General features: G+C 38.5%; 2 protein-coding genes across 3 annotated transcripts; both read left to right on the top strand.

Moving 5' to 3' along the window:
* Positions 1 to 6,567: 6,567 nt before the first annotated feature.
* LOC143440875 (leukocyte immunoglobulin-like receptor subfamily A member 5) lies at positions 6,568 to 27,142 on the top strand. 2 transcript variants are annotated; one of them, XM_076927772.1, is made up of 7 exons: positions 6,568 to 6,669; positions 6,834 to 6,869; positions 7,300 to 7,332; positions 7,431 to 7,733; positions 19,094 to 19,144; positions 19,264 to 19,400; positions 26,999 to 27,142. In XM_076927772.1, exons 1-6 carry the CDS (start codon positions 6,591 to 6,593, stop codon positions 19,395 to 19,397), a joined length of 636 nt encoding a protein of 211 aa, XP_076783887.1. In that variant the 5' UTR covers positions 6,568 to 6,590; the 3' UTR covers positions 19,398 to 19,400; positions 26,999 to 27,142. The 2 variants fall into 2 exon arrangements, with proteins under 2 accessions (XP_076783887.1, XP_076783886.1); XM_076927771.1 differs by having other exon boundaries at positions 6,578 to 6,669; positions 7,048 to 7,332.
* Positions 27,143 to 41,829: 14,687 nt separating this feature from the next.
* LOC143440658 (leukocyte immunoglobulin-like receptor subfamily A member 5) lies at positions 41,830 to 52,400 on the top strand. The gene is made up of 5 exons (XM_076927443.1): positions 41,830 to 42,104; positions 42,267 to 42,302; positions 42,910 to 43,215; positions 51,577 to 51,627; positions 51,776 to 52,400. The coding sequence occupies exons 1-5, from the start codon at positions 42,071 to 42,073 to the stop codon at positions 51,937 to 51,939; spliced, it is 591 nt and encodes a 196-aa protein (XP_076783558.1). The 5' UTR covers positions 41,830 to 42,070; the 3' UTR covers positions 51,940 to 52,400.
* The last annotated feature ends 19,689 nt before the right edge of the window (positions 52,401 to 72,089 follow it).

Below are 72,089 nucleotides of genomic sequence, written 5' to 3' on the forward strand. Positions count from 1 at the left end.
ATCATCATGAAGACTTAAGAAGTCATCTATTTGTCTATGTAGGATCACTACAAGACAGTACATCTTTATGGATCTGCAGAGATCTGCTCCAAAGGGGTGTGCTATTGCTTAGTGATTTTTAAAAATGTTTAATAATAATAATAATAATAATAAAAGCATATTAATAGCAGGAATCTTTCCTAAAATAATGTTCCCCACAGCCTTGCTGGATGGGCTCACTTGTCACAGATTATATAATAATCCGAGGCAAGCATTTCACGATGATCATCTGCTAATTATTAGCTTGTCCCCAAATGGCTCGTGACAGTTCTTTGTATACCTTGGATATTAGCCCTCTAGCAGATGTAATCTTTTCCCAATCAGTTGGTTGCCACTTTGTTCTATTGATGGTGTCTTTTGCTTTACAGAAGCTTTACAGTTTTATGAGGTCCCATTTGTCAATTCTTGATTTTAGAGCATAGGCCATTGGTATTCTGTTCAGGTTCTTTTCCCCTGTCCCCATGTGTTCGAGGCTTTTCCCTATTTTCTCTTCTATTAGTTTCACTGTATTTGGTTTTATATGGAGGTCCTTGATCCACCTGGAATTGAGCTTTGTACAAGGAGATAAATATAGATCAATTTGCATTCTTCTACATGCTGACTTCCAATTGAACCAGCACCATTTGTTGAAATTGCTGTCTTACCTATTGGATGGTTTTAGCTCCTTTGTCAAAAATCAAGTGACCATAGGTATAGGGGTTCATTTCTGGGTCTTCTATTCTATTCCATCGATCTTCCTGCCAGTCTCTGTACCATGCAGTTTTTATCACGATTGCTTTGTAGTACAGCTTGAGGTCAGGGATGGTGATTACCCCAGAAGTTCTTTTATGTTGAGAATAATTTTCACTATCCTGGATTATTGTTATTCCAAATGAATTTGAGAATGGCTCTTTCTATCTCTGTGAAGAATTGAGTGGGAAATTTGATGGGGATTGCATTAAATCTGTAGATTGCTCTCAGAAAGATAGCCATTTTTTTTCTATATTAATTCTTCCAATCCATGAGCATGGGAGATCTTTCCATCTTCTGAGATCTTCTTTGATTTCTTTCTTCAGAGACTTGAAGTTCTTGTCATACAGATCTTTTACTTGCTTGGTTAGACTCAATCCACGATATTTTATATTATTTGTGAAGATTGTGAAGGGTGTCATTTCCTTAATTTCTTTTTCAGCGTGTTTATCTTTTGAGTAGAGGAAGGCTACTGATTTGTTTGAGTTAATTTTATATCCAGCCACTTTGCTAAAGTTGTTTATGAGGTTTAGAAGTTCTCTGGTGGAAGTTTTGGGGTCACTTAAGTATACTATCATATCATCTGCAAATAGTGAAATTTTGACTTTTTCCTTTCCAATTTGGATCCCTTTGACACCCTTTTGTTGTCTAATTGCTCTGGCTAAGACTTCCAGTACTACATTGAATAGATAGGGTGAGAGTGGGCAGCCTTGGCAGCCTTGTCTAGTTTCTGATTTTAGTGAAATTGCTTCAAATTTCTCTCCATTTAGTTTGATGTTAGCTACTGGTTTGCTGTATATTGCTTTTACTATGTTTAGGTATGGGCCTTGACTTCCTGATCTTTCCAAGACTTTTAACATGAAGAAATGATGAATTTTGTCAAACGCTTTCTCAGCATCTAGTGAGATGATCATGTGTTTTTTTTTCTTTGAGTTTGTTTATGTAGTGGGATTTCTGTATATTGAACTATCCTTGCATTCCTGGGATAAAACCTACTTGATCATGATGCATGATTGTTTTGATGTGTTCTTGGATTCTGTTTGTGAGAATTTTATTAACCATTTTTGCATTGATATTCATAAGGAATATTGGTCTGAAGTTCTCTTTCTTTGTTGGGTCTTTGTGTGGTTTAGGTATGAGAGTAATTGTGGTTTTATAGAATGAATTGGGTAGTGTTCCTTTGTTTCTATTTTGTGGAACAGTTTATAGAGAATTGGTTTTAGGTCTTCTTTGAAGGTCTGATATAACTCTACAGGAAAAGCCATCTGGTCCCGGACTTCTTTTGGTGGGGAGACATTTAATGACTGCTTCTATTTCTTTTGAGGTTATGGGACTGTTTAGATGGTTCAGCTGGTCCTGATTTAACACCAGTAACTGGTATCTCTCTAGAAAACTGTCCATTTCATCCAGACTTTCCAGTTTTGTTGAGTATAGGCTTTTGTAGTAGGATCTGATGATTTTTTAAAAAAAATTTCCTCAGTTTCTGTTGTTCTATCACCCTTTTCAGTTCTGATTTTATGAATTTGGATACTGTCTCTGTTCCCTCTGGTTAGTCTGGCTAAGGATTTATCTATCTTATTGTGTTTCTCAAGAACTAGCTCCTCATTTTATTGATTCTTTGTATAGTTCTTTCTGTTTCTACTTGGTTGATTTCAGCTCTGAGTTTGATTATTTACTGCCGTCTGCCCCTCTTTTGTGTGTTTGCTTCTTTTTGTTCTATAGCTTTCAGGTGTGTTGTCAAGCTGCTTGTGTATTCTCTTTCCAGTTTCTTTTTGTATGCACTTAGAGCTATGAGTTTTTCTCTTAGCACTACTTTCATTGTGTCCCATAAGTTTTGTTATGGCATATCTTCATTTTTATTAAACTCTAAAAAGTCTTTAATTTCTTTCTTTATTTCTTCCCTGACACGTTATCATTGAGTAGAGTGTTGTTCAGCTTCCATGTGTATGTGGGCTTTTCATTGTTTTTGTTGTTATTGATGACCATCCTTAGTCCATGGTGATCTGATAGGATGCATGGGATTATTTCAATCTTCTTGTATCTGTTGAAGCCTGTTTTGTGACCAATTATATGGTCTAATTTTGGAGAAGGTAACATGAGGTGCTGAAAAAAAGGTATATTCTTTTGTTTTAGGATGAAATGTTCTATAGATATCTGTTAAATTCATTTGGTTCATAACTTCTGTTAGTTTCAGTGTATCTCTGTTTAGTTTCTGTTTCCATGATTTGTCTATTGCTGAGAGTAGGGTGTTGAAATCCCCCACTATTATTGTGTGAGGTGCAATGTGTGCTTTGAGCTTTAGTAAGGTTTCTTTTATGACAGTAGGTGCCCTTGCATTTGGAGCATAGATGTTCAGAATTGAGAGTTCATCTTGGTTGACTTTTCCTTTGATGAGTATGAAATGTTCTTTCTTAATTATTATTATTATTTATTGGGTATTATATTTACATTTCAGATTTTATCCCTTTACCCCACTCCCTGAAATGTTCTTTCTTATCCTTTTTGATAGCTTTAAGTTGAAAGTAGATTTTATTTGATATTAGAATGGCTACTCCAGCTTGTTTCTTAGGACCATTTGCTTGAAAAGTTGCTTTCCAGCCTTTTACTTTAAGGAAGTGTTGGTTTTTTGCCACTGAGGTCGTTTCCCCTATGCAGCAAAATTCTGGGTCCTGTTTACATATCCAGTCCATTAGTCTATGTCTTTTATTGGGGAATTGAGTCTATTGCTGTTAAGAGATATTAAGGAAAGGAGATTGTTGCTTCCTGTTATTTTTATTTGTGGTGACATTATGTTTGTGTGGCTTTCATTTGGATTTGTTGGAAGATTACTTTCTTCCTCTTTCTATGGTATAATTTCCCTCCTTGTATTGGAGTTTCCCTCTATTATCCTTTGTAATGCTGAGTTTATGGAAAGGTATTGTGTAAATTTGGTTTTGACATGTAATACCTTGGTTTCTCCATCTATGGTAATTGTGAGTTTACTGCTTATAGTAGCCTGGGCTGGCATTTGTGTTCTCTTAGGGTCTGTATGACATCTATCCAGGATCTTCTGGTGTTTATAGTCTTTGGTGAGAAGTCTGGGGTAATTATGATAAGTCTGCCTTTATATGTTACTTGGCCTTTTTCCATTACTCCTTTTAATATTCTTCTTTTTTTTTTTTTGCTTTGTTCATTTGGTGTTTTGATTATTATGTGACGGGAGGTTTATCTTTTCTGGTCTAGTTTATTTGGCAGTCTGTAGGCTTCTTGTATGTTTATCAGCATCTCATTCTTTAGGTTAGAGAAGTTTTCTTCTATAATTTTGTTGAAGATATTTATTGGCCCTTTACGTTGGGCATCTTCACTCTCATCTATAGCTATTATCCTTAGGTTTGGTCTTCTCATTATGTCCTGGTTTTCTGGATGTTTTGAGTTAGGAGCTTTTTGCACTTTGCACTTTCTTTGACAGTTGTGTCAATATTTTCTATAGTATCTTCTGTACCTGAGATTCTCTTTTCTATCTCTTGTATTCTGTTGGTGATGCTTGCATCTATGACTCCTGATTTCGTTCCTAGATTTTCTATCTCCAGGGCTGTCTCCCTCTGTGATTTCTTTATTGTTTCTAATTTCATTTTTTATGTCCTGGATGGTTTTGTTCAATTTCTTCACCTGTTTGGTTGTGTTTTTTGTAATTCTTTAAGGTTTTGTGTGTGTGTGTGTGTGTGTGTGTGTGTGTGTGTGTGTATGTGTTTTCTCTTTAAGAGCTTCTACTTGTTTATGTGTATTCTCCTCAACTTCATTGAGAGTATTATTTATGTCCTTCTTACAGTCCTCTATCATCATCATTAGAAGTGGTTTTAAATCTGAATCTTGGTTTCCTGGTATGATGGCGTATTCATGATTTTCTATTGTGGGAGAACTAGGTTCTGATTATGCCAAGTGCCCTGGGTTGCTGATGCTTATGTTCTTGCACTTGCCTTTTGCCATCTGGTTATCTTTAGTGCTACCTGTTCTCTCTCTGAATGGAGCCTGTCTTTTCTATTATCTTGGTTGTGTCAGAACTGTTTTGGGTGGGTGTTGCTGCTGGGGTTAGAGCCCAAGATCTGCTCAGCACTTGGGTGTAGACAGGAAGGCTCAAGGTAGTTTTAAGTTGCATTTTCATGATATCTAATGGTGCTGAGAACTTTTAAATAATTATTTTCCATTTATATTTCTTCTTTTGAGAATTTGTTTCAGATTTGCAGCCCACTTTTAAATTTTATTTTATTTATATTATAGCTATTACTCCCTCCCATAACCCCTCTTACAGTTCCTAATCCAATTCCTCTTCCCTCTTACCTCCAAGAGGGTGCTCCCTGGCACCAGGCCTCCCCTTTCCCTGTGGCCTCAAGTCTTTTGAGAATTAGGCTCATTTTTTCTCACAGAGGTCAGATCAGGCAGTCTTCTTCTATATATGTGCCGAGGGCCTTCAACCAGCCCACCTATGCTGCCTGTTTGGTGGGTTAGTCTTTGAGAGCACCTGGAGTCCAAGTTAGTTGAGACTGCTGATCTTCCTATGGGGTCTCCCTTTCCTTCTTATAGCCAATTTTTAATTGGGCTATTTGTTTTTTTTTTCAATGTATTTTTTTTTTTTTTTACTTCTTTGTTTATTCTAGGTACAAATATCCTACCAGATTTTCTCCCATTCTGCCAGGACTTTTTTTTTTATTATTATCCAGATGACTTTTTCATTTGCTGTACAAAAGCATTTTGGTTTCCTGCATGCCAACCTTTCAATTATTGGACTTAATTTCTGAGAATAAAGTCCTATTTGATGCTGTGTCTCTATGAACTTTAGGTAGTTTATAAAACTTTGATCTGTGAAGACTTTGCTGCAGTTACTGTTTATATAATACTCTGGACCTTTAACATTTATAATAGAGGTAAAATTGATGTATGCATTACCATTACTACTACAGCATACTGAAATGGAATATACTGTAGCTGTCTTTTTCAAATGCTCACAAGCATTTTAAATTTTTGTCCTGTTTTAACATAAATACCTCCTGAGAGGAAAGTTAACCACCTTTGTTGAATCAAAAATGTTTTGCAAGATCTCAAATATCCTTTTCCTGCAGACTTACATCTTGTATGGTGCTACCATTTCTTGTAGTCAACTTAGAAAAGAGAGGAATAACCACTCAATTCTCCCCAATGCCTCATCTCATCAATGGTTGACTGCAGACTAGACAGCGGCAGATAGCATATATGATAGAAGGGAAAACACCTCTTGAATTGGCCAGATATCTGTGAGAGTAAGTATTTAACCTATTATGTATAAGTAATAGATATGAGACTTTCAGAATTATTCCATCTAAACCAAAGAATCATGCACTGGATATATCTCTGTTTTGCATCTGCCTGTGGCATCAATTTATGTCTCTCTATAATTATACCTCATTCTGGGTAGGTGACTGACCATGGCAAGGACCACACAGTGCTATGTGGTGGATTGCATAGAGAATTAGAAAGGATGCCTTAGGGGATGCTCTAAGAAGGACTGACCAGCCTTTAATCACACTTACTGAGAGCTGATTGGCTCAGGAACAAAGAAGTTCTATTTGTAGATACTTCTTAATGTCATGGGATTTTGAAAAGAACTAAAGCAGGCATTAGATGTGCCTTTGTGGGACTGTTACTGTCAGAAAGAAATTTGGCACTTAATCTAGCCACAAGCCAGGAGAAATGAAAGCCTGCCACGTTGGAGGAGATATTTCCTCTTTCTGAAGTAAGAAACCTCATAATACAAAGCACAGGCCCTGCAGTGGCCAAATCGTGTGTGTCTTTGAGTTCTGCCACACACTATGGTCTCATTTATCTGTGGATTTGAGCCTGCAGGAGGAAATATCATGATCACCATCCTTACTATCCTGTTTTACACTGGTGAGATTTGAAGAAGTGGAAAGAACATTGTAATCTGAGAATTCCCTTGTTTGATATTAAGATCCATATCTCTAAGGAGACCTCAGGAATGCAGGGAGCTCTTGGGAGAATGCAATATGTTGAGAATTTGAAAGACAAATATCTTATATCAAACTCTCTTCCAGGCCTGAATCTGACTCCCAGTACCCAGGTACACAAAGGTGAGTAACTTTCCAGCTGTCCTAACTCCATCATCCTTATAAGGGACAACAGATACTGTCTTATACTTGAAGATAGAGAATGGGGGAGGGGTAAAGAGCTGATCTTGGTGGAGTCTGAAAGGTCCCAAGTGCAATAAGAGGAGTGATATCATGGGACCCAACCTTTGAATTTTTTCAGGAAAACTCCCACCACCCATCCTTTGGGCTGAGCCAGGTTCTATGATCTCTTGGGGGAAGTCTGTGACCATCTTATGTCAAGGGATCTTTGAGGCACAGGAGTACTATCTTAATAAAAAAGGAATGACAAAACCCATATACAGACAGACCATGCTGAAGCCTGGGAGCAAGGCCAAGTTCCTCATCTCATCTACAACAGAGCTCCATGCAGGACAATATTACTGTTATTATGAGAGTACTGCTTGTTTTTCAGAGCACAGTGACATGCTGGAGTTGATAGTGACAGGTAAGAGGATACCCAGGGATCCAATTCCCTTCCACAGCACAGGGAAGGGATACATGGGCTATGTGAACCCTTTGTCATCCTGCCTTCTTCTCTCCTAGGAGTTTATAGTAAACCAAGCCTTTCAGTCTTGCCAAGTTCTGTGGTGACTCCAGGAGAGAACATGACCTTCCAATGTGTGTCATTCTTGGGGTTTGGCACCTTCATTCTAACTGAGGAGGGAGAAAGCAAGCTCTCCTGGACTCATGATGCACACAGACATCCAAATGGGTACATGCAGGCACTGTTTCCTATGGGACCTATGTTCCCCAGCCGCAAGTGGAAGTTCAGGTGTTATGGGTATGACAAGAGCAATCCCCATGTATGGTCAGTACCCAGTAACCCTGAAGAGCTAAAATTCTCAGGTGAGAATGTCTTCATAGAAACAGCTATTTTAAAATGCCTTTTACTTTGTTTTGTCTGTTCAAATGATATGATTTTAACTGATGTATAGCCATTGGACATGGTACTGCAGTTCATAAAGATGTCTTCATGAAAATTCATTATATACTTTGGGTATATTCACTCCACACATCAGTATCTACTACTTTCTCACTTTCTTCTTCTCAGTCTACTTTCCCTTGTAGAAACTTTAATTTCTCTTTTCATGCCAAGCATACATTTTTGGTCTTGTGTATCTATATAAAATGAAAGAAAACATTTCATATAACCTGAAAAAAATCTGAATTTCTTTTATTCCTTTCTTCTGACATATAGTTCTAGCTAAGATATCAAACACTGAATTGAATTAGAATGAAGAGAGTGGACTCCATTTTATTTCTGGTTTTTATCCACTTAGCCACCTCAACAATGTTTGGTTTCATTAACTAACCATTCTTCATCTGACAATGTGCTGTTTTGTCTCCGTGAATTTACATGTGTTCTGTAGTTTCTCTTGTGATTGGTTTTTATATCTTTGGCCTCATCAGGAACAGATAGAACACAAAACAATTATTTCTAACTCTCCCACATTGTCATTTGTTTTTGTCATATGATCCATCTTAGAATATGTCTAATGAACTATTGAGCAGAGTGAACATTTTGCAGGGTTTGAATGGAACTTTCAGCAGAGGTATGGTAGGTCTATTTGATTTACACACAATATCATTGAACTCGGGTGTTTCTTTCTTTGTGTTTCATAGGTTTGATCTGTCTGTTGGTACAAGGGATATATTCATGTCACCTACTTTTATTGTGTTGGAATTAATTGTTTTTACACATAATGTCTAATTCATGATCCTGTGTTGTGATGCATACATGGTTGCAATAGTATTATACTCTTAATTGACCCTTCCTTTAATCAGTATAAAGTGGCTTTTTTTTTTTTTTTAAAAAAAATGATCTCTTCTGGTTACTTTTAACTTGAAGTCTATTTTTATCAAATTTTGGATAGTGACATATGCTTGCTTTTTATAGTTCTTTGTGTTTTAAGAGTTTTTTTTCCCATCGTTTCACCCTGAGGTTTCATTTGCCTTTGGTGATGAGGTGGGTTTCTATGAAGACAAAAGGATCAATTCTGTTTTGTAATCCTATCTGCCAATCTGTATGATTGATTGTGGGATTAGTATCATTATTACTTTAATTGTTATTGAAGGATGTGTATTGATTTCTTTGTTTTGTTGATTCTGTAGTACTTGTTGGTTTCCTACTCTTCATTTCTTCACTGTTTATTCTTTGCCTCATGAAGCATTTATCTATTTTTAGTATGTATTTTTTCTTTCATTAAAACCAGATTTTTCTCACATAATGTATCCTGATTACAGATTGCTCTCTCTCTCTTTCTCTCTCTCCATATTCCAGTTCTTCCCTGACTCTTCTCCCATTTGAATCCACACCATTTATGTCTCTCATTAGAAAATAAATGGGTGTAGTTGACTCAGAGGAATGCAGACACCCACAGCCAAACAATAAATGAAGCCTTGGGACACTTATGGAAGAGTTAGGGAAAAGATTGTGGCCTCTAAGGGGATAGAACCTCCACAGGAAGAATAACAAAGTCAACAAACCTGAACCCTTGGCAATCTCAGAGACAGAACCACCAACCAACGAACAGACACTGGCTGGATCTAGGCCTCCCTGCTCATATGCAGCAGATGTGCAACTTGGTCCTCATGTGAGTCCCAAACAACTGGATCAGGGGCTATCCCAAAAGCTGTTGTCTGTATGTGAGATATATTCTTTTAGCTGGGCTGCCTTCTCTGGCCTGAGTGGGAGAGGATACACCTAGCCCTGAAGAGACTTGAAGTGCTGGGGTGGGGAGAGATACACAGGGAGGACTCTCCACCCTCTCAGAGAAGGGAAGCATGGGAAGGAGTGTGGGAAGGGGTGACTGAGAGGAGGGGCATTGAATGGGATGCAAAGTGAATAAATAGAAAAAATCAAAGAGAAAAACAAACAAAATAAAATAAACAGGATCCTAAAGATTACCAATAAAATAAAATGAACATGGTTCTTCAGGAGGATGGGAATCTACCTCAAGATCAGATATACCACTCTGTTTGTATATCTAAAGGATGCTTCATCCTAATGCTGGCATACTTGCTTAGTCATGTTCATTGCTACTCTCTTTACAATATCTAGAAATTGGAAACAACCTAGATGTTTCTCAACAGATAACTGGATTATGGAAATGTGGTATGGTTACACAATAGAATATTACACAGCTGTTAAAAAGGTGAAATTATACAAGTGATAAGTAATTAGTTGGAATTAGAAAAAAAACCACACTGAGTGAGATAACCCAAACACACAAAGACAAGCCTGATGTGTATTTATTTATATGTGGACATTAGCTTCTAAGTCAATGATAACCAAGATATAAACTGTAGAACTACGGAGGCTATGCACAGAGTGACTAGAGAAGACAAATAGAACACTCTAGAAAAAGTAAATAGAATACATAGTTATGGATGAAGAATTGTATATATGAAAAAAACAGTACAGCTCCATTTTGAAGTAGATAAATTTCTATCATCCCGAACAACCTCATGAATGATTTTTCATAGTGCCTTGCATTCCCACCAACAATGAAGGAATACTTCCCTTGCTCCACATCCTCACAAGTATGAGATGACACTTATTTCATTGATATAAACCCTTCTGGTGAGAATAGGATGAAATCTCAAAGTAGATTTGATTTGCATTTCTCTAACATTTAAAGATGTTGAAATGTTTTTTATTGGATATTGTATTTACATTTCAGTTTTTATCCCCTTACCCCATCCTCCCTACCCAGGAACCTTCTATCCCACCCCCCTGCCCCTGCTTCTATGAGGATGTACCCCATCTACCCCCCACTCCCACCTCTGCACCCTCGAATTCCCTCCCACTCCGTGTCCAGCCTTCATGTGACCAAGGATATTCTCTCCCACCTATGCCCAACAAGGCCATCCTCCCCCACATATACAGCTGAAGTCATGAGTCTCTCTCTATGTGCTCCCAGGCTGATGGTTTAGACCCTGGGGAGCTATGGTTGGTTGGTATTGTTGCTCTCTTCATGGGGCCACAAACCCTTTCAGCTCCTTCAGTCTACTCTCTAACTCCTCAATTGGGAACCCCTTGATGAGTTCAATGGTAAGCTGTGAGCATCTGACTCTGAATATGTCAGACTCTGGCAGACCTCTAAGGAGACAGCTATATCAGGCTCTTGTCAGCATGCACTTTCTGACATCCACATCAGCGTCTACCTTTGGTGACTGTACATGGGATGGATACCCAGGTGAAATGATCTCCAGACAGCCCCTCCTTCAGTTTCTGTTCCACACTTTGTCTCCATATTTGATCCCTTGACTATTTTGTTACTCCTTCTAAGTAGGACTGAGGCACCCACACTTGGTCTTTCTTCTTCATGAGCTTCATGTGGTCTGTGAGTTGAATCTTGGCTATATTTCTTTATTTCTTCCTTGACCAAGTCATCATTGAATAGAGCATTGTTCATTTTCTACATGTATGTGGGCTTTCTATTGTTTTTGTCATTATTAAAGACCTTCCTTAGTCCATGGTGATCTTATAGGGTGCAATGGATTATTTCAATCTTTTTGTATTTCATGAGGCCTGTTTTGTGACCAATTATATGGTCCATTTGGAGAAGGTACCATGAGGTGCTGAGAAAAAGGTATATTCTTTTGTTTTAGGATGAAATGTTCTATAGATATCTGTTAAATCCATTTGTTTCATAACTTACATTAGTTTCAGTGTGTCTCTGTTTAGTTTCTGTTTCCATGATCTGTCCATTGCTGAGATTGGGCTGTTGAAATCTTTCACTATTATTGTGTAAGGTGCAATGTATGCTTTGAGGTTTAGTAAAGTTTCTTTATGTATGTGGGTGCCCTTGCATTTGGGGCATAGATGTTCAAAATTGAGAGTTCATCTTGGTAGATTTTTCCTTTTATGAGTATGAAGTGTCCTTCCTTATCTTTTTGGATTATTTTTGGTTGAAAGTCAACTTTGATATTAGAATTGCTACTCCAGATTGTTTTTTGGGACCATTTGCTTGAAAGATTGTTTTCCATCCTTTTACTCTGAGGTAGTGTTTGTCTTTTTCACAGAGGTGCGTTTCTTGTATGCAGCAAAATTTTGGGTAGTGTTTATGTATCCAGCCTGATAGTTTACATCTTTTTATTGGAGAATCGAGTCCATTGATATTAAGAAATATAAAGGAAAAACGATTGTTGCTTCCTGTTATTTTTGTTATTGGAGGTAGAGTTATGTTTGTGTGACTATCTTCTTTGGGGTTTATTGAAAGATTACATTCTTGCTTTATCTAGGGTGTAGTTAGGTTAGGGAAGTTTTCCTCTATAATTTTGTTGAAGATATTTACTGGCTCTTTAAATTTCAAATCTTTACCCTCATCTATACCTATTATCCTTAGGTTTAGTCTTCTCATTGTGTCCTGGATTTTCTGGATGTTTTGGGTTAGGAGCTTTTTGCATTTTGGATTTTCTTTGACAGTTGTCTCAATGTTTTCTATAACATCTTCTGCCCCAGAGATTCTCTCTTCTGTCTCTTGTATTCTGCTGTTGATTCTTGTTGGGTTGTAGTATGCATGGGTCCTTTTGGGTTGAGGTGTGGGTCCTGACTCTGTCTCAGCACAGGGCTAGGGCCTCTTGTGGAAACAGACGTATGGGAATCTGACTGTGTTTACTCTACACTGGTGCTGAGTGGACATCGAGCTCTGAGAAGCAGCTGGACTCTGCTTGGGTTGAAGGAACATGGTCTGAGGTCTTGTGGGGAGTCAAAGCTCTTGGGTTGGGGGTCCTCTGGCCAAAAGGTGGCTGGAAATTGACTGGTTCTCAGGCTCTTGGGCTGTCAGGTGCAGCCGGGAGGCTTTTGAAGGTCTGAGACCAAAATGTAGGCATACAGGCTGGTGGCTGAAGCTGAAGAGGAGAGGGGGAAGAAGGAGCTTTGGCTGTATCTCACGGGGATGAGAGTCTCACTTGGCTGTGGCTTGGCTGCTTGCTTGGCTTGCATGGGTTGGGTGGCTGGGCCTCTGTTGCTGAGAATGTAGAGATCTTCTGTGGAAGGTTAGTCTGTGGCTTTATAGAAGAAGGCCTGTTCTACTGTTCTTCATGGTGGACCCTGAAGGAAAGAAATAGTCCACGGTCTCAAGTTATTTATTGTCAAGGTGGAAAATGGAGAAAACTATACCCCCAGTATTTTCAGGGCAGGCCTGAGGTTACTTTTTGCAAGAAGGAGGGTCTGGGAAAAAATGTTTAATTAGCTACACCTTCTGGCCTTTAGGTATCTCACTAATATGGAGATCATTCTTGAGGCTCTGTTGCCTGTAGCCACACCCTCTATCTGTGTAGGGGATACTGAACCTTGTCCTGCATGCCTGAAAGTTGCAGATCGATGGAGTTCTGTGACCTTGTGTCAGGAGCCTATGTTAGGAGTCTGGAGTCTGAGAGTGTGGCGAAATGCATGGCATCCCTTTCAGAGTACTCTGCAGGGTCTCCAGCCATCTCCAGCCAGTGCTCAACCACAAACCATGTTTTTCTTTCACGGTCCTACAATGCCTGCATCTATGACTCCTGATCTTTCTCTTGGGTTTTCTATCTTCACGGTTGTCTCCTTTTGCAATTTCTTTATTGTTTCTATCTTTATTTTTAGATCCTGGATGGTTTTGTTCAATTCCTCTGTTTATTTGGTTGTGATTTTCTTTAATTCTTTAAGAGACTTTTGTGTTTCCTCTTTAAGAGCTTCTACCTGTTTACACGTGTTCTCCTGTATTTCTTTAAGGGAGTTATTTATGTCCTTCTTAAAGTTCTCTATCAGCATCATGAGAAGTGATTTTAAATCTGACTCTTGCTTTTCTGGTGTGATGGGGTATCCAGGGCTTGCTGTGGTGGGAGGACTGGGTTTTGATAGTGCCAAGTAGCCTTGGTTTCTTTCTTTCTTTCTTTCTTTCTTTCTTTCTTTCTTTCTTTCTTTCTTTCTTCCTTCCTTCCTTCCTTCCTCCCTCCCTCCCTCCCTCCTTCCCTCCCTCCCTCCCTCTCTCTCTCTCTCTCTCTCTCTCTCTCTTTCTTTCTTTCTGTCTATCTGTCTTTCTTTCTTTTTTGCTGGTGCTTTTTTGTGTTTTAAAAAATTATTATCAAATCATAATTTTTACTTTTTAACACAGGGGTTATAAACACAAAAGTGCAGAATGTGGGGAAGGGCATGACACAGGAGCATAGGTGTTCAGGGGGAGTACAGATATCTTTCAGAACAGGGTATCAGCTGGGTGAAGGTTCAGGGAACCTATGACTCTGCCTATGATTCACTTATCCTTATCTAAGTTGGTACTATCCACCAAGGCTGCCTATTTACAAGGTCTATGACTACTCAGGCTGGTAAATTTCCACAAAAGCTGCCTGTTTACAATCGCTTATAGCCATCGGTTTCAGTGTTTTCCCACAGAGACCCAAGACTTTGTGTTAGCAGGCATATATGTCAGGCCTATTGCTGATTTTAGGCTTATGGCTGATTTTAGGCTTTCAGCAGGGCTGCCCCTGACATCTCCTCTCTTTTCCTTGTGTAGAAGGGCCATGGTGATTCTAATCTTGCAAAGGTGGGGATAGAGGCCTGACCTCCAGTAATTAAAGGGGACATTGTAATGGCTCCAGTCCTCCTGTCGTTGTCCAGTGGTAGCCTTGGTTTCTTGTGCTTGCCTCTCAGCATCTGGTTATCTCTAGTGCTACCTGCCCTTGCTGTCTCTGACTGGAGCCTGTCCCTCCTGTAATCCTGGTTGTGTCAGAACTCCTCAGAGTCTAGGTGTCTCTGTAATCCTGTGATTCTGGGTTCCTGTGATCCTGAGACCCTAGGTTTGTCAGAACTGCTAGAAGTCAATCTGCCTCTGAGATCCTGAAATCCTGATGTGACCAAGCTCCCAAGATCCTGTTGTGTCAGAACTCTTGGGAGTCAAGCTTTCTCTGGATTTCACAGAGGTGGGTAGGGAGCCAGAGCCCTGCATTTGCTCTGGGCACAGTTGCTAGCTGGAAGGAAAGTGTCCTTCTGGCTGGGTGGTGGTTTGTGTTTCCCTGGTTCCTGTGGGTGTAGGTCACATTTACTCTGGGTGTTGGGACAGATGTTGTGGCCTCAACTGTGAGTCGAACTTCCTCTGCGATCCTGTGGTCCTGGGTGTTTCAGGGCACTTGAGATTTGGGGTCCCTCTGGGTGTTGTGGAACTCATGGTGGAGCCAGCTCCCAGGTGGAGGTTCCTGCTTCCCTGGATCCTGGGGGACCCAGTTACTCTGGGTGTTGGGGCAGATGTTTTGGCCTCTCCTTTGATCCTGGGCATTTCAGAGCACCTGAGAGTCAGGCTCCCTCTGGGTGTTGTCCAATACCTCATTTTTATTTGGGTTATTTGGGTCATTGGTGTCTAACTTCTTGAGTTGTTCATAAATTTTGGATACATCTGTCAGATGTAAGGTTGGTCAAGATCCTTTCCCAATCTGCAGGCTGCTATTTTGTCCTTTTGGTAGTGTTCTTTGCCTTACAGTAGCTTTTCAGTTTCATGAGATACCATTAATCAGTGTTGATCGTAGGGACGGAGCCATTGGTGTTCTGTTCAGGAAATTGTATTCTGTACTGATGAATTCACAGGTATTCCTTAATTTCTGTGTTATTATATTTAGTGTATCAGGTTTCATATTGAGGTCTTTGATCCACTTGGACTTGAGTGTTGTGCAGGGTAACAGATATGGATCTATTTGCATACTTCTACATGAAGATATCCAGTTTGACCAGAACCATTTGTTGAAGATGCTTTCTTTGTTATAGTGTATGATTTTGCCTTCTTTGTAAAAAATGTGTTCATTGGTGTGTGGGTTTATTTCTGGGTCTTTGATTTGATTCCATTGATCTACCTATCTGTTTCTATACCAGTATCAAGTAGTTTTTTTTAATTGCTATTGCTTTTTAGTACAGCATGAGGTCAGGAATGTTGATACCCTTGGAAGTTCTTTAATTGTTTGGGATTTATTTTAGCCTTCTGGGTTTTTTATTCATTCATATGTAGTTGAGTAATATGAGCATTTGATGTATGAATATTTTCAGCATCAATATTATTGCTTGATATTCTAATTTATTTTTTCTTGATTTCCCTGGATTTGAGCAAATGTTTATGATAGTTTTATTGAAATAATTTTTACATCACTACTATGAAAAGTTTTACGCTTTTGAATATAATTTGAAGATATGGTCTTTTCACTGTGAACAGGACACTTTCCACACTTTGTTTATACTTTCTCATTAACTTTTCTTAGTCGTTTTAAGGATACTCTGATTCATCTACCTGTCTTCAAGCTATGAAGTATTTCTGTCTCAGTACTTGACCTATTCTATTGGTGTAGTTTTCCATCAATCACTTTATTTGACTTGTTAATTTTTTGCTTTTAGTATTTATTCTTTTAAATTTTTCTTTCTTTCATATCATTTCTTTTTCCACATTTATTTAGTTCTTTATATTTGTCCTTCTGTATTGAATTCCACTTTCATATCTTAAATTCACTTCCTCATTTCATTCACCTGCTTGTTTCACTTTTTGAATTAACTCAAAAGTTTTGTTCATGTCCTCCTCATCTTTTTGCTTAAAATATTGTTTTGAAATTTTTAATATGTCAACTTTATCATACTTACTCAAAACCATTTTGTGGAAACAATAATTTTCAAGGAAATCATGATGTATTGGTTTTTCATGGCTTTGGTCTTTTTAAAAAAACAGGATTTATGAATCTATATAATAATATTCACTTAAACCTGCCTTTAACTTTAATTATTTTAGGAGTTAATGAAGGATTGAAGTACTGTGTGTTCTACTGAGTAAATAAATGGAATGGGAAAAGAAAAGCAGAGTAAGACTGTTGGTTGTACGCTGGAGAGATGGCTCAGTGGGTAAAAATCTTACTTGAAAGTGAAATGACCTCAATTTGAATTCCCCTAGTCCCTACATAAGGCCAAACACATAAATATAACTTACTTGACACCTGGGTTTGTTCCCTAATTCTATACAAATGACATACCATTTGTGTGTCAACACTCATATACTAACACATGTATACAAAATAAGTAAGTACAATAAAATATATCTTTTTAAAAGACTGTGGAATGATAATATATTACTAGAGAAAAATATATGATGCAAAAATAAACATGAGAGCAGGGGAGGGGGATTGAGTAGAGGAGGAACAAGTCTCTTTCTCAATTGATGTTTATTAAGCCAGGCAAAGCTGTACACACCTTTAATCCTAACACTTTCAAGGCAAATGGAGGCAGATCTCTGAGGTCCAGGCCAGACTGCTTTACATAGTAACTTCCCAGACAGCAAGAGTTATATAGAGAGGTCTTGTTTCAAAAACATTTTAAATGAAATTAACAAATTATTGAATGCAAGTGAATAAATTAGAACTGGGTAGGGATTTAGAACCTAAACGTCATCTCTTGCCCGGGTCCTTATTTTTTCCTGGCAGTTCTTCCAGGGCTCTCTGATGGAGTCACATTTGTGTGTAGTGTTTTAAAGGTGGGTGCGCAGATGCTGTGTTCTGGGCACTGTTTCACAGGTATGGTTCAAATAATGGTCACACCTTTGCTCATTGCTTTATGACTTGATTTTGAATGCTGTGCATGCCTCTGGGTATTCCCCACCCCTAGATTAGTTTATAAACACTAGTTCTATTAGTGGGAAGTCCTTCATGATTGGATTGTGAATCTTGTCATACCCCAAAGGAAGTCTTTTCCAATTTTATTTGTTTTGAGATGCTAAACTAAAGATGAAGGCTTTGAGAAATGAAGGCATTTCCCATGCAGAATGACTGGTAATGAGTGTTTGGCAGGAAGAACCTCTTAGCCTTCTACTCTTCTCTCCAGATGTGTCCAGGAATCCCTTCCTCATGGCACACTGTTTTAAAAAATATTAGTCAAAATAAGATAAAATCTTTTAATCATAACTTTTTCTTCATACTCAACCATTTTTTTGTTTTATGTTTTTATACTTATCTGTACATCTTCCATGATAAAAGCACTTGCACATTCATCTATAATAACCATATATGTTTGCATATAAAAATATCCATAGTTACTATTATTTGTAATTTGTTTAATGTCATCCAGTTGGTTGTTATTGTGTGTCCATCTAAATGGATTCTAATATAAAGAAAAATGCTAAGATTTATTCTAAATTATATTTCTATCTATCTATCTATCTATCTATCTATCTATCTATCTATCTATCTATGGTATATTGTTCATGACTACAGTACTTAACTGGGCCAAAGGAATTTAATCCTTCTGGACATAAAGTTATAGGCAATTTTGATCCACCTACATTGCAGCCGGGAACTGAATTCAGGTCCTCTGCCACAGCACTAAGCACTTTTATCCATTAAGCCATTGGTCCATCCTCAAATGTATAAACAGTTTGTTAATTTTTAATCAACTTATCTGACTTTGACAATTCCATATATATTTGTAGAGTTGCCACACACACATACACACACACACACACTCACACATTTCTGTGATAATTAGTTCTTTTTGTCCATTTGACACAAGCTAGGGTGAAAGGAAAACTGAGTTTAAAAGTGTCACCATAACATTTGGAGACAAGTCTGCTGGCTATTTTTGATTAATGATTGATGCTCAGCCCACTGTAGGTGATATCATCCCTGGATTATATAAGAAGGAAAGATGAACAGATAGATGAAGCCTTAGCCAACAGTTAAGTGGTTCATCCCAAATCTTCATGATGACAGTAGCACAGTTATATGCCCCAGCCCACGAAGGATTTGATGAGGCCCTAGGAAAGGGGGCAAAAGAATGAAGGGACAAGAGGCACAAGGAATAAGAGCAAGTCGAGGGTTTGATCAAGCTCTGAAACTTTAATTTCAGGTGGTAGGTTATAAAGACATAGCAAAACAGGAAATTTAGGCAAGGGTCATTGCTTAAGGCTATCCCATTATCATATCCTCATTGCCCAAGACCATCCGACTGCGGTAACTGGCTCCCAGGAAATACCACATGTTCTTTAAGTTCCTGAGTCTGGAGACCCGAGAACGTCCTTTCTTAACCTTGTACTTTAACTGACTAGGTTTTCCAGAACAGCAGGTAATTTCATGAGGTTCTCTTAGAGCAACAGGTAATTTCGTGGGTTTGGCTCTTGGCAGTTATAGACAATAAGAAATCTAGGAAATAGTAAAAGCCTGTTCTCTTAAGCACTTTATTTATTCTATTCCTCTTTCATGGTTCTTAGAAAATATTGAGACCACCAACTCATCGCTAAACATATCAGACCCCCAAACAGGTAAGTAAGTAGTGTAATCACAAAATTGGACAGATAGTCAAGTCTTTTCCGGGTGGGCAGGTACCCTGTATGGTTCACTGATTCTGGACTACAGTGACATCTGTGTCTGAATCACCCAGGCTCATCTATCAAAGATCACACAGTGGAGAATCTCACCAGGATCTCAATGGCTGTTTTGATTCTTGCGGCTCTTGGAATTCTTCTATTTCAGGCTCAGCACAGCCAGAGAAAGAAAGATACAGGATGCGGTTAGCAGGTAAACAATGGAAAGAACAGTACATATCTCAGAGTGGTAAAACAATGACTATTATCTATGCTGAATATTATATGGTTCTAGAGTTAAATCTGGGCAGAGGTTGGATAAACTCTAGAATTGGGAATCTTGAGGGAAGTGACATGATTTGAGAGCAAGAAGATGTAAGGGTCATTTGTGAAGATAACTATTCACCCATTAAACTTGGATATTTCCCCACAAATGAACTTATATTTCCCTGATGGCTCCTTTTCCCCCCTCATCCTTTGCATCTCTAAAGCAGTAACTTTCCATTGTTTTTTCATGTAATTTACTTAACCCAAATCAGGTTAATTACTGAATTTCTTTGTGCATGATACAGACTATTTTTTTAACCCAAACACACATTTAGAGAAAAATATGAAGTAAACTGACAAAATGAGTCTCTAACATGAAATAGCTAAATAAAAAAACATAGGTTAAAATTTTTTTTCTTACCAACATACTTAGCAATACTGCAGAATTGTGATGAGAGATGAATATTAACTCTGTGATAGGAAGAAAAAGGATAACCCCAATCTTCAGCTTTTTGCAATGGGTATGGTTTCTTTTCTTAATTTTTTATTGGATATTTTATTTATTTACATTTCAGATGTCATTCCCTTTCCCCATTTCCCCTCCCTAGAACCCCCATCCTATCCCCTTCCTCACTTTTGCTTTTATAACATTTTAATTACATGCATGTATTAAGGTTAGTTCTAGGTTAAGGGTCTAGCAATACAATAGATGCAAATAGTCAAGGAACAAGCAAGACAATAAATACAAATAGTCAAAGAACAAGCAAGGCAATAAACCCAATTATGTGAACACTCACACAGTCACTGTTTCTAAGGGCTCATCAGGATGACCAAAATATCTGAGCCTACCTGCCTGTCCTAGCCCAAAGTCATTGACATGTCTGAAGCCAACTTCTTTGTTCTAGGCTAAAATTTAGATTCCTGTCTGAAATGACTTCTTTGTTCTAGCCTAATATTTAGATTCCTGCCTAAAATTACTTCTTTGATCTAGACTAAGATTTAGATTCCTACCTGAAATTACTTCTTTGTTCTAGTCTAATGTCAGATTCCTGCCTGAAGCCTACTTCCTTGTTCTTGGCCAATGTCATATTCCTGCCAAGCAGCTCATTTTCTTGTTCTTGGCCCATGTACAATTCTTGCCAAGCAGCTCCAGAGGCTCTCAGTCTCTTCCCTCTCCCTTTTAAATTTTATTAACAAGACTGACCCTATCGTAGGTCATTCTGACAAGAATGTCTTTCTTACCTGTCATGGAATATGCATTATCCAAAGCAATGCACTTCTGTCTGTTTGGTAAAGCTCTATGCAGAATCTTACCTGTCCTTGGCTTGCCAGCCTGTTAATTTAATAACTCTATCTGGGGATCCAGTTTCATGTTCAGGCCATGTACTTGGCTGCCAACATGTTGATTTTATTGAAGAAAAGCTTTGGGCAGGAATAAAAGTATTCCCAGGACAAAAATGGCTAGCATGATCAAGCTATATATGCCATTTTTGAAGCTTGACCAAAATAGAAATACTGACCTCAGGTCATGGGTAATTTAATCTGTAGTATCTACTTTATCAATTCTTCGCAGAGCAGCATTCTTTTTTATTGGATATTTTATTTACATTTCAGATGCCATCCCCTTTCTCCATCCCCCCCCTCGAAAACCCCTACCCCATGCACCCTTTTCCTTTTTGCTTTTATACACTTTTAAAAAATGTTAATCAAAGGCTTTATAAGTTTGGTAATGCTCAATCAGAAGTGTAACCCAATACCCAACCTAGATATATCAACTATCTTTGACTGGTGGAGACACGTGAACATCTGCCTCCATATCCCCACCCCCATTTCTCTCTCTCATCACCTAGCTTCTCCTCTCCTTCTTCTCCTCCTCTCCTTAATCCTTCTCTTCCTCTTGGTACTCCTCCCACCTTAGCTCCTCCTACATATCACCCTTCCTGTTAAAATAAAACTTTTCTTTCAAAATAAAATTAGAGCATAATTATGCCAATTTGTACCAGTGAGGTACAAGATAGTCCTAATACCCAGTCCATCATTTTGTTGACTAACCAGAACCTCTGCCATCTCTCCTAACTAAAACACTTAGTTCTGAACCTGGCTATTTCCTTGGCTTTAGAATGAATGTCAGCTGACGACCATCCACTCAAATCTTTTCTCTCAAGGTAAATAGCCAGGATTGGCTATGAGACTATAAGTTTTCAACCCCGTCAGAAATCCAAAATGACTGAGTTAACTATAATTGTGGGAAGCACAAAGCATAGCTTCTAAAACTTAGCCAATTTATAAATACCACTGAACACGTGGACAGTCTCTATACTACAAAACGTTGGAGCATCTGATCATCAGCCTTCTGGCCCAGGATCATCTGACAGACTTTAGTGCTGCAGAATTACTAAGGGCTGATTAGTAAGTAGATATAATCTAAGTAGATATAATCAGTCAACTATTCTGGAAGTGTGTCCTTTTCTGGACAGTAATTTGTCTGTAGTTGAAAAGAGACAATTCTTGCCTAGTGGCCGTCTCACCACAACTGGAGTAATTCCAATGATGCTCAATTTCTTTTTTTTTCAAGACAGGGTTTCTCTGTGTAGCCCTGGCTGTCCTGTAACTCACTCTGTAGACCAGGCTGGCCTCAAACTCAAAAATCCACCAGCCTCTGCCTCCCAAGTGCTGGGATTAAAGGCATGCGCCACCACCTACAATTTCTTCTTAGAATTCAATACAGTAAGCTGTCAAGAGCAGACAGGTCTCTAATCAAAATGAGCATTAATACAGAAATGATTGTCACGTCAATTCTGTGGACTTCTGATATTTTGAAAACCAACTATCCATGTAAGGTAATCTGGACTGTTATCTGTTAACTCCACTCAGCTATTTCTAAATAAAACATAGAAAACACCCTAACAATAAACTCCATCCATGAAATTTCTATAGTCCCTTAACTCACAGGCTAACCATATCAAATCTGTTAAAAATGTTTAAAAAAGGACTGTGTCTAAGCCTTGTATTCCTAAATGTGTTATACAGGTACAATGCCTATAAGAGTATCAATATTCATCTCACTTTTATATCAATAAGAAGCTCATACCAATGAAAACCTTAAATTTGAAATCAAAGTAAATTTTGTACCATTTAAGAAATTATAACTTTATCTTGATAATAATTGTACAGATTTCTACCAATAGGTTATTGCTATGCAATAAATCCTAGCTAATCCTCCCTATTCCCACAAAACCACTATTTTTCCCTAGAAAGACAGCCCAATATTAACCACCTTAGTCCTCAAGCCCAGGGAATAGGGGTACTGACTCTTCATTAACTTCTTCAAGCTGATTACAGGTGTTGAGATAATAGAAGAGGGGTGGGGGAAGAGTAAATTGATAAGCCTCTGACACTGTGTCTTCACTGCATCCAGCTGGAATTCCAGGACATCAGAGGTTTGAACAGGTCTGCTCAGCTTGCTTGATGAGTAGATACACCAAGGCTGTGTATTCTGCAATATACAATTCTCAAAACAAATTTTAGTATCAAGATAATTTTTTAAAGAGGGCTGACATTTTATTAAAGATGTTGGTTCTAACAGCTTTTCCCCCTCTTTGATTGGATATATTTACATTTCGAATTCCCCTTATCCCATTCACCCACCACCCAGGAACCCCTTATCCCATCCCCCTCCTCCTGCTTCTATGAGGTTGTGCACCCACCTACCCTGCACTCCCACCTTCCCACCCTCAGATTCCCTGCCACTCAGTGTTCAGCCTTCATGGGACCAAAGATCTCCTCTCCCACCTATGCCCAACAAGGCCATCCGCAGAGCAGCATTCTTAAAATTCATAAGCTCCCTATGTATCATTAAAATATTCCAAGAGGTGTTAGGATTATGCCAAATACGCTGCATGTGTCATTAAACTCTTTCCTAATTATAATGACTACTACTGTAAATTTTAGAACTAACGTGAATTCAGTGGTATTCGGCATGACACTCAAATTGGCTCTTTACCCTTAATTTTTGAACCTCTTTCCAGTCATTTGAAGGTAAAGAGCATCAATTGATTCTTCCAAATGCCTATATAAATGCTTTTGTATATTCAACACTTAGTAACATTTTTTTGCTAAATGATTAACAAAAGTAGCTGTCTTAACTTCTTGTGTCACAGCAATTGCAGAAGCAGTGGTGCTAGCAACTAATGTATTTAAAGCTGTTATACCAGCAACAATCAAGCCCACTACCCTTTTGCTTCTGCTTAAAGCCTGACTCATTTCTTCAGTACTTAAAAGCTATTTTTAGAATACCAAGGTTCTGTGATACTCAGGGCACTAAATCAAAAGCTGATTGATTGACCTCCATAACTGACATGCCAGAAAGACTGGTGAGACATGCTGATGCCAGGCCAAAGAATGATGCTGACCTGTGAGCTTGCTGAGTGCCCTGACAATGGTGATTGGGAAGCTGTATTGGACATATATTCCTGACTCACCACTGCTTACCTATACCCCTGATGGGTCAAGCTACCTTACCTCAAGTTTTTAAACCTTGTGGAACAGAGAATCAAAAAAAGAGAAGTTTTACTGACTCTTGTATTATTCTTGAATGTGACCAGTTATTCATAGTCAATCATGGGCTGGTCTAGAAATTAATCCAATATTGGAAATAACAGTCTTCATTTGGAAGTCTGGTTCTGGACATTTTCAGAGACAAAAATGGAAACTAGTTGCAGTTCTCTACGGTGTTATGTTAGCAAGAGATACAGTTGGGGCAGGATCTGGATTTCAAACTGTTGTTAGCAAATGTGTTAAGGTTCTTTTTTTTTTTTTTACTTAACTATCTTTTGTTGATTTGTTTTGTTTCTTTTTTTTTTTTCAAATAAATCTATTTATTTTATATATGTGAGTACACTGTAGTTCTCTTCAGACATACCAGAAGAGGGCACCAGATCTCATTATAGATGGTTGTGAGCCACCATCTGGTTGCTGGGAATTGAACTCAGGACCTCTGGAAGAACAGTCAAATGTTCTTAACCACTGAGCCATCTCTCCAGCCCATGTTAAGGCTCTTTTAATTGTCAAGTTAAAATTACTCTTCTATAGTATGTAATGTAAGTTGCATTGATTGTATACCTTCTAATTGTGTTTGTGTTTTGAAATTGGTGTGGTTTCTATGTGCCTTTAAAACTGATCCAAGAAATCATTGGTAATGAACCAAGAACTTTGTGCAGTTTAGGATTGAAGAGTGGAGTGAGATGAATCAGGTACAGTAATAGCTCATGGCTATAACCTCAGTCCTCAAAATCTGGGACAGAATGATTGTTGTGAGTTCAATGCAAGTCTCTGCTACATTGTGAGATACTTTATAACATACAAAAATATCAATCTTGACTAAAAGAAATATCTCGTTTGCTGTACAGATATTGAGTTACTTCAATCATGCTTAGGATGGTCCACTAGGAATTTGCTCTCCAGTTCATCCAGGGCATACTCTCCCATTTAGTAAGTTCTGAATACCTGTGCCAAAAACTTCCATAAAAATTAAGTGACTCATTTCTTATGGGCCAGGAGTTAAGGTCACTATGAGCCTTAATAGTCTTCACCATTCCTTCCACCACTTTCTATGGGAAACAACAGGTTTAGACTGGTGGAACATTTTTACCCAGTTTCCATAGGCACAAGGCTGTAACACTGGCCAAAGGACCATGACTTTTAGGGTCTCAAGATTTATTTGCTCTAAATCAGAAGTTCACATCTGAAGCCTTCCTTAACAGCTGCTCTCACACTTCTTGGAAAGTTATCAACTCTACAATGAATTAAGATTTTATTTGAGAGATGTGAAAAAAATATATGTGGTAAGAAAGCACACTGGCAGTTAACCACAATGAGAATTTATAGAAACCACTGTTGCTAACTAAAAAAAGGTTCAGAGGGTTTCATGAAGGAGAGGACACTCTTCTTCAAAAATTTCATCTATTATTCTGAAGTTTCTATGAGTTTTTACAGCAACATACCGGCATGACAGGATCTTGTTAACAATGATGTTTGGTGTTGCTTTGAGATAAGACATAAACTATATTTATATTTACATAGAAACTGAGGCTTGCCATGTACATAATAACATTTTCAACAGGGATTAACCTCCTTATAGCTCTATGTAACAGTATCACAAGGATCTTAGAGGTACCTGAAGCTGAGAAAAGGTGAAGTTTCTATTCAACAAATTCATAAAAGCACAGAATTTATATTTATTTATAGAACTCCGATTTTGAGATCAAGTTCCACTTTTTTCAAGTTACTTTTTTTAAATTAAATGCATGTGTTCTTTAGCAATGCCATTCATGTATATAAGGCATTCTGATTATTTTCACCCTATCCTCTTTTATCTCCCTACTATCCATAGCAACTCTTATTTTATCCCTACAAATCTTATTCCATCAACTGTGGTCTTTTGGTTTGGTATGTCATACTGATTTTAACCGAGGCTGACCATGGGTTTGGAACTGTAGAAAATTGGTGGGCTTAGCGGTGGGTACACAACAAAAGACAATGAGTCTCTTTTGACCAGAAGTCATCATTAGTCAATAGATCATGGCCAGAGCATCATGATGAGTTTTTACCTGACCCATAATCGACTGCTGAAAGGTCCAATATTTTATAGTTCAAGTGAAAGCTGGATTGTTCATATTTGCAATGACTGTTATGCCTGGAAGACATAATTTGGCCGTCCTTTCCCCAATTTTCTAAAAAAAGAAGTTATAATGATTCTTGCGTTGTTCTTAAATGTGGCCAGTTATTCATACTAAATCATGGGTTGGTCTAGAAATTAATTCAATATTAGAAATAACAGCCTTCATTTGGAAGTCTTATACTTTTCCATAATGTACATATGTAGGACTATCCACCACAAATCTACAGATCCATGTCATCACTTATCAGGACAGTTATTGTACTAACAGCCTCTATCTCTTGCTACTTCATATGATTCCCACAAATAGAAAGCCAGTTCAAACTTGTTCTTTTAAGTCATAGACCACATCAAACTCTCACGCATTTAGCATGTGCTCCTCAAAATTTAGAAATGATCTCTTTTTTGTTGCTTTTATGCCATTTTAATTACATGCATGCATTAAGGTCAGTTCTAGGTTGAGGGTCTAACAATACAATAGATGCAAATAGTCAAGGAACAAGCAAGACAATAAACAAAGTCCTGAGTGATCACTGTTTCTAAGGGCTTATCAGGATGACCTAAATATCTGAAGCTACTTTCCTGTCCTAGCCCAAAGTCATTTTCATGCCTGAAGCCTACTTCTTTGTTCTAGCCTAAAATTTAGATTCCTGCCTGAAATTATTTCTTTCTTCTAGCCTAAAGTCAGATTCCTGCCTGAAGCACATTTCCTTGTCCTTGGCTGATTGTCGACAGCCATCTGAACATGCCTATCTTGTTTGCTTAAGCTAAGCAGGGCCAGGCCTGGTTAGTACTTGGATGGGAGATCTACTTTTTAAAATAGCTTTTTAATAGAAATAGTTATAATATTTTTCCCTCCACTTCCTCAGGTCAGCCCCTCCCAGACATGGATTCGTACAACCTCTCTGTGTCCTGCCCTACTTTCAAGATCATAACCCCTTTTTTTTGCTCATTATTGTTTTATACACACATATATAAGTACAAATACCCGTATATATTTATGTATATATATATATATGTGTGTGTGTATGTAAAAATACTATAAATAAAATCTGCTGAGTCTAGTCTGGTCTTATTATTTTTGTGTATATGGTTTCAGATAATTAATTCCTCATTTAAAAAATGCCCCTTTTTACAACAAATGGAGACACTCACAGAAAACCACAACTGGACACAATTCAGAGATCAATAGGTCATGGGGATTCTAGCCTTAATAGATGCATTTATATCACAGCTCTTGCATCTATGGAACATGAAAGCCAGGATAACAGGAAATTTTCAGTGAAACAGTTTATTCTAGAATTGTACAGATTTCTACCAATACGTTATGGCTATGCAATAAACCCTAGCTAATCCTCCCTATTCCCACAAAACCACTATTTTCCCCTAGAAAAACAGCCCAATATTTACCACCTTAGTCCCCAAAGCCCAGGAAATAGGGGTGCTGACTCTTCATTAACTTCTTCAAGCTGGTTATGGGTGTTGAGATATTAGAAGAGGGGTGGGGATTAGAGTAAATTGATAAGCCTCTGATGCTGTGTCTTTACTGCATCCAGATGGAATTCCAGGACGTCAGAGGTTTGAGCACGTCTGCTCGGCTTGCTTGATGAGTAGATACACCAAGGTTGTGTATTCTCCAATATACAATTCTCAAAACAAATTTTAGTATCAAGATAATTTTTTAAGAGGGCTGACATTTTATTAAAGATGTTGGTTCTAACAGCTTTTCTTCTTCCCCCCTCTTTTATTTGATATAATATTTACATTTCATATTTTATCCCCTTACCCCATTCCCCCACCACCCAGGAACCCCTTATCCTATCCCTTCTCCTTCTGCTTCTATAAGAGTGCGCAGCCACCTACGCCCCACTCCCACCTCCCCACCCTCAGATGCCCCCCCCACTCAGAGTTCAGCCTTCATGGAACCAAAGATCTCCTCTCCCACCTATGCCCAACAAGGCCATCCTCCTCTACATATACAGATAGAGTCATGTGTTCTTCCATATGTGCTCCTAGGCTGGTGGTTTAGACCCTGGGGAACTCTGGCTGGTTGGTATTGTTGCTCTCCTCATAAGGCCACCAATCCTTTCAGCTCCTTTAGTCTTCTCTCTAACTTCTCCATTTGGAACCCTTGATCAGATAATGGTTAGCTGTGAATATCTGCCTCTGGGTATGTCAGACTCTGGGGGACCTCTAAGGAGACAGCCTTATCAGGCTGCTGTCAGCATGCACTTCCTGTCATCCATATCAGAGTCTGTTTTGGTGACTGCACATGGGATGAATACCCAGGTGGAATGGTCTCCATACAACCTCTCCTTCAGTTTCTGTTCCACACTTTGTCTCCATATTTGCTCCATGGGTATTTTGATGCTCCTTCTAAAAAAGAACTAGGCATTCACACTTGTTCTTCCTTTTTGATGAGCTTCATGTGGTCTGTTAGTTGAATCATTGTTGTTTCAAAATTTTGGGCTAATATCCGCTTATCAGTGAGTAAATACCATGTGTGTTCTTTTGTGATTGGGTTACCTCACTCAGGATGATATTTTCTAGTTCCATCCATTTACCTAAGAATTTCTCAAATTCATTATTTTTAATAGCTGAGTAATATTACATTGTGTAAATATACCACATTTTTTGTATCCATTCCTCTGTTGAAGGGCATCTGGGTTCTTTCCAGATTCTGACTATTATAAATAAGGCTGCTATGAACATAGTGGACCATATGTCTTTGTTATATGTTGGGGCATTTTCTGGGTATATGCCCAGAAAATATACTGAGTGGTATAGCTGGGTCCAATTTTCTGAGGAACAGCCAGATTGACTTCCAGAGTGGTTGTACCAGCTTGCAACCCCACCAACAATGGAGGAGTGTTCCTCTTTTTCTACATCCTCAACAGCATCTACTATCATCTTAGTTTTTGACCATAGCCATTCTGACTTGTAATGGAATCTCACAGTTATTTTGACTTGCATTTCCCTGATGACTAAGTATGTTGAAAATTTCTTTAGGGGCTTCTCAGGCATTCGAGTTTCCTCAGTTGACAATTCTTTGTTTAGTTCTGTACCCCATTTTTTTTGTTTTTTAGTGTATTTTTTATTGCATATTTTATTTACATTTCAGATGCCACCCCCTTTCCCCATTCCCCCCGAAAACCCCTATCCCAGCCCCCTTTTTCTTTTTGCTTTTATATACTTTTCAAAAATGTTAATCAAAGGCTTTATAAGTTTGGTAATGCTCAATCAGAAGTGTAACCTAATATTCAGGTTAGATATATCAACTATCTTTGACTGGTGAAGATACCTAAACAACTGCCTCCATATCCCTCCTCTCTTTCTCTCTCATCACCTAGCTTCTCCTCTCCTCCTCCTCTCCTTTCTCCTTCTCTTCCTCTTGGTACTCCTCCCACCTTAGCTCCTCTGACATATCACCCTTCTTGTTAAATAAAACTTTTCTTTCAAAATACAATTAGAGCATAACTATACCAATTTATGTCAGTAAGGTGCAAGATAGACCTAATACCCAATCCATCATTTTGTTGACTAACCAGAACCTCTGTGATCTCTCCTAACTAAAACACTTAGTTCTGGACCTGGATTTTTCCTTGGCTTTAGAATGAACGTCAGCTGAGAACCATCCTCTCACATCTTTTCTCTCAAAGTAAATAGCCAGGACTGGCTATGAGACTATAAGTTTTCAACCCCATCAGAAATACAGAATGGCTGAGTTAACTAAAATTATGGGAAGTACAAAGCATAGCTTCTAAAACTTAGCTAATTTATAGAGACCACTGAACACCTGCATACTCCCTATACTGCAAATCGTTGGAGCATCTGATCATCAGCCTTCTTGCCCAGGATCATCTGACAGACTTTAGAGCTGCAGAATTATTAAGTGCTGATTACTCTGTCTAGGCAGATATAATCAGTCAACTATTCTGGAAGTGTGTCCTTTTCTGGACAGTAATTTGTCTGTAGATGAAAAGAGGCAATTCTTGCCTAGTGGCTGTCTCACCACAACTGGAGTAACTCCAATGATGCTCAATTTCTTCTTAGAATCCAATACAGTAAGCTTTCAGGAGCAGACAGGTCTCTAATCAATGTTCTAATCAATGAACATTAATACAGAGATGTTTGTAACGTCAATTCTGTGGACTTCTGATGTTTTGAAAACCAACTATCCATGTAAGGTAATCTGGACTGCTGTCTGTTAACTCCTCTCAGCTATTTCTAAATAAAACATAGAAAACACCCTAACAATAAACTCCAAGCCATGAATTTTCTATAGTCCCTTAACTCACAGGCTAACCATCTCAAATCAGTTGAAAAAGTTAAAGAAGGACTGGGTCTAGGCCTTGTATTCCTAAATGTGTTATACAGGCACAATGACTATGAGAGTATCAATACTCATCTCACTTTTATGTCAATAAGAAGCTCGTACCAATGAAAACCTTAAATTTGAAATCAAAGTAAATTTTGTACCATTTAAGAAATTATAACTTCATCTTGATAATAATTATACAGATTTCTACCAATAGGTTATGGCTATGCAAAAATCCTCCCTATTCCCACAAAAGCCACTACTTTTCCCTAGAAAGACAGCCCAATATTAACCACGTTAGTCCCCAAGCCCAGGGAATAGGGGCGCTGACTCTTCATTAACTTCTTCAAGCTGATTGCGGGTGTTGAGATATTAGAAGAGGGGTTGGGGGAGGAGTAAATTGATAAGCCTCTGACACTGTGTCTTCACTGCATCCAGCTGGAATTCCAGGACCTCAGAGATTTGAGCAGGTCTGCATAGCTTGCTTGATGAGTAGATACACCAAGGCTGTGTATTCTGCAATGTACAATTCTCAAAACAAATTTTAGTATCAAGATAATTTTTTTAGAGGGCTGACATTTTATTAAAGATGTTGGTTCTAACAGCTTCCCCCTTTTTTGAATATAGTATTTACATTTCGAATTTTTATCCCCTTACCCCATTCCCCCCCACCACCACGAAGGAACCTTTTATCACATCCCTCCTCCTCCTCCTGCTTCTATGAGGGTGTGAGCCCACCTATCTGCCACTCCTGCCTCCCCACCCTCAGATTCCCCCTACTCAGTGTTCAGCTTTCATGGGACCAAAGATCTCCTCTCCCTCCTATGCCCAACAAGGCCATCCTCCCCTACATATACAGATGGAGTCATGGGTCCCTCCCTATATGTTCCTAGGCTGGTGGTTTAGACTCTGGGGGGCTCTGGTTGGTTGGTATTGTTGCTCTCCTCATGGGGCCAACAACCCTTTAGGCTCCTTCAGTCTCCTCTCTAACTTCTCCATTGGGAACCCTTGATCTAATTAATGGTTAGCTCTCAGTATCTGCCTCTGGGTATGCCAGACTCTGGGGGACCTCTAAGGAGACAGCCTTATCAGGCTGCTGTCAGCATGCACTTTCTGTCATCCATATCAGTGTCTATTTTTGGTGACTGAACATGGGATGAATACCCACGTGGAATGGTCTCCATACAACCTCTCCTTCAGTTTCTGTCCGACACTTTGTTTCCATATTTGCTCCCTTGGGTATTTTGTTACTCCTTCTAAGACAGACATAGGCATACACACTTGTTCTTCCTTCTTTGTGAGCTTCATGTGGTCTGTTAGTTGAATCTTTGTTGTTTCAAACTTTTGGGCTAAAATCCACATATCAGTGAGTAAATACCATGTGTGTTCTTTTGTGATTGGGTTACCTCACTCAGTATGATATTTTCTAGTTCCATCCATTTACCTAAGAATTTCTCAAATTCATTATTTTTAATAGCTGAGTAGTATTCCATTGTGTAAATGTACCACACTTTTTTGTATCCATTCCTCTGTTGAAGGACATCTGGGTTCTTTCCAGCTTCTGACTATTATAAATAAGGCTGCTATGAACATAGTGGAGCATATGTCCTTGTTATATGTTGGGGCATTTTTTGGGTATATGCCCAGGAGTGGTATAGCTGGGTCCTCAGGTAGTGCTATGTCCAATTTTCTGAAGAACTACCAGACTAATTTCCAGAGTGGTTGTACCAGTTTGCAACCCCACTAACAATCCTCACCAGCATCTACTATCACCTGAATTTTTTATCTTAGCCATTCTGACTGGTGTGAGGTGGTATCTCAGGGTTGTTTTGATTTGCATTTCCCTGATGACTAAGGATGTTGAGCATTTCTTGAGGTGCTTTTCGCCAATTCGAGTTTCCTCAGTTGAGAATTCTTTGCTTAGCTCTGTACCCCATTTTTAATAGGGTGATTTGGCTGTCTGGAGTCTAATTTCTTGAGTTCTGTGTATATATTGGATATTAGCCCTCTATTGAATGTAGGATTGGTAAAGATCTTTTCCCAATGTGATGGTTGCCTTTTTGTCCTATTGACAGTGTTCCTTGCATTACAGAAACTTTGCAATTTTATGAGATCCCATTTGTCAATTATTGATCTTAGAGCATAAGCCATTGGTATTCTGTTCAGGAGATTTTCCCCTGTGCCTAGGTATTGGAGGGTCTTCCCCACCTTCTCTTCTATTAGTTTCAGTGTATCTGGTTTTATGTGAAGGTTCTTTATCCACTTGGACTTGAGCTTTGTACAAGGGGATAAGAATGGATTGATTTGCATTCTTCTACATGCTGATCTCCAGTTGATCCAGCACCATTTGTTGAAAATGCTGTCCTTTTTCCACTGGATGGTTTTATCTCCTTTGTCACTTTGCTGAAATTGTTTATCAGGTTTAGGAGTTCTCTGGTGAAAGTTTTAGGGTCAGTTAAGTATACTATCATATCATCTGCAAATAGTGAAATTTTGACTTCTTCCTTTCCTATTTGTATCCCCTTTACTTCCTTTTGTTGTCTAATTGCTCTGGCTAGAATTTCCAATACTATATTGAACAGGTAGGGTGGGAGTGGGCAGCCTTGACTAGTCCCTGATCTTGGTGGGATTGCTTCAAGTTTCTCTCCATTCAGTTTGATGTTGGCTACTGGTTTGCTGTATATTGCTTTTACTATGTTTTGGTATAGACTTGTATTCCTGATCTTTCTAAGACTGTTTACCATGAAGGAATGTTGATATTTGTCAAATGCTTTCTCAGCATCTAGTGAGATGATCATGTGTTTTTAACAATTTGTTTATATAGTGGATGGATTTCCAAATATTTAACCATCCCTGCATTCCTGAGATAAAGCCTACTTGATCATTATGGATGATTGATTTGATGTGTTCTTAGATTTGGTTTGTAAGAATTTTATTGAGTATTTTTGCATTGATACCCATAAGGGAGATTGGTCTGAAGTTTTTTCTTTGTTCTGTCTTTGTGTGGTTTATGTATGAGTGTAATTGTAGCTTCATACAATGAATTACGTAGTTCCTTCTGTTTCTATTTTGCGGAATAGCTTGAAGAGAATTGGTATTAGGTCTTTTTTGAAGGTCTGATAGAACTCTGAACTATAACCATCTGGTCCTGGTCTTTTTTTTGTTTTTGGTGAAAAGACTCTTTATGACTGCTGCTATTTCTTCCGGGGTTATGGGACTGTTTAGGTGGTTTATTTGCTCCTAATTTAATTTTGTTTCTTGGTATCTGTCTAGAAAATTGTCCATTTTATCCACATTTTCCAATTTTGTTGAGCCTTTGTAGTAGGATCTGGTGATTTTTTTTAATTTCCTTAGTTTCTGTTGTTATGTCTCCCCTTTCAGTTCTGATTTTATTAATTTGGGTACTCTCTCTGTGCCCTTGGTTAGTCTGGCTAAGGGTTTGTCTATCTTGTTGATTTTCTCAAAGAACCAGCTCCTGCTTTTGTTGATATTTTGTATAGTTCTTTTTGTTTCTATTTAATTTATTTCAGCCATGAGTTTGGTTATTTCCTGTCCTTTACTCCTCTTGGGTATATTTGCTTCTTTTTGTTCTAGAACTTTCAGGTGTGTTGTCATGCTGCTAGTGTATTCTCTTTCCAGGTTCTTTTTGTGTGCACTTAGAGCTATGAGTTTTGCTCTTAGTCCTGCTTTCATGGAGTCCCACAAGTTTTGGTATGATGTGTTCTCATTTTCATTAAATTCCAAAAAGTCTTTAATTTCTTTCTTTATTTCTTCCTCTACCAAGTCATCATTGAGTAGAGCATTGTTCAGTTTCCACGCGTTTGTGGCCTTTCTGTTGTTTTTGTCATTATTAAAGACCAGACTTAGTCCATGGTGATCTGATAGGGTGCAAGGAATTATTTCAATCTTTTTGTATCTGTTGAGGCCTGCTTTGTGACCAATTATGTGGTCTGTTTCAGAGAAGGTTCCATGAGGTGCTGAGAAAAAGGTATATTCTTTTGTTTTAGGATGAAATGTTCTACAGATATCAATTAAATCCATTTGGTTCATAACTTCTCTTAATTTCATTGCATCTCTATTTAGTTTCTGTTTCAATGATCTGTTCATTGTTGAGAGTGGGGTGTTGAAATCCCCTACTATTATTGAGTGAGGTGCAATGTATGCTTCGAGCTTTACTAAAGTTTTCTTTATGTACGTGGGTGCCCTTGCATTTGGAGCATTGATGTTCAGAATTGAGAGTTCATGATGGTAGATTTTTTTGATGAGTATGAAGTGTCCTTCTTTATCTTTTTTGATTACTTTGGTTGAAAGTCGATTTTGTTTGATATTAGAATGGCTACTTCAGCTTTTTTCTTGGGATCATTTGCTTGGAAGATTGTTTTTCATCCTTTAACTATGAGGTAGTGTCTTTCTTTGTCACTAAGGTGAATTTCCTGTATGCAGCAAAATTCTGGTTCTTATTTATGTATCCAGTCTTATAGTCTACTTCTTTTTATTGGAGAATTGAGTCCTTTGATATTAAGAGATATTAAGGAAAAATGGTTGTTGTTTCCAGTTATTTTTGTTATTGGAGTTGGAATTATGTTTGTGTAATTATCTTTTTTGTGGTTGTTGGAAGAGTACTTCCTTGCTTTTTCTAGGTTGTAGTTTCCTTCCTTGTGTTAGAGTTTTCCATCAATTATTCTTTGAAGTGCTGGATTTGTGAGAAAATATTGTGTAAATTTGGTTTTGTCATGGAACATCTCGGTTTCTCCATCAATAGTGATTGGCAGTTTTGCTGGGTATAGTAGTTTGGGCTGGCACTTGTGTTTTCTTAGGGCCTGTATGATATCAGTCCATGATCTTCTGGCTTCTATAGTCTCTGGTGAAAAGTCTGGTGTAATTCTTATAGGCCTCCCTTTATATGTTACTGTACCTTTTCCCCCTTACTGCTTTTAGTATTTTTCTTTGTTTTGTACATTTGATGTTTTTATTATTACATGATGGGATGTATTTCTTTTCTGATCTAGTCTATTTGGAGTTCTATAGGCTTCTTGTATATTCATAGACATCTCTTTCTCTAGGTTAGGGAAGTTTTCCTCTATAATTTGTTGAAGATATTTACTGGTCCTTCAAGTTAGAAATCTTCACCCTCATGTATATCTATTATGCTTAGGTTTGGCCTTCTCATTGTGTCTTGGATTTCCTGGATATTTTGGGTTAGAAGCTTTTTGCCTTTTGCATTATCTTTGACATGTTTTCCATGGTATCTTTTGTACATGAGATTCTCTCTTCTATCTCTTGTATTCTGTTAGTTTTGCTTGTGTCTATGACTCCTGATCTCTTTTCTAGGTTTTCTATCTCCAGGGTAGTCTTTCTTTGATATTTCTTTATTGTTTCTGCTTCCATTTCTAGATCCTGGATGGTTTTGTTTAATTCCTTCACCTGTTTTGTTTTGTTTTATTGCAATTCTTTAAGGGGTTTTTGTGTTTTCTCTTTAAGGGCTTTTTCCTGTTTACCTCTGTTCTCCTGTACTTCAAGGGAGTTATTTTTGTTTTCTTAAAGTCCTCTATCATCATCATGAGAAGTGATTTTAATTCTGAATCCTGCTTTTCTATTGTGATGGCATGTCCAGGGCTTGCTATGGTTGTAGAACTGGGTTCTGATGATGCCAAGTAAATTTGGTTTCTGCTGCTCATGTTCTTGTGCTTGCCTTCTGCCATCTGGTTAACTCTATTACTACCTCCACTCACTGTCTCTGACTGGAGCCTGTCTTTCCAGATATCTTGCTTGCGCCAGAACTCTTCAGGGTCCAGATGTATGTGTGATTTTGTGATCCTGAGCTCCTGGGTGGAAAAACTCCTGGGACTCAGGCTTCCTCTGGGATCCTGAAATTCTGCTGCTCTGAGTGCAGTGGTTCCTCTAGGATAGCTTGGGATATGGTGTCCTCAAGGGAGCAAACCAGCTAGGTGTTGTTCCTCTTAGTTTAGTGGGTCCTCTAGAATGGCTCAGGATATGGTGTCTTCACAGTAGCAGACCAGCTAGGTGTCTGCTGCTCTGAGTGCAGTGGCTTCTCTAGGATGTCTCAGGATATGGTGTCTCCAGTGGAGCAGACCAGCTAGGTGTCTGCCCCAGCCAAAAGGACCAAGGGAGGGGTGGAAAGAAAGTGGTATTCCATGGGGGCAGGGTTTGGGTGGCTGATGAGTCCTGAGTGCCCCAGGCTCCCAGTTATAGCTCGGGGGCATAGGATAGTGGGAGAGTGTTCTTACCTGTTGCTCTGAGTGCAGTGGCTCCTCTAGCATGTCTCAGGATATGGTTTCTCCATGGAAGTAGACCAGTTAGGTGTCTGCCCCAGCCAAAGGACCCAGGGAGGGGCAGGCCCTTTTTCTATATCTAAGATCTCTGGTTATATGGAACATATCCATTTATTTCATGGATAATATCCACATGTATGTGAATATATGCCATATTTATCTTTCTGGGCCTGGGTTACCTGACTTGGGATAATATTTTTTATAGTTCTTCTCATGAATCTACATTTAAAAACACAGAAGTAACACTACCTTGCACAAATATAGCACAATTTCTTTATCCACCTGTATGGAGGGTCATCTAGGTTGTGTCCAGTTTCTGTCTTTTACAAATAGATTAGCAATGAATATGTTTGGACTTGTGTCATTGTAGTAGAATGAAGCATCATTTGGATATATCCCCAGGAGTTGTGTTGATAGATCTTGAGGTAGATTGATTTCCAACTTTCTAAGAAACCACCATACTAATTTTCATGGTGGCTGTACAAGTTTTCACTCCTACTGGCTATAAGAATTTTAATGACTGTTTTCATTTCACCTGGGGCTATGGGTTTATTTGAATAGCTTATCTGAACTTGATTTAACTTTTGTAGGTGATATATATCAAGAAATTTATTTTTTATTTTTAGATATTTTTTTTAGTAAAGTACAGATTTTTAAAGCATGTCCTTATCATTCAGTGGATCTACTTAGTGTCTGTTGTGATGCCTCCACCATTTTCTCTCTAATTTTATTTATTTGGATCTTATTTCTCCATAGTTTAGTTAATTTGGTTATGATCTTATCAATCTTACTGATTTTCTTAAAAATCCTGTGGAGTCACAGGGAATGGAGAACAGAACACGACATGTAATTCTCTTCAAGAAAGGGGATGGGAGTGAGGAATTGGAATCGAAGACCTTGGTGTCTTTCATATGAGACATGTCCAGCAGGTGGCAGTAAAATGGTTTTTTTTATTAACAAATCTAAACTGTGGTGATTTGTAAAGTGAAAATAAAGTGTCCCAAGGACACTACCTTATTTTTGAAGCAGAAGGCAGTGCTCCCCCAGTCAGAGCCTACTCTGACCTGAATATCTTCTCTTCTAACCTGAGAGGACTCAAAGACCCCTGGTGTGAGGGTTTATGCTCAGTTTCTCTCAGAAAAATGTGCTTATAATCTATCTCCCAGGCCTATTCCTAAATGACACAGCTACTCTCCTTCCACAGTAAACTTGAGCATAAACAACATTCCAATTCAAACCAGACACTCTTCATTTCTGTACATCCTGCCTGATGCTCTGCTCTCACATTTGTTCTGTATCATTGGGCTATTTCTTCAATCAGGAAAACTCCAGGTGAAAGTTTCTTTTCTTCTTCTTCTTCTTCTTCTTCTTCTTCTTCTTCTTCTTCTTCTTCTTCTTCTTCTTCTTCTTCTTCTTCTTCTTCCTCTTCCTCTTCCTCTTCCTCTTCCTCTTCCTCTTCCTCTTCCTCTTCCTCTTCCTCTTCCTCTTCCTCTTCCTCTTCTTCTTCTTCTTCTTCTTCTTCTTCTTCAACTATGGCTTGTGTCTGCGACACACAACAGACCCTCTACTGAAACTACTGCAAGTCACATCTCACTACAAACTATGCATCATCTGTCCCATTTCTCTATGTCTATAAACAGCTCTGTATAGAACTTCTGCCTTTCATAGCTAGTTACTTCCAGTGAGTATAACTGAGGGTTGTTTCTACTCTGTCAGAGCCTTCTCCTGGGTGTTTTAATTTTTTTATCCTGTTCATTTACACAGAACTTGTTCCATACCATAACTAGTCATCTTCTAAGCCTTGAAATGTTTCCAGGATGATACAGGGTGACATTGCAGGGAGCTTGCAGAACAGTAGAGACACCCTGATCACCCAAGTGCAGGTCACATAAAATGAAGTCCTTTTGCACTGACCTCTTGTTAGTGCAAGATTGTTCCTTCTATCACCCATGAAGTATCACTCACTGCTCACTGTAGATATGACAAATCCATTTGATTCCAGACCAGAGATTTACTGGTGTCACCAACTCTTTCTTTCCCTGGACTCAGGAAGACATAATTTACAAAGGTACAAATAATGGGTAAATCAGCTGTAGCTTTTCACACTTGGGAAAAAACAATAATGGGGGAAGTTATGTGTCTCTAACAATAAAAATCAAATTATTAGACTCACGTGTTCTCAACCCATGGATTGCAACCTCCCTTATGGATTTCATATCAAATATCCTGCATATCAGATACATTACATTTCATAATAGATAAATTCAGTTTTAAAGTAGCAACAAAATAATTTTATCACTGGAGGCCACCACAACATGGAAAACTGTAATAAAGTGTGGCAAAAAAGTGTCACGATTCCTAAAAGTTACCACCCAGTCTGCCTTCTCCATGAAGAAGCTCAACTAGTCATGATTTTATTCTTGGTTTTCTCTGTTTGGAGAGCCCCAAGATTTTACTGTACTATCTTTTCTTAATTACTAACCTAATACTGAGCTATATTTTAATAATAATTTTAAACTAACAATTAGCAATAGGAAAACCCAGTCTTGGATTATAGCAACTACCTTCAAGTCTCCATAAACAAAAGAAAAATATCAGCATCAGCCTGAGTTGCAAAATGTGTGAGTTTTCTTTTTTACAGTTGTAAAGTCTGAGGTTACAGGCTTTCACAAACAAGGCAGATGCCCAACCACTGAGCTGTATCCCCATCTTTGACTAACCAATTTCTTGAGAACTTGCTGATAGATATATAATCATGAGCAACCTAGTACCTGAAGAGTTCCATTGTTTTGTCTTGTTTTTTAATGTTTTGGGGATTTGTTGTTGTTGTCATTTTTCAGGTGAAGGGGCTTTCACAGAGGTCCAGATACAAGCAATTTCATCAAAACTAAATGCATCTGATTTATCTCAAGACAACATTAAAGATGTCAGTCAAATTCTTGGCCCTAACTGCCATATAGTCTAGCTCTAAAAATACATATATTGCTCCCATGATTCTCTTTATGAGAATAGTGTATAATGAAAACAGGCAATTGCCATATAAGAAGTAAGTGTTGTCATAACTATCCAGGATACCAGCAGTCAAGGAGAGGGGCAACAGCAGTTTCTGACTTAACAGCAATCACTAATTTTTATACTAAAGCAACATCTTTCAAATTAGTCTTCTTTTGTTGTTTGGCAAGTGTTTTGCTCATAAACATGTGTTTCTTTAAAGGCACTAGTGATGGACTGATAAATTTTAATTATTTGGTATTAGTAACTAATTTGTTATGTTTCCCATGTGTTTTTTCTTTCTTTCTTTCTTTCTTTCTTTCTTTCTTTCTTTCTTTCTTTCTTTTTTGGAACAATGTGCTAGGAACTGGTGATTTGGGGTCAAGAATGAGAAAACGTGACTTATGGTTAACCTGAAATTTTATTTTTAAATTTCATCTGCTTGTCTCTAGAAGCCTAATAACATACTCTGAGGTGGGCTTCCTTCACTATAAAGCAAAATGACTTACTTAGAAAAAAGAATCATATAGTTTTCTGTGAACACATTGATAAGATTGTTTTTGAAATGCAAGATAAATCACTTCCTTTAAATATTGGCTGCCATAATCTTTGTCATTTAATGGCACTATGTCTCCTGTGTATTTTTTATTTTAAATACTTACCATATAGGATTTGGTAAAATATCTTATATTTTCTGTCCTAAAGATCTCAGAATCATTTTGGCCCCAAATGTCTAGTTAATATGGAGATGTGAGAAATTAAAAAAAAAATCCTTATTGTATTAAATGTAGCCATCTCACCAATACCTCTATTCCCCACTTTGTAATGCTTTTATGCAAATAAAATATAGAAAAAGATACAGGAATAAAGAAAATATAAAACAAACAAAAATGTCTGAAGTTTGTTGAGACAAACTTGAGAATAAAACAAACTGAATCATAGGATATAGTACAGGTGAGGTGAGGCCCAATGACAGAACATTTGCTTAGAATGGTAGAATGCTCTAGGGCCTGATGGCTCGCACCTATAATCCCCACAGTCCAGAGTTTGAGTGAATTGGATTTTTGTAATTTTGAGGCTACCCTGCTCTATATACCAAGTTTTCAGGCAGCTTGTCTAAAAAACAAAAGCAAGGCAGTGTGGTGGTGCTACATACACTTAATAGCAGTATTCAGGGAGCAAATGCAGGTGGAGCTCTCAGTTCAAGGTCTATCAGCTGGGTCTCTAGAGCAAGGGCTATAGAGAGAAACTCTGTCTAAAGAAATAAACCAACAATAACCAAAAACAAATGAAAACAAACAACAACACAAAACCCCAAGAATGCTAAGACCTTGAGTTTCATCTCTAAAATAAGACATAAGGTGATAGCAAATCTTTCTTTTCAGGAGCCAGTTCTTTGATAACTTCAAACAATGTTCATTGATCGTATTCACCAGTCTCCTAAATCATCTGTGGAATGGATCTTTTTCCATTCAAAGGACTTCTGATTCTCTTTTCCTGCCTAGGACACTTATGGTCTACAGATTTCACATGTATTATAGCAGGCCATCTATACATTCTCAGAGCAGAGATGAACACTCAGGGGACACTTGCATTGTATATCTTGAACCTCTCATGCCATTCCAAGTTATAGCTTGGCCAGGAATCAAGTGATAGCTCAAGATACCATGATTCCGTAAACAGTTTACTAAATGAAGTGCTCACAGAGAGCTCCAAATGAGGAACCTCAGAGATGAGATGTCACTGCTCAAGATGGCATGAGCCAAGAGTTAAAGAGAAACTAGCCCGGATTCCAGCTGGGAGGATTCTGCCCCAATGATCAGAAACATGGAAGAGGTAAGAATAATTCTGACGATTGGTCATAGGAAGATGGTGATGTGTGAAGTTGCTAAGAAAAAGAGTCCCTACAGTATTGTAGAGCTGGATTGGCTAGAACCATGAAGGAGACTTTAAAAGGAGCTCCTGAGAGGGAAGGATGCATACTTAGCCACACAAATATGGATATGGGCAGTCAATGAACTCACCAGGTCTATTGTTATTTCCTCTGGGATGTTAGTCTGACAAGAACTGATGGGGTAGAGATGAATAGAGTTAAGAGAGAAGACCATCTTTAAAGAAATGAGTACAGAGATTCTAGAGCCTTCCCAAGCTACAGAATTAGGGAAATGAGAGTCAGGCCACTGAGAAGGGCAGTTCCTCTTACTGTGAAGATCCTGGAGTGTGACCATTTGATGGGAGAGCACCAAGTCTCCAAAGAACATAATCTGTGTTCCAGTCCATCTTGACAGGCATCGGGCCCTTCTCCATATACACAGTTGTAACCACTAAGAAGAGATGTCATGGCTTTCACCTTCATGTTCCTGCTCTGTTTGGGTAAGAAATAAAGAATGGGAAGAAATACTATGATCCAGGAGGGACCCTGTCACCCAGCTCAACACAATCCCAGCAGAAAATTCCAGTGGTACAGGAGATTTTCTGGAGGAAAGATCTTGTTCAGAACTCAGGAGAAATTCTGAAAAGGGACCTTTCTTCCAGGACTGAGTACCAGATCCAGGATCCCTGCGCTGACCGGTAAGTGTGTACTCAACTGCCCTAGGAAATTCCTCTTCACTATGTGCGATAAGAATGGAGAGCCACAGGTATGGGCTAATCTTTGCTATATTGGGAGTGTTCAGGATCTAAGGGCTAGGATCAGATGGATAATGTCCCAGGACACCATTTGCTGATTCTTTGTAGGAGCCTTACCAAAGCCCATCATCAAAGCTGAGCCAGGCACTCTGGTCTATAAGGGAATGCAAGTGTCCATCTCATGTAAGGGGATTTCAGATGCATGGAAGTACCTTCTTTATATTCAGAAATTTGAATATACCCAGCCCCTGCACACACAAACCTCAACAAATCATGGGGAGAAAGCTGTGTTCCATATAAGCTCTGTTGGAAAGCATGATGGAGGCCAATATTCCTGTTTTTATGTGACCACTGCTGGCTGGTCAGTACACAGTGACAAGCTGAAGCTGGTAGTGACAGGTAAGAGGATACCAAGAGGTATCACCCCAATTTCTAACTTCAGGTGGAGGCGTCTGCTCACTCAATGTTCCTCTCTTACAGTTCAGCCTTGTTTGATACGTTGGTCTTCCGTGAGCATGTTTAAAACTCTGTCCCTTTCTCTCTCTCCAAGGATTCTTTGACAATAAACCAATCCTATCAGCCTTATTGAGACCTATGATGACCCCAGGAGAGAGTGTAACCCTCAAGTGTTTTTCACAAGAGGAATATGACATGTTCATTGTGACCAAAGAAGGAGAACAGAAGCACTCCATGATCATGAAGTCACAGAAGACATATGTTGGGCAATTTCAGGCCCTGTTTTCTGTGGGTCCTGTGACTCGAAACGGTAGTGGAACATTCAAATGTTATGGATACTACAAGGCAAACCCACAGGTTTGGTCAGAACCCAGTGACCATCTGGATATATATGTCTCAGGTGAGGAAGCCCCACCACGAACCCAATCATATTTTGAAATCCTAAACTACTTTCCTTGAACCCTGCTGAGAGGTACTTGAGTTTTGAGAGCCAGAGTCAGAAAGATCCCAGAATGTAAGAGACAGTATCATAGGCAAGACAAGCTAGGAGGGAGAAAAATGCTTGGCAGGACTTGGCTCTGTAATCACATGCCTATTTTTCTTCCAGGGCTCTCTAGGAAGCCCACCCCACTGACTCAGAAAAAACCATATCTTAGCCCCTTTAGAGACACTGATCACTCACTTTACTGATTCTGACTATGATAGACTTTTCCTGTCCAAGGAAGGGAAAACTTACCTTTCTAGCACCATGGGATATACAACTGGAATGGGCTTTCCAAGGCTAACTTTACTCTGAGCCTTGTGATCAGCTTCCATGGGTATCAGTTACAGAAGCTAGGATATACACAGCCTCTACTCAAAAGTAGTCAGCCCCTAGTGGCCCCATAAATATCTGTTCACAGGTAAGAAGCCTTGTAAGCCAACTGAGGGACTCAGACTTCACAGGATCATCTATATAAGTCTAAGAGATAATAAAATGAAAGTAGAGGGTCTTGAAAAGGAACCAACTCTGAGACAGGAAAGGGAGAAAACAACAGGGTCAGAGTTAAAAAACATAAACTATGTTCTCATAGACAGCCCCAAAACATGGTGGACAGCTCCTCGTCTACCCTTGTCTCTAGAAAAATTCCCCATCACATTATCTCTTTCAGTGCAGCCTGGCTCTACAGTATCCACAGGAAAGAATGTTAACTCATGTTTAGGGCAAGGAACCCGGTAGACACCTTTATTCGGTACAAGGAACAGTCCATCCATCCCTGTACACAAGTTCAAAGTTTCAAGTTTAGCACTTCTAGCCAGAATTCTCCAAGAGTGATATGACCTCAACACTCAAGAATACCTAGAGATTCGACGGTTCACAAGAATTGTTGCCCTACCCATTGTCACTGCAGAGTACCCTTGTGTAACTGCTGGTTTCATGTGAGGTAACTCAGAATTCTATAAGCTATGCTGCATTAAAAGGACTCTTTGTTAGGACAAGAATAAGTGACTCCAGTGAATTTTAGTCAGTAAGATATTCATCCTTCATGAGAGTGGAGGTCAACAGAAGAGTTCATTAATGAATACCCACAACCTTTCTCCATTATACAGTGAAGTCCAGAAAGTCCAAGGAATTACTGGCAGCCACAGGGAGTGAGTAAAATCAGTGCCAGCCTCTGCTCAGATATTTTGTTGAAAGATACCACTATACAACATTATGCGTGACCCACTCCCACAACTTGATCATTTAATATCCATATTAAGAGTAGAAAGAAAAGTGATGAGGAACAATCTATGTCAGATTGATTTCTTTCCTATATGGCATGAACAGAGAAAAGTTTCTAGGTCTGATAGGAGAGAGAACATATGAACCACTTTGATAATAAGAAAAAGGAGCTCACCCATAACAGAGATAACTTCTCTCTTCTAAAAATCTAGGAGACAAATCTCTCTTCCTTATATATAGCTGGTTCTTGGAAACTCAGAACAAGCCAGGGAGCTACTCACATCATGCTGGGTCTGTGCAAGAGGAACACTAGAGAGAAATACAAATTTGTGAGACAATTCAAGAGTATGGGTTTGAGTTTACACAGATCATGCTGAGCACACCAGAGAAGCTATACTTAGGGCAATCATAAGAATAAAAGGATATGAGTCATGTGTTTTCTTATGCAGTGTTTACTTGGGATCGCTTCCTGTAACACCTTCATCAACCTGTTCAGTATGAATGTTCTCTTTTCACTGTGCATCATTACTGTTTGTTTGAAACTCTCCAGAAAATGCTTCTTGTAAATGTTTTGTTTAAGGTTCATGGATTTTTATCTTAAGACCTTAAAAGTGTCTAAATCTATTACAAACTTTAGAACATCAGTTGATATTTAATTTCATATTTTATTTAGTGTTGTTTGTACCTGAATATGTTTAGATATAGTCAGAGACCTATCCTGCCTGAAACTGAAGAAACTATCTGGGCCTCATCTCTATTGAAGGAAGGTTTCCCCACTTTCTCAGGAGCTATTAATGGCCTGTAGCTATTTGTCTAGGGATTGGGCCTTGTGAGATTTCCCTCATCTACACTGGCACATTAATTCATGTTGCCATTTGTACAGGGTTTCTTTCAATGACCATAATGTTAAGGTTTTATGAATGCAGCTTCCTATCATATATAGAAAATACTATCTCATGGTCTGATCCCCTGGCTCTTGCAATATTTCCACCATTTAACCAATATGTTTTAGCCTTAGATAAAAGCACTGGGCTGCATAGACATTGGTTGGTGTTGGATAAACCACGTTCTTTGCATTTTTGGCCAATTGTGGGTTTCCGTAATGGTCTCCATGTTCTGCAAATATAAGCTTCAAATACATATAGTAAGAACTACACTTATTTGTAGATATAAGGATAGGCATATATGATGCAGCTAGACATTACATTGATTTAAAAAATGGTTTTCCTCTAGGTCCTTGATCTAATCAAACACAGGTAGTTGGATAGATTTACAGTACCCGGTATGAATTCCCTCATTATTTAATAACACTAAAGTTCTATTTTTCTGCTATTGGTTACCCCTAATATTTAAGTGGCACGTTTTACCTTTGTGTACATCTTAAAATGATGGTCATGCTTATGGTTAAATTCCACTCAATTTTTAAGTTTATAAAACGTTTTCCTAGATATTTTAAATGCATTTACTAAGCTACCTAAAGTTCTTAAGGTTTTTAAGGTTTGCATTATTTTATTTATATGGGTGTGCTCTCGCCCTCTCTGTCTGTCTGTCTGTCTGCTGTCTGTCTGTCTCTCTCTCTCTCTCTCTCTCTCTCTCTCTCTCTCTCTCTCTCTCTCTCTCTGTGTGTGTGTGTGTGTGCATCACATGCATACCTTGTGCCTGTGGAGGATAGACAAGGAATTGAAAGTACAGATGTTTGTGAGCTGCTATCTTGGATGCCACAAATTGAACCCAAGCTCTATGGAAGAGCAGCAGTGCTTTTCAACACTAAGTCCTCTCTCCAGATCAAAATATTTGGTGTTGAAGACAAAAATATGTGCATTCCCGTACATATCTCATAACAGAACTATTGAAATAGTTCAATAATTGGTACATAATGTAATTGAGTTCTTTTCATTTTCTAAGGAAACAGAGATAAGTTGATTTACAGGTATAAATTTCATTTCACACATACACCATGGTTTTTCCTTCCAATTGCTTCTCAATAATTTTTTGATTTATGGATACGAATCATCTCAATCATAACTTGATAGAAATTTTACTCAAAATGTTTTTCATTAGCATATATGTATTGATTAGTTTATGAAGACATTTCCTTTTTTTTTTTTTTTACAAATTTTAATTGGATATTTTATTTACATTTTAGATGCCATCCTTTTTCCTCATTTCCCCTTCTCAGAAAACCCCTATCTCATCCCCCTTCTCCATTTTGCTTTTATACATTTTTTAATGTTAATCAAAGGCTTTATAAGGTTAGTAATGCTCAATAACAAGATGCTCATACAATCAGAAGTGTAACCCAATACCCAACCTAGATATACCAACTATCTTTGACTGGCAGAGACATGGAACATCCGCCTCCATGTCCCCCCTCTCTCTCTCATCACCTAGCTCCTCCTCTCCTTACTCCTCCTCTTTCTCTCCTTACTCCTCTCACCTTAGCTCCTCCTACATATTCACCCTTTCTGTTAAAATCAAATTTTTCTCTTAAAATACAATTAGAGCATAACTATACTAATTTATGTCAGTAAGGTGCAAGATAGACCTAATACCCAGTCCATCATTTTGTTGACTAACCAGAACCTCTGTCATCCCTCCTAACTAAAAGACTTACTTCTGAACCTGGCTTTTTTTTCTTGGCTTTAGAATGAATGTCAGCTGAGAACCATCCTCTCACATCTTTTCTCTCAAAGTAAATAGCCAGGATTGGCTATGAGACTACAAGTCTTCAGCCCTGTCAGAAATCCAGAATGGCTGAGTTAACTGAAATTATGGGAAGCACAAAGCATAGCTACTAAAACTTAGCCAATTTATAGAGACCACTGAACACCTGGACAGTCCCTATACTACAAAATGTTGGAATATCCTATCTTCAGCCTTCTGGCCCAGGATCATCTGACAGACCTAGTGATGCAGAATTATCAAGGGCTGATTACTCTGTCTTAGCAGATATAATTAGTCAACTATTCCGAAAGTGTGTCCTTTTCTGGACAGTGATTTGTTTGTAGATGCAAAGAGGCAATTCTCCACTAGTGTCTGTCTCACCACAACTGGAGTAACTCCAAAGATGCTAAATTTCTTCTTAGAATCCAAGACAGGAAGCTGTCAGAAGCAGACAAGTCTCTAATCAAAATGAACATTAATACAGAAATGTTTGTAACATCAATTCTGTAGACTTCTGATGTTTTGAATCCATCTATCCATGTAAGGCAATCTGGACTGTTGTCTGTTAACTCCTCTCAGCTATTTGTAAATAAAATATAGAAACACCCTAAGAATAAACTCAGGGCCATGAGTTTGCTATAGGTTCTTAACTCACAGGCTAACCATCTCAAATAAGTTAAAAAAGTTAAAGAACTGGGTCTAAGCCTTGTATTCATAAATGTGTTATATAGGCACAATGCCTATGAGAGTAGCAATATTAATCTCAGTTTTATATTAATACAAAGCTCTTACCAATGAAAACCTTAAATTTGAAATCAAAGTAAATTTTGTACCATTTAAGAAATTATAACATCATCTTAATAACAATTATACTTATTTCTACCAATAGGTTATGGATATGCAATAAATCTTGGCTAATCCTCCCTGTTCCAAAAACCCACTTCTTTCCCCTAGAAAGACAGCCCAATATTAACCACCTCAGTCCCCAAGCCCAGGGAATAGGGGCGCTGACTCTTCATTAACTTCTTCAAGCTGATTATAGGCATTGAGATATTAGAAGAGGGGCAGGGGGAAGAGAAAATTGATAAGCCTCTGACACTGTGTCTTCACTGCATCCAGCTGGAATTCCAGGACATCAGAGGTTCGAGCAGGTCTGCTCAGCTTGCTTGATGAGTAGATACACTGAGGCTGTGTATTCTGCAATATACAATTCTCAAAACAAATTTTAGTATCAAGATAATTATTTGTTTGAATTCTGGAATCTAGTCTTCTGGCGGCCTGTCTCTGTCATGTCTAATCCATATAATTCTGGGAGTTTCTATGAGAGTGTGCTCCCACCATCCTCCCATTCCTGCCTCCCTGCTCTTGATTTCCCCAAAACTAGGGAATCCAAACTTTCAGGCACCAAGGCCGTCCACTTCCACTGATGCCTGGCAAGACCACCCTCAACTACTTATACAGTTGGAGCTGTGAGTCCCTCCCTTTGTGTTCTCAGGCTGGAGATTTTAGAATGGCTACTCCAGCTTGTTTCTTAGGACCATTTGCTTGAAAAATTGTTTTCCAGCCTTTTACTCTAAGGTAAAATCTGTCTTTGTCACTGAGGTAGGTTTCTTGTATGCAGCAAAATGCTGGGTCCTGTTTACATATCCAGCCAATTAGCCAATGTCTTTTAATTGGGGAATTGAGTTCATTGATGTTAAGAGATATTAACGAACAGTGATTGTTGCTTTCTGTTATTTTTGTTAATAGAGGTGGAATTATCTCTGTGTGGCTATCTTCTTTTGAATTTGTTGAAAGAGGATTACTTTGTTGCTCTTTCTAGGGTATAATTTCCCTCCTTGTATTGGAGCTTTCCTGCTATTATCCTTTGTAATGCTGGATGTGTGGAAAAATATTGTGTAAATTTTGTTTTGCTGTGTAATATCTTATTCTCTGTGTAATATCTTATTCTCCATCTATGGTAATTGAGAGTTTTGCTGGGTATAGTAGTCTGGGCTGGCATTTGTGATCTCTTAGGGTCTGTATGACATCTGTCCAGCATCTTCTAGCTTTTATAATATCTGGTGAGAAGTCTGGTGTAATTCTGATAGGTCTGCCCTTATATGTTACTTGTCCTTTCTCCCTTACTGCATTTAATATTCTTTCTTTGTTTTGTGCACTTGGTGTTTTGATTATTATGTGATGGGAGGTATTTCTTTTCTGGTCTAGTCTATTTGGCATTCTATAGGCTTCTTGTATGTTTATGGGCATCTCCTTCTTTAGATTAAGGAAGTTTTCTTCTATCATTTTGTTGAAGATATTTATTGGCTTTTTAAGTTGGGAATCTTCACTCTCATCTATACCTATTATCCTTAGGTTTGTTCTTCTCATTGTGTCCTGGATTTCCTGGATGTTTTATGTTAAGAACTTTTTGCATTTTGTGTTTTCTTTGGCAGTTGTGTCAATGTTTTCTATGGTATCTTCTACACATGAGATTCTCTCTTCTATCTCTTGTATTTTGTTGGTGATGCTTGCATCTATGACTCCTGATTTCTTTCCTAGGTTTTCTATCTCCAGGGTAGTCTCCCTTTGTGATTTCTTTATTGTTTCTACTTCCATTTTTATGTCCTGGATGGTTTTGTTCAATTTCTTCATCTGTTTGGTTGTGTTCTCTTGTAATTCTTTAAGGGATTTTTGTGCTTTCTCTTTAAGGGCTGCTACCTGTTTACCTGTGTTCTTCTCAACTTCATTGAGAGTGTTATTTATGTCCTTCTTAAAGTCCTCTGTCATCATCATTAGAAGTGATTTTAAATCTGAATCTTGCTTTCCTAGTGATATGGGCAATTCAGGACTGTCTTGTGTGAAAGAACTAGATTCTAATGATGCCAAGCACCCTGGGTTGCTGATGCTTATGTTCTTTCACTTGCCTTTCACTATCTGGATCTTTTTAGTGCTACCTGCCCTGTCTCTGATTGGAGCCTGTCTTTTCTATTATTTTGGTTGTATCAGAACTGTGTGGGGTGGGTGTTACTATTGGGGTTAGAGCTGGGGTCCAATATCTGTTTAGTGCTTAGGCACATTCAGGAAGGTATCAGTGCTCAAGGCCAGGAGTGACTTCCTGGGTCCTAGTGTGTCCCAGTTACTTCCTGTTTGGGGCTGGTGTTGCTTTCTCCTTACCTAAGATACTGCCTGAGTGAGAGCTCCGGGGAGATCCACTTCCTCTGGGTTCTGTGAGATTGGGGGCAGAGCTGCTGCCTGGAATCTGGTCAGTGCTCAGGCCCAGACTAGAAGGCTATTAAGACATTTCCAAATGAGAACATAATGCAAAAATTTTAGTCTTTTAAATCTTCAGCCTTCCTCTTTCCCCCACTTTTTTCCTTGACCCTGAACTTCCCAGTCTCACTTCTATGTTTCATCACAGACACACAATTTGGAGTGTGTATGTGAGAGAGAGAGAATGTGTGTGTGTGAATGTGTGTGTGTGTGTGTGTGTGTGTGTGTGTGTGTGAGAGAGAGAGAGAGAGAGAGAGAGAGAGAGAGAGAGAGAGAGAGAGACTGAAAGTGAGATATAACATAGTATCTGGTAATTATGAGTCTGATTGATTCGACTTACTACAATAATTTCCAAGTACATCAATTTCTACACAGACATTTCTTTTTCTTGCATACCAATTATTCTTGCTACAAATATATGCCACATATTATATATAACATTATAAAAATATATCTATGTTTCTGTACCATATATATTGTATGTTTACATGTCTTTATATTAAAAAACTTTAGTCCGTTACTATTGCCCTACTAATATTTTGGGGGGTTTATCATTTTCTTTATAGATTCACAGAATTACACCTTACAGCATGTCTGCATAGATAGTCCATGGGCATTTTTGAATCTTGGTGGGTCTCATTGATTGTACTTCTAATTAGAGATATAGCACCTTGAGAACTAGCTGTGATATGTACAGAGGAAAAGGATCCAGAATGCCAGCCCTATGTACTCCAGACTTTTAATAGCTTCTAATGTGCAGATTTCGCCTTGGGATCTTGGGTATCTAACAGACTAAAGAGAAAATATATTTTATTGAATTTTGTTGTGATATGATTCTATGTGGTAGATTAAGCAGAATGCTCAGAAGCTTTCCTTAATTCTGAATGATGAATAGTGCTTTTTATCACTAATCCTGATCCCTTGATGTTCGTTCAGATAAATTGTTGTTCTGAAGTTAGTCATACATTTTGACCTTAAAGAATATAGTAACACTGAATATTTTAATAAGAATACCAGAGGGATACTTATTCACCTTTTACAGCAGGAGAATGTACATCACAGACCTTCATGAGTTTATATAATGAGAATCTTGGGCATGTAAGTATTTCACACATATTACTTCTCTTTTTCTGTTCTCAGGATCACCTGGGACCATCGTTCCATCTCAGAACGTGTCTAAAGCCAAGACAGGTAAATTAGCAGACTTCAAAGTCATAGTACTAATGCAAAAAGTCCAAGTCTTGTCTAGGGAAGGCAGGCTCCCTGGGTGGATAATCAGTTATCATCCAAAACTTTTTATCTCCTTTAATATATGTGACTTCTTTGTCCCGAACCATAGCCTCAGAGACCCAGGATCACACAGTGGAAAATCTCATCAGAATGGGGATGGTTGGTTTGGTCATCATAATCCTTGGAATTCTGCTGTTTGAAGCTTGGCACAGCCATAGGCAGAACCACCATGCACCAGGAGGTAATCAGAAGAGAAAAAGTACATCTTTCTAGGTTACAGAGTCTGGGCAATAGATACAGTAATCTCAGACTTTTGTGTAAAAAATTCTTAGTCCTTATGTTGAGAAACTTTTCTGAGAATGTCTGGGGAACAAATGTGTTTGGGATTGCAGGGAAAGATGTGGGTGTTGTGATGAGATCCTTTTTCACTGTATAAATTTCAGTTCTTCCATCTACTATGGGCATTTGCTGCCTGACCCAGCTGTATTCTGTATAGACAATATGAGGAAAGTTCTCACATCGGTGCACCCTATGCTTCCCTTCCCTCTCATGTGACATTCTCCACTATTATAAATTACCATATTCACTATGACAGTAGTCTCTTCATTTTGGACTAGAAATAAAGAATCTGCCTCAATAAAAATAGATGACTAAAGTCAGAATCCAGAATGAAAATCACTTCATGCCTTTGATGATACAAATTTCACTGCATGTACTTTCATCCCTTCAGTTCCAAGAGCTGACTCAGTTCTGTACTGGAGTAAACTTGAAATCCACACACACATAACTTACTATACTGATTTGCAGACCATTTGTGTTCAGATTACTTCTGGATATGTATTAGGTTTCTATCAATAAGATCTTCTGTCATCACTCCATCACAGTGATCTCCTCAGAGCATTAAAGTCATCATATTCCTTTGCCTAAAGATTTCTCATTGTTAAGAGGTCAAGGCTCACAAACACATTCATTGTATAAAGGTGAGATGGGGACACAATACCCTGGAAATTTTTACTTCTTAGAAAAGCTGTTGTTACTCATCAATGAGTAAGTCTGTCTCCCACTCTTCTCAGGTCATCACCTAACCTTTCTTCAATGCAGTTTCAATTCAAGATTCACTAGATTTCCAATTTTGGATTGACTTAACTTCCCCATATCTGTAGATCCCCAATGTGTATAAAGCTGGAGATGATTTACTCATCATTTTTGACTTTGCAAGTGCTTGCCTTCCTTAGTCTGTAGAGTTGACCACTTTGTAGAACCAGTAACTTTCTGGCCTGGCACCAAGTGGTGTGACTTGGGCTCAGGAGACAACCATAATTATTATTCCTTTTTAATGCAAGGAATAATTATTGCCTGGAAAAAGGTCTGGAAGAAAGGACTTGGCATCATATGAACTGCACTCAAGTGTTCAGTCTGTATATGCTGCTTGGCAAGCTCCCTATATTACTGGCCTTTATTTTCCCCAGACAAAATTTTAAGGCTAGGAAGATAACCAGCTATGAAATAAACTGAGTACTGTACAAATATTCAACCTGAAGGGAGGACACCTAGGAGGAAGTTTGAGAGATCAGCAACAATGCTCACTCATTCTCAGGGAAATGCCTGGATTATGAAGAAAGAAGTTCTATCTGCAGCTATTTCTGGTCATAAAGAAATGATGAGACAGGTGAGAGTTGCAGTGAGACCTTGTTGCTATCTGTGGTTTCACTAAACGACTGGTGTTTATTCCACTAGCTAGAGTAAATAAGAGCCTGTGTCTAATTAATTAATTAATTAATTAACATCCCAAACACTTCCCCCTTTTGATCTACCTTCATAGAGTTCCTCCCCTCACCCCTACCATAGTTTCTAAGGGGGTGGGGCCTCCATGGGTATCCTCACAACTCTGGCACATCAAGTCTCTGCAGCATTAGGTACATCCTCTTCCACTGAGGTTACCCAAAGCAGCCCTGTACTAAAAACGTGGTTTGTAGGCCTATCTTGAGTATGCTCTTTTGGTTGCTGTCTCAGTCTCCAAGAGCTCCCAAGGTTCAGGTTAGTTGACACTGTTGGTCTCCTTGTGGGGTTCCTATCCCCTTCAGGGCATTTAATCCTTTCCCTAACCCTTCTATAAGGTTCTGAAACCTCTGTCCAATGTTTGAGTATAAATGCCTGCATCTGTTTCAGATGCTGGGTAGAGCTTCTTAGAGGACAATTAGGGTAGGCAGCTATCTGTAAGCATCACAGAATGTCATCAATATGATATCAGTGTCAGGGATAGAGGCTTGCCCATGGGAGGTGTCTTAAGTTGGGCTGGTATTGGTTGGCCATTCCTTCAGTCTCTGCTCCATCTTTGTCCCTGAATTTCTTTTAGACAAGATAAATTTAAGTTGAAAGTTTTGTGGGTGGGTTGGTGCCCATATCATTACAATGGGAGTGCTGCCTGGCAAAAGTAAGTGGTTCTTCATGTTCCATGTTCCCACTGTTAGGCATCTCAGCTAAGGTCACCCTCATTGACTCTTGGGAGACTGACACATCTCAGGTCTTTGGGACTTTCTAGAGATCCCTACCCAACCCCCAATCCATGTAGTTGCAGATGTTGATGAATTCTTCTGGCCCTATGGGTCTCTCTCCTGCCTTTCCACACACCCTATCCTACCCTCTCTACACTTTCTTCTCCATTGTCCCACTCAGATTCCTCCCCCTCTGCCTTCCATGACTATTTTGTTCCCCCTTCTAAATGATATTCAAGCATGCTCAATTGGACCTTCCTCTTCTTTCTTCTTGTTTAACTTTTTTGGGTCTGCAAGGTGTACCATGGGTATCTTGTACTTTTTGGCTAATATGCACTTATCAATGAAGACATATCATGCATGACCTTTTGGGCCTGGGTTACTTCACTCAGGATGACTTCCATTGGACTACAAAATTCGTGATGTACTTGTTTTTAGTAGCTGAATGGTATTACATTGTGTAAACCTACCACATTTTCGGTATCTATTCTTTTGTTGAGGGATATCTGGGATGTTTCCAATTTCTAGCTATTACAAGTAAAGCTGCTATAAACATAGTAGAGCACATATCCCCATGGTATGGTGGAGCACTGTTTGGGTATATGCCCCTAAGCAATATAGCTAAGTCTTCAGGTAGAACTATTTCCAGTTTTCTGAAAAACCAACAAATTGATTTCCAGAGTGGTACAAGTTTGTAGTCCCATCAGCAATGAAGGAGTGTTCCCCTTTCCCCACATCCTCATTAACATGTGCTGTCACTTGAGTTTTTGATCTTAGCCATTCTGATTGGTGTAAGGTTTATATGATTTGCATTTCCCTGATGACTATGAACTTTAAACATTTTAAGTGTTTATCGCCTATTGGAGATTCCTCTGTTGAGAGGAATTTTGAAGTTGAGAACTGCTATTTCAAGTTCTGTTTGCTGTTTAGCTCTGTATCCCATTTTAATTGGTCTATTTGGTTTGAAGGAGTCCAACTTCTCGAGTTCTCAATATATTTTGGATATTAGCCCTGTGTCAGATGTAGCGTTAGTGGACATCTTTTCATAACCTATAGGCAGCCTATTTATCCTATTTCAGTGTCCTTTGCCTTATGGAAGCTTTTCCATTTCAAGAAGTCCCCTTTATCAGTTGTTGACCTTAGAGCCTCAACCATTGGTATTCTGTTTGGGAAACTCTCTCCTGTACCAATGCCTTAAAGGCTGTTTCCCCATTTTGTTTTCTATTAATTTTAGTGTATCTAGTTTTATGTTGAGGTCCTTCCTCCACAAGGACAAGAGTTTTTGCAGGGTAATAAATATGCATTTCTTTGTATTCCTCTACATGCAGACATCCAGTTAGATCAGCATCACTTGTTGAAGACGCTTTCTTTTCTCCATTGTATGGTTTTGGGTTCTTTGTCAAAAATGAGCTGTCTATATGTGTGTACATGCATTTCTAGGTCTTTGATTCTTTTTCTTTGAATAACATGTCTGTTTTTTGTAATAATACCATGTGCTTTTCAATGAATTATATTTAAGCTTGATGCCAAGGATTCCTCCAGAAGTTCTGTTATTGTTTAGGATTGTTTTGGGTATCCTGGAATTTTTGTTTTTCCATGTGAAGTTGAGAACTGCTATTTCAAGTTCTGTAAAGAACTGTGTTGGAATCTTGAAGTGAATTGCATTGAATCTGTAGATTGCTTTTGGTAGATGGATGGCCATTTTCACTATGTTAATTCTACCCATTCATGAGCATGGGAGATCTTTAAAACTTCTAATATTTTCTTAAATTTATTTCTTCAGGGACTTGGTCTTGTCATGCAGTCATTTTCTTGCTTGGTTCAAATTACATCAAGGTATTTTGTGTTATTTGTAACTGTTGTAAAGGGTGTTGTTTTCCTAATTTCTTTCTCAGTCCATTTATCCTTTGTATAAAAGAAGACTACTGATATGTTTGAGTTAATTTTACATCCAGCCACTTTGTTGAAGTTGTTCACCAGCTGGAGTAGTTTCCTGGTACAATGTTAGTGGTCACTACCATATCATCTGTAAATAGTAAAATCTTGACTTCTTCCTTTCCAAGTTGTATCCCCTTGTTCTCCTTTTGTTGTGTTACTGCTTCAGCTTCAAATATGATACTAAATAGATAAGAAGAGTTTTTGCAGCCTGTCTTGTCCATGATTTCATTGGGATTGACTCAAGTTGAGTATTTAATTTGATGTTGGTTATTTGTATTTCTTCACATCCTCTCCAGCATCTATCATCACCTGAGTTGTTTATCTTAGCCATTCTGACTGGTGTGAGGTAGAATCTGAGGGTTGTTTTGATTTGCATTTCCCTGATGACTAAGGATGCGGAACATTTCTTTAGGTACATCTCAGCCATTCGAATTTCCGCAGTTGAGAATTCATTCTTTAGCTCTGTACCCCATTTTTAATAGGGTTATTTGATTGTCTGGGATCTAATTTCTTGAGTTCTGTGTATATATTGGATATTAGCCCTCTATCGGATGTAGGACTGATAAAGATCTTTTTCCAATCTGTTGGTTGCCTTTTTGTCCTCTTGACAGTGTCCTTTGCCTTACAGAAGCTTTGCAATTTTATGAGGATCCATTTGTCAATTCTTGATCTTAGAGCATAAGTCATAGGTGTTCTGTTCAGGAACTTTCCCCCTGTGCCCAAGTTTTCAAGGTTCTTCCCCACCTTCTCTTCTATTAGTTTCAGTGTATTTGGTTTTCTGTGGAGGTACTTTATCCATTTGGACTTGAGCTTTGTACAAGGAGATAAGAATGGATTGATTTGCATTCTTCTACATGTTGTCTTCCACTTGATCCAGCACCATTTGTTGAAAATGCTGTCCTTTTTCCACTGGACAATTTTACCTCTTTTGTCAAAGATCAAGTGACCATAGGTGTGTGGGATCATTTCTGGGTCTTCAATTCTATTCCATTGATCTTCCTCTCTGTCTCAGTACCAATTCCATGCAGTTTTTATTACTATTGCTTTGTAGTACAGCATGAGATCAGGGATGATGATTCCCCCAGAAGTTCTTTTATTGTTGAAAATAGTTCTTCATATCCTGGGGTTTTGTTATTCCAAAAGAATTTGCAAATTGCTCTTTCTATTTCTATGAAGAATAGAGTTGGAATTTTGATGGGTATTGCATTGAATCTGTAGATTGCTTTTGGCAAGATGGCCATTTTTGCTATATCAATACTGCCAATACATGAGCATGGGAGATCTTTCCATCTTCTGAGATCTTCTTCAATTTCTTTCTTCAGAGACTTGAAGTTCTTGTCATATCAATTGTTCACTTCCTTGGTTACATTCACACCAAGGTATTTTATATAATTTGTGATTATTGTGAAGAATGTCATTTCCCTAATTTCATTCTCAGCTTGTTTATCCTTCGAGTAGAGGAAGGCTACTGATTTATTTGAGTTGATTTTATATCTAGCCACTTTGCTGAAGTTGTTTATCAGGTTTATGAGTTCTCTGGTAGAAGTTTTAGGGTCACTTAAGTATACTATCATATCATCTGTAAACAGTGAAATTTTGACTTCTTTCTTTTTTATTGTTATCCCTTTGACTTCCTTTTGTTGTCTAATTGCTCTGGCTAGGATTTTCAGTACTATATTGAATAGGTTGGGATAGAGTGGGCAGCCTTGTCTAGTGCCTGATTTTAGTGGGATTGCTTCAAGTTTCTCTCCATTTAGTTTGATGTTGGCTACTGGCTTGCTGCATATTGCTTTTACTATGTTTAGGTATGGACCTTGAATTCCTAATCTTTCCAAGACTTTTACCATGAAGGGATGTTGAATTTTGTCAAATGCTTTTTCAGCATCTAGTGAGATGATCATGTGGTTTTTTCTTTGAATTTGTTTATGTAGTGGATTACATTGATGAATTTCTGAATATTGCTCCATCCCTGCATTCCTGGGATAAAGCCTACTTGATCATGATGGATGATTGTTTTGATGTGTTCTTGGATTAGGTTTGTGAGAATTTTATTGAGTATTTTTTGCATCAATATTAAATAGTGAGATTGGTCTGTAGTTGTCTTTCTTTGTTGGGTCTTCTTTGTGAGGTTTAGGTATGAGCGTAATTGTAGCTTCATAGAACGAATTGGATAGTGTTCCTCCTATTTCTATTCTGTGGAATAGTTTGAAGAGAATTGCTATTAGTTTTTCCTGGAAGATCTGATAGAACTCTGCAGTAAAACTATCTAGTCTTGGGCTTTTTTTGATGGGGTGACTTTTAATGACTGCTGCTATTTCTTTGGGGGTTATGGGACTGTTTAGATGGTTTATCTGCTCCTGATTTAACTTTGGTACCTGGTATCTCTCTAGAACATTGTCCATTTCATCCAGATTTTCCAGTTTTGTTGAGTATAGGCTTTTGTAGTAGGATCTGATGATTTTTTTGAATTTCCTTAGTTTCTGTTGTTATGTCTCCCTTTTCAGTTCTGATTTCATTAATTTGCCCTCTGATTAGTCTGGCTAAGGGTTTATCTATCTTGTTGATTTTCTCAGAGAACTTGCTTATGTTTTTGTTGATACCTTGCATAGTTCTTTTTGGTTTTAATTGGTTGATTTCAGCTCTGAGTTTGATTATTTCTTGCCATCTTCTTCCTTTGCGTGTGTTTGACTTTTTTTGTTCTAGAGCTTTCAGGTGTGCTGACTAGTTGTTAGTTTATGCTCTCTCCAGTTTCTTTTTGTACTTAGAGCTATGAGTTTCCCTCTTAGCACTGCTTTCATGAAGTTTGGTATGATGTGTCCTAATTTTCATTAAATTCCAAAAAGTCTTTAATTTCTTTCTTTATTTCTACCTTGACCAAGTCATCATTAAGTAGAGTGTTTTTCATTTTCCATGTGTATGTGAGCTTTCCATTCTTTTTGTCACAATTAAAGACCAGCCTTAGTCCATGGTGATCTGATAGGATGCAAGTGATTATTTCAATTTTTTGTATCTGTTGAGGCCTGTTTTGTGATCAATTATATGGTCTATTTTGGAGAAGGTACCATGAGGTGCTGAGAAAAAGGTATATTCTTTTGTTTTATGATGAAACAGATTTTGTATTAATTAAACAATACAAATAAGGGACAGATCCTTTGATGTCAAGAGATCTGTCCATTTTGTGTACATGTGCTAATATATTCCTATAAAATGGTTCATAGTGTTCTATTTTCCTTCATTTTTAAATGAATGTAGAGAAGCTATGGTTACCTTACCAACCCGCCCCATCCTCCAGACTGAACCTAAATATCCCTTCCTGGATGCCACCTACTATAGCCCTATGTCTAAGAACCAGCTTTCAGAGTCTATATTAGGATCTCTGTTCTGTTTTCCTCCTATATTCAAAAGTGACAGAGGAATGAGAACTTTGGTAGACCAAGAGCTGCCAGACAGTCAGATGTTGGAGCCTACTCCTTACAAAGAGATGTCTGACACTTAGGAGGTGGTGAGATGGAGGCTCCAATGGGATCTAATAAGTAAAACAAGAGAAGGATTAGATTTATATGCAAGCCCAGAGATACTCACTCTGCTCACTATCCCAAATCTTCCCTGAAACCTTTCTAAGAACTGCATGCTGTCTACTCCCTAGAATGCAATAGATGATGGAGTCAACATTACTTGAAGGACTTCTGCTGATATCCAATTCTATGCCAGAGACTGAATTTCCTGACTAATCCTTCCTATTGGGAGGGTAATTCCACCCAAGACAAGAGCTCTCCTAGACTTAAATTGTAAATCACCCTGAGAAGTTAGGACCCTTGAGACTATGGGCTCCATAGGCTCACTGGCATGAGTAATGGACGGAATGAACAATTCTTGCATTGCCAAGAACTTTGGAAGAAAGGATTTGGCTCAACATGAAGTGCATTCAGGTCTCAGGGTGTGTCAGCTGCTTTGCAAACTGTACAACATCGGCCTTTATCTTTGCCAAAGTATCTTTCAGATAAGCTTTGTAAGTGGACAGGCTGAAGAGGTTCTGAGAGAGTAAAACAAACACTAGCTCAAAATCATTACTTACAAGTGATCAGCTATACCACTCCTGGGCATATACCCAGAAGATGATCTAACATATTACAAGGACATATGCTCCACTATGTTCGTAGCAGCCTTATTTATAATAGCCAGAAGCTGGAAAGAACCCAGATGCCCTTCAACAGAAGAATGGATACAAAAATTTGGGACATTTACACGATGGAGTATTAATCAGCTATTGAAAATAATGAACTTGAGAAATTCTTAGGTAAATGGATGGAACTAGAAAATATCATCCTGAGTGAGTTAACCCAATCACAAAAGAACACACATGGTATTTACTCACTGATAAGCAGATATTAGCCCAAAAGCTTGGAATAGCTCGGACTCAACTCACAGACCACATGAAGCTCATGAAGAAGAAAGACCAAGTGTGGGTGCCTTGGTTCTACTTAGAAGGAGTAACAAAAATACTCAAGGGAGCAAATATGGAGACAAAGTGTGGGACAGAAACTGAAGGAGGGGCCATCTGTAGACCATTTCACCTGATTATCCATCCCATGTACAATCACCAAAGGTAGACACTGATGTGGATGTCAGGAAGTGCATGCTGACAAGAGCCTGATATAGCTGTCTCCTTAGAGGTCTACCAGAGACTGACACATTCACAGGCAGATGCTCACAGCTAACCACTGATCTGATCAAGGGTTTCCCAATGGAGAAGTTAGAGAGAAGACTGAAGGAGCAGAAAGGGTTTGTAGCCCCATGAGGAGAGCAACAATACCAACCAACCAGAGCTCCCCAGGGTCTAAACCACCAGCTTGGGAGCACATAGGGAGGGACCCATGACTCCATTTGTACATGTAGGGGAGAATGGCCTTGTCTGGTATAGGTGGAAGAGAAGATCCTTGGTCCCATGAAGGCTGAACACCAAGTGGGGGTAATTAGAGGGTGGGGAGTTGGGAGTGGGGGGGTAGGTGGGGACACATCCTCATAGAATCATGAGGAGGGAGGAATTGGATAGGAGGTTCCTGGGTGGTTGGGGAAATGCAGGTAAGGGGATACAATCTGAAATATAAATATAATATCCAATAAATATAAATTTTAAAAAAGCAAAAAAGAGGACTGGATAGTCATGTTCCCTCCTAAAGTCATCACAGAGCTGGGAAACTCTCACAGCATGTATTTATTATAGTAGTAGACTCTTATGAGAAAAGGAGGCAGGTTGTTACATAGGCTCACACAGACACAATTTTCTTCAGGGCTAGTCTGTGGGAGGGGAATTTTTCTGAGAACAGAGACTGGGGTTACATGTACCATTCTCTAGACCTTCACATTCAGATATAGGGGTAAACTGTACTTAAGATTCTTCATGTAACATTTTTGAAAATCTTTACATGAAGAGAAGAGACTTGTCTGTGCCCAAAGTAAATCCCTCAGTATGTCCTCATGGAAAGGTGTTCTTGATCCTATCATACTTTCATCATATTTAGGAAAGCCCATGGAAGGAAAGAATTACTATTACCTTTTCTTTATCTGTGTTGTCTAGAGTAAACCATAGTGAATAAAACTCTGACAGTCAGTACACTGGAGTTCAGTCGAAGCATATACAGAGAACAAGCATCCCCCTGCTGCCAAATAGCCAAGAAGTCCTACATTCCTTCTTACTGTGCACTCAATATTATGTTCCAGAAAATCATGGAACATGATAAAGCAAGTAGGTTGCTAATAGGAACATTAGCAACAACCATTATTCCTGCTTCATTGAAGAAACAGGGTCATCCTAATTTCAACTATTTCTGACACATCCCAATACTTTAAGGTTTCCTGAAGCTATGAAAGGTGGGAAAAGCAACATCAAAGTGAACTAGAAATAAAGCAAATAATTGGATAGAATCAACTGTGCTATCCAGGATTCTAGAAGTTTGAGTCCATTTTTATACACAAATCATCCAGATACATGCTGGAAATATAAGAATGGTCGTGACTATGTCAAGAGTTCCACCCTTTCATTGATCTTTGTGAGGTGGATGAACAGAGATAGAATTTGATGTCTTTTAAATCATTCTCAAGGGAGAAGCTAGGTGATGAGAGAGAGAGAGAGAGAGAGAGAGAGAGAGAGAGAGAGAGAGAGAGAGAGAGAGAGAGGGGGGACATGGAGTCAGATGTTCATGTGTCTCCACCAGTCAAAGATAGTTTATATATCTAGGTTGGGTATTGGGTTACACTTCTGATTGAGCATTACCAAACTTATAAACCCTTTGATTAACATTTTTAAAAAACTGTATAAAAGCAAAAAGAAAAAGGGGGCATGGGAGAGGGGTTTTCTAGGGAGGGGAAATGGGGAAAGGAAATGACATCTGAAATGTAAATAAAATATCCAATAAAATAAAAGCAAAAAATCATTCTCAAATAATTTCCCACTGATATGCCTATAGGTCAATACACTTTCCTACTTCATATCTCATAATCTTATAATACATATTTGAATGTTTCCATGTCACTGAGTGTAAGATCCTGACACTAACCCTTAAAGAAAGGTCATTAACATCACTGTGGCCCAAACAGTAGGAAGAAAATTACCTTTTGTGGTTAAGCATTGGTAAATGTTGTTCTTGTATCTTAAAAACAATGATTTTTCCTTCCTGAGCGTTAATACCCATGGCATGGAGAGAGGATTTGCACTGTCTCATGAGGAACTGTCGCCCAGAGATAAGAGGAACTAAGGAAGAATAAGCTTTGTGGAGGTTTAGCCGCAGAGACAGAAGTAGGAGTTTATGCTCCTTACAGAAATGAGGAACTCAGAGGAATAAGGAAATTCTATTAACAAAAGTTCAGGTACAGGATAGATCTGTCTGCTCCTCCATTTGAATCACTTATGGCTTGTAGAGCTCTCTTTGATAATTTTCTGGTCCTGTCTGCCTATGGTAGCAATGTTTGATTATCAATCATCCCCAGCAATAAAGAAGCATCCTAAGACTCTCCATTCTTCCATCTCCATTTAAAGATTAACTTCAAATAGTCCCAACATGATCTGTGGCTCCCACTCTCCCCTAGCATTAGCACAGTCCAGGCTCCATAAACTCAAACCATCTGTCTATGCTATCACATCACTGATCTTATGCAGCACTCTATGTTCCTGACTATTTTTATCCTATTCCACTAAACTCTCAATCTTCTAATACTCTACTCTGCTCCCTATGCTCTTCCATGCTGAGTCTTTCATTGATGAACTTCTTCCTGTAGAATCACAAAGAATCTATTTCATATGTTAATAGTCAACAGAGTCTTTCTCTCCCCAAGCTAATTCACATTTTCTATGAAAACAAAAACAAAACTATTTCCAGCACACACACACACACACACACACACACACACACACACACACACACACACACACAGAGAGAGAGAGAGAGAGAGAGAGAGAGAGAGAGAGAGAGAGAGAGAATTAGAGGTAGAGGCACAGAGACAGTGACAGAGAAAGTGAGAAATAGTGCTTCAGTTGCTAAAATACTTGTGACTCTTACATTTGCTTTATAGGTACAATAAGGATCTAGAAAACACAATTGCAGACTGCATATTTAGTTGGGCAGAGAAGTATTCTTGTCTAGACCCATTAAATGGGTATATATTCATGAGATCAGTTCCATACTAGGGGACAGCTAAAATCCAAATACACAACTAACTACATAGATGGTCACATTGGTTGTGTCCAGATTACTACCAGAGATTTTCTAATTACTACCAATTCTCTCCTTATACCATCATTCCTACTTAACATTGGATTCCCTAGAGCAGTAACAAGGTCAAATATTCTTTTGCCTAAAGATTACCCTTTATTTTAAAATGAAACAACAGATTATATTTATTGTGTAAGACTAAGATGGTGTCAAAACATTCTGTAAGAGTTTCAGTTCTCAGAATTACTCATGCTCTTCAGTGAGTAAGCAATCCTAAATGTGTACTACCCTCTGTTCTGGTCTGGACTACACCCATTTTCTATGCAGCCTCAACCCACAACTTACTTGCTTCCCATTATGAGAGAGACTTAACTTTCCTTTCCATATAGCTCCTTGAAGTGCAGAAACCTGAAGTTATTTTAACCATCCTTTAGTGACATCAGTAATGCTCCAGAAAGGAATAGGTAGATCTGACAAAAGGTCATTGTTTAATGCTGTTTGCATGAGTAATGGAGGGAATGAACAATTCTTGCATTGGCAAAAGCTTTGGAAGAAAGGATTTGGCTCAACCTGAAGTGCATTCAGGGCTCAGGGTGTGTCAGCTGCTTTGCAAACTGTACAACATCAGCCTTTATCTTTGCCAAAGTATCTTTAAGATAAGAAAGATGACTACTTAAGGTAAAAACCCAAAAGCTTTATAAATGGACAGGCCGAAGGAATAATGGACACACAGGAAGAGGTTCTGAGAGAGTAGAACAAATGCTAACTCATCATCACTTAGAAGTGATTAGCTGAGAAACATGTTCTTTCTGCAGATATTGCTGGCCTTCAGATAATATAAAGAAATTAGACACAATTCCGGGGTTATAATGATACGTTGTTACTGTCTGTGGTGTCAGTGTATGGTCCAGGCATGAGGCAGTAAAGACTGTCACAAGGAGGAAAGATTTTCCATGTCTGAAGGAATAACCCAAGATCAGAAAAAAATGTGAAGCTATTACCAATGTGACATGAGGTAGTGGTAGGACATGAGTAAGAAAGTTTGCTATGGTTATTCTTATTGTGGAAGGAGACAAGGTGGTTCATTTAACATTACTTGCAGATATATTATCAGCACATTTCTTGTATTTTGCTGAGAGACCCTGAGCACGTACCCTATTTCAGGGGTCTTTGAGTCCTATCAAATTACAATAGTTTCTGATTGTGGGATTGTATGGCACTTCCTTGGCCTTCACATGCCTCATAATAAGGCAGAGTGACTTGGAAATAAATTTCTTTTCTATGGACACATTATATTCATGCCACTTAACAATAGCTCAATTTAGAGTTTTTAGAAAAAGATACTTCACTGACAAATGCTAAGCATGTGTCAAGATCAAAACATAAACCTTAGCTCTTGATGCAGCTTTTCTCTTCAGTGTCCAACCTAAATAGCTTAATGCCAAGCCATGCACAGGGAATACAAGAGAGACATGGATCCTTTCCATATTTTCGGTCAATCATTACATACCACAGGAGTCTAAAGATTGGTACTGTCCATTCATTGGCCCTATTTTTCCTATGAGCCATGGTGACTAGATGTCCGTCCTGCATGCACCAAGACCAGCTCAGACATCAAGTAATATGACAAAGAAGGTACCTGAAATAACATGGAAGAAAACTCTGATCCAACATAATGACACTTCTGAGAACAGTTGATAACAGAAGTCCTGATCAAGAATCTAATATCAGTGTAACATAAACACAGTGCTTTTACCCTATGTTCTGCATTTTGAAGATTCATGCAGATTGATCTGCTTAAGTATACATTTGAGATGGTAGATTTGTAGCCTAAATTTAGTTTGTAATGATTAATTAGTTTTATAAATTAACTCCATGAAAATTCTTGGAATTGTCTGGTTGGTAAAAATGACTTCACAGGTTAATATATTTGAATCCTTGATTGGAGAGAGCAGCACTACTTAAGAGAGTCTAGGAGGTGTGGCTTTGCTGGAGGAAGTGTGTCTCTGCAAAGAGATATTTGAAGGTTCAAGAGCCCAATCCAGATCATGTGTTTCTCCTTCTGTGACCTGTGGATCTAGATATAGAAGTCTCAGCTATCATGTCTGCCTATATGTTTCTAGCCATGAGGATAAAATACTAAAACTCTGAACCTGTAAGTTAACACCAATTAAATGTTTTTCTTTATGAGTACTGATGTGGTCATGGTGTCTCTTCACAGTAACTTAGTACTGATTAAAAATAGGTATGTAACAAAAATGTGACTGGCTTGATTACATGGAATGTGGAGTAGTATAAGATTTTGAATTAAGATAGCAGTTGAATAGTTTAAGTGAGTTTGAATGGGATATCTTAGTAGGAAAAAGGAAGACAGTGGTGTCTGGGATATTATGGATTGTAGAAGCCCATATAAAAGGGTTTCAGAGTAGAATAATACTAATAAGTGGTCTAGACACTGTTCCTGTGATAGTTTGGTCAAGAATGTGATTTCTTTCTGCCCTTGTCATAAGAAATCTGTTTGACAATAAATTGAAGACTTCTGAATGATTGACATTGGCAGAGGATATTTCAAGAGAGCCTAATATTGACTGTGTGATATGTTTATTAGTGGCCTCTATTATGCATAGTTATAGTGAAAGTATAATGTTGAGCAAGGAAAAATAGAAAATGTACAGTCTGAGGACAAAAGGAGTACCAGGGGGTATAATGGAGTTAAGTCTGATGCTAAAGGGGATAGAAAGTTTCAAATAAAAGGTGGATGCTTAGTGAAATAACGGGTGTGGTGACCTCTCGCCAAGATCCAATCCAGCTGAGATTTCAACTTGTGAAAAGGATTTAAAGGCAAGTTTAAGCAGTGAAGGAAATTATCAAAAACAGAAAACTGTAAGAATGTATTTGAACAACATGGCAGTTGAAACATGCAGTTTCAGCTGCAGAAAGCAGAAAAATGTGGCATTTTCAATCATGTTCTGGTTTGAGAGTCAGGGATAAAGAAAATGTTTGTGGAATCTCCCTTTGTCGTGATGAAAGGTGTTGAGGCCAGGCATGTGTCAGTGATGTCCCTACATGGAGTTCCAGAGAGGCCATCTGTGAAGTTGTAAAGGTAAAGCCTGCACTTCCTTGATAACCCCTAAATATTGGTGATAACAGAGTCATGGGATAGCTGCCAAGGAAAGTTGATGTCTGGGTGTAGTCCCATTCCAGGAGAGAGAAATCTGTTGCATTCTACAAAGCTAACAAGGTTGGAGATCTGAGGAGCTCTTTGATTCAGACATTGACAGAGTTTGGAGTTTCCATTGCTGGTTTTTTATCTTCCTTTCTTCCAATATTTCCTCACTATACTCCCTTTTTTATCACTTTTGCAATGGTAACAATTATTCTGTGTCATTGTATGTTGACAGTATGTGATCACCTCTTTGATTTTGATTTTACAGGGGCTTAAAGTTAAAAACTTTCTGAGATTCAAGATATTTTTGGGCTTTGAAGCAGTCTTGAGATTGAAAGAACACAGGATTTTAAAAGTTGTATTGAATCCATTTTTGCATTATGATGTGGTTACAAGTCTATGGGATGAACTGTGATATCTTGAATAATGTTGCCTCATAAATTTATATCTTTGAATGCCTGATCATTCTGCCATGGCACTACTTGGGAGGCATTTGTAGATGTGACCCTGTTGGAATAGATGTGGCCTTGATGGAGAAAGTGTTTTATTGGGGATTGGATTTGGGTTTTCAAAATCCCAATTCAGGTCCAATGTCTCTCTTTTGCTGCTGTCTATGGATCCAAATTTAGCACTGTCAGCTACCATGTTACCTGTGTGCTGTCAAGCTCCCGATCATGACAAAAATGAAATAAAATCTGAAATTATAAGCAGGTCCATATTAAATGCTTTATTTTTAAAAGAATGTCTGTGGCCATGGTGTCTCTTCATAGCAATTGAACACTGAATAAGAAAGCAAAACTAGTGTGTGCAGATATATGAAGTTAGTTACATCACCTAACAAGGTAAATTGGCCAACTTCACACATACTTGAGAATCTGAGAGGTTTACAGGGTTAACAACTTACTACATTCATATATAATTTCTCCCCTGGTGTCATAGCCATGTGGATTTTTGATATCTGCAGCCACATTATCTCCTGTATTTTACATGTCGATTTACTCTGACTTTGATCATTCACTATCCTGTCAACTGTACAAGAACTCCCCTTTTCTGTATTACCTTATGGGGCTTCCCCTTAAATAGTACAACTCTGTAACTTAACTATAACAACATAGTAGTAAATTCTGAGGTAAAACTTTTCTTTCTGAGATTCCACTTGACATGAAAAACCAGTGCAACAATGATAGCCTATACACTTCCTCGTGGACCCAAGAGTCAAGACTGCTCAACTGTTTCAGGGAAGAAGCTTAGCTTTAATTCTCCCATCATGGAGACATGCATGTGAATGTAGGGATTTGCCTTGGTGCTAATAAACAGAGCCATCGTATCTATTGCTGCCCACAGTAAATGGACATCCCCAAAATATGAGCTTGGAATTAGTCCTAGGGATGGCGGGCACTCTGTCTGCACCTGAGCTGCTTTGGTGCATGTTCTATTGCTGTTAAAATGTACATAAAAGATTTACTGACATGATCAAGGGTCTTACATAATTTCAAAAAAAAACCCCACTGTGTGCTTATTAAATGTTTACCATTGTAATAATGTATTAAGGGCATATGCAAATTTCACCTGGAAGTGGATAGTTAGAGAAGACATCAGATTTGTTTACCATTACCACTGTCCATGAGTAGGATGAATAGAGATGAGGCAGACATTAATAGTATTGTAGAATCGTCATTTATGTAAGCACTGATTGCAGACAGTCTACTATGAGACCTAGCTAGAGCACTGGGGCCACAAAAGCCTGGTACTTGAGAAGGACAGCTCCCCCTCTTGTGGAGCTACTAAAGAACAACCATGTACTCAGGACTGCCCTGCCTCCAAAGACCACACCATGTTTTCTGTTCCTTCAGACAGGCTTTGTAGTTCTGTCTATAAGCACTCCTACAGCCTCTGAAGAGGAATGCCATGACCTTCACCTTCCCAGCACTGCTATTATGGGCGAGAGGGGAAGAAAAAAAAAGGGATCATGTGGTTTAGAAATGACCCTAACCCACAGCTGAGAACTCACTAATCAGGAAACACCAGAGTCTTGGGAAGTTCATCTAAGGGAAGGATATGCTCTAACTTCAGGAACAAACCCTTCATGGGTAACTCTTCCAGGTCTAACTCTGTACCTCAGGAATGTAGTACTGGCAGGTGAGTGCCTGCATCTATCTTGTCCCATTATTTTCATTATACCCTGGATCCATGCCTGGGCGATGAGTATGGAAAACAATGCCTATATGCTGATACTTGGGATGGCTGGAGGGTCATGGGACTAAGTCCTGCATTATCAGAAATGATATCTTGGTTCCTAGCTGCTGATTTTCTTTCAGGGATCCTCCATATCATCAGAACATAGACAGACACCATAAAATCCAAGTAGAGTAGGATAATGATCTTAAGTGAAAGGACCACAGAAGCCAAAGAGCACTGTATCTACAAACAGAGAGGCCCATATCTAAGGTACCGACAGATTCCACTGGACCTTTGAACAAGGCAAGATTCTCCATCTGAAAAATTGTACATCACCATGCAATGTGATATTACTGTACTAGATTTTTGCTATAAGACCAGAGAACAGTGACCCCCTCTAGAACTACTGGTGACAAGTGAGAGGCCACACAGCATCCTCAGAGTCACATATGACTGTAAAGAATTCTCTCAGGATTGCCCTTCACCTCAATACCCTTGAGAATGAGTACATGAACCCAATTCCTCCTTCTCTCCTAAAAGCCTGCAATAAACTCAGATTGCTAGCCTAGCCCAGCTCAGTGTTAGCCCCAGGGAGAAATGGCATTGTCCAGTGTGTCTCAAAGCAACAATATGACAGGTTTATTCTAATTAAGGAAGGACCACAGAAGCTCACATGGACCATAAACTCACAATATAACCACTCTTCTAGGCAGTTTGAAACCTTGTTCTCTCTGAGCTCTTTGATTCCCAACCACAGATTGAGTTGGGACTTTAATGGGGATTGCATTGAATCTGTAGATTGCTTTTGGCAAGGTGGCCATTTTTACTATATTAATCCTGCCAGTCCACGAGCATGGGAGATTTTCCTTCTGAGATCTTCGAATTCTTTCTTCAGGGACTTGAAATTCTTGTCATTCAGATCTTTCACTTGTTTGGTTAGATTTATACTAAGGTATTTTATGTAATTTGTGACTATTGTGAAGGGTGTCATTTCCCTAATTTCTTTCTCAGCTTGTTTATCCTTTGGGTAGAGGAAGGCTACTGATTTGTTTGAGTTGATTTTATAACCAGCCACTTTGCTGAAGTTGTTTATCAGGTTTAGGAGTTCTCTGGTGGAAGTTTTGGAGTCACTTAACTATACTATCATATCTTATGCAAATAGTGATATTTTGACTTCTTCCTTTCCTATTTGTATACCTTTGACTTTTTTGTTGTCTAATTGCTCTAGCTAGGACTTTCAGTAATATATTGAATAGGTAGGGTGAGAGTGGGCAGCCTTGTTTAGACCCTGATCTTAGTGGGATTGCTTCAAGTTTCTATTTAGTTTAATGTTGGCTACTGGCTTGCTGTATATTGCTTTTACTATGTTTAGGTATGGGTCTTGAATTCCTGATCTTTCCAAGACTTTTACCATGAGGGATGTTGAATATTGTCAAATTCTTTCTCAGCATCTAGTGAGATGATCATTGGTTTTTTTCTTTCAGTTTGTTTATATAGTGAATTATATTGATGGATTTCTGAATATTGAACCATCCCTGCATTCCTGGGATAAAGCGTACTTGATCATGATGGATGATTGTTTTGATGTGTTCTTGGATTCAGTTTGCGAGAATTTTATTGAGTATTTTTGCATCATTATTGAGAAGGGAGATTGGTCTGTAGTTCTCTTTCTTTGTTGGATCTTTGTGAGGTTTAGGTATGAGCGTAATTGTGGCTGCATAGAACAAATTGGGTAGTGTTCCTTCTGTTTCTATTTTGTGGAATAATTTGAAGAGAATGGGTATTAGGTCTTCCTTACAAATCTGATAGAATTGTACACTAAAATCATCTGGTCCTGGGCTTTTTTTTGGTTGGGAGTCTTTTAATGACTGGTGCTATTTCCTTAGGGGTTATGGGACTGTTTAGATGGTTTATCTGTTCCTGATTTAATTTTGGTACCTGGTATCTGTCTAGAAATTTTTCTATTTCACCCAGATTTTGTTGAGTATAAGCTTTTGTAGTAGGATCTGATAAGTTTTTTGAACATCCTCAGTTTCTGTTGTTATCTCTCCCTTTTCAGTTCTAATTTTACTAATTTGGATAAAGTCTCTGTGCCCTCTGGATAGTTGAACTAAGGGTTAATTTATCTTCTTGATTTTCTCAAAGAACCAGCTCCTGGTTTTGTTGATATTTTGTATAGATCTTTCTGTTTCTATTCGGTTGATTTCTGTCCTGAGTTTGATTATTTCCTGCCCTTTACTAGTCTTGGGTGTATTTGCTTCTTTTTGTTCTAGAGTTTAAAGGTGTGCTGTCACATTGCTAGTGTATGCTCTCTCCAGTTTCTTTTTGTAGACACTTAGATCTGTGAGTTTTCCCCTTAGCACTGCTTTCATTGTGTCCCATTAGTTTTGGTATGAGGAGCCTTCTTTTCATTAAATTCTAAAAAGTCTTTCATTTCTTTCTTTATTTCTTCCTTGACCAAGTCATCATCGGGTAGAACATTGTTCAGTTTTCACGGGGATGTGGGCTTTCCATTGTTTTGTCATTATTAAAGACCAGCCTTAGTCCTTGATGATCTGATAGGATGCAAGGGATTATTTCAATCCTTTTGTATCTGTTGAGGCCTGTTTTGTGACCAATTATATTGTCTATTTTGGAGAAGGTACCATGAGGTTCTGAGAAAAACTCGTCTTCTTTTGTTTTAGGATGAAATGTTCTATAGATATACATTAAATCCATTTTGTTCAAAACTTCCATTAATTCCACTGTGTTTCTGTTTAGTTTCTGTTTCCACAATCTGTCCATTGCTGAGAGTGGGGTGTTGAAGTCTCCCACTATTATTGTGTGAGGTGCAATGTGTGCTTTGAGCTTTAGCAAAGTTTCTTTTATGAATGTGGGTGCCCTTGTATTTGGAGCATAGGTGTTCAGAATTGACATTTCATCTTGGTAGATTTTTCC

This window comes from Arvicanthis niloticus, chromosome 30, assembly GCF_011762505.2.
Source record: "Arvicanthis niloticus isolate mArvNil1 chromosome 30, mArvNil1.pat.X, whole genome shotgun sequence".
Taxonomy (NCBI): domain Eukaryota; kingdom Metazoa; phylum Chordata; class Mammalia; order Rodentia; family Muridae; genus Arvicanthis; species Arvicanthis niloticus.

Bases quoted from the DNA above. Each gene is read 5' to 3' on its own strand.
- LOC143440875 (XM_076927771.1), top strand. From the start codon at position 6,591: ATGGTCTCATTTATCTGTGGATTTGAGCCTGCAGGAGGAAATATCATG. The intron at 6,670-6,833 runs GTGAGATTTGAA...ACTCTCTTCCAG, and splicing joins TACTATCCTGTTTTACACTG to GCCTGAATCTGACTCCCAGT. The intron at 7,734-19,093 runs GTGAGAATGTCT...CATGGTTCTTAG, and splicing joins TGAAGAGCTAAAATTCTCAG to AAAATATTGAGACCACCAAC.
- LOC143440658 (XM_076927443.1), top strand. From the start codon at position 42,071: ATGGCTTTCACCTTCATGTTCCTGCTCTGTTTGG. The intron at 42,303-42,909 runs GTAAGTGTGTAC...TCTCTCTCCAAG, and splicing joins CAGGATCCCTGCGCTGACCG to GATTCTTTGACAATAAACCA. The intron at 43,216-51,576 runs GTGAGGAAGCCC...TTCTGTTCTCAG, and splicing joins TCTGGATATATATGTCTCAG to GATCACCTGGGACCATCGTT.